This window comes from Haemaphysalis longicornis, unplaced genomic scaffold, assembly GCF_048455015.1.
Source record: "Haemaphysalis longicornis isolate Haplotype H1 unplaced genomic scaffold, Haemaphysalis longicornis Haplotype H1 scaffold_1, whole genome shotgun sequence".
NCBI lineage: Eukaryota > Metazoa > Arthropoda > Arachnida > Ixodida > Ixodidae > Haemaphysalis > Haemaphysalis longicornis.
In genome coordinates, this window is record NW_027526203.1 from 462115705 (window position 1) to 462183218 (window position 67514).

Below are 67514 nucleotides of genomic sequence, written 5' to 3' on the forward strand. Positions count from 1 at the left end.
CTCCAGAATTAGATCTGTACTTAAAATCAGTATCAAGAGAAATATTGACAGCACAAGAGCCTAACTCCGTCGGAAGAAGTTACCTTGAATAGCCTATCAGCCAGAACCGACATAGTCTTAAAGCCAGCCGACAAAGGTGGTAGCGTAGTTGTTTTACCAATGGGAAAATACAAAGATGAAGCTTATAGGCAGCTGAATAACCCTTGCCACTACAAGCCCTTAGATAACGATCCGAGCCAGGAATACAGCCTAAAAATCCTTCAGAGCCTCACAGATCTGCGATCCAGAGAATTAATAACGAGCACTGACTTAAATTTCATGAAACCGAATAATAAGCATGCAGGGCGTTTTTACCTCCTCCCAAAAGTCCACAAAGTCCCCGTAGAATTATTGTTCACTGCCGACATTCCTGGCAGACCCATAGTTTCGAATAACAATACCCCAACCGAAGCATTATCTCTGTTTCTGAATCCTTACCTATCCGACATTCCGGCTCTTCTTCCTTCATTCGTTCAGGACACCCACCCCCCCACCCCACAGACTTCCTCCGCATAATAGAAGAGATAAATAAGGGCGGGCCCCTACCCAGTGGAACCCTCCTTGTTACTCTTGACGTTGCCGCATTGTATACAAACATCCCTTTCGTCGAAGGAATCGAAGCTATTTCAAAAGCTCTATCAGAGCACCCGCACCAACATGCGCCACAAGTGTACATAACTTTGTTAAAACTAGTTTTAACTCTCAATTATTTTGAATTCGACTCTTCTTACTTTTTGCAAGTTTTTGGGACCAGCATGGGTACTCCATTCGCGCCAACCTATGCCAATATTTTCATGGGGCAACTTGAAGCTATCCTGTTAAACTCTTTTCCGCATAAACCTCAGCTTTAACTCCGCTACATCGACGACATCTTCATGATTTGGGAACACGGTCGCGCGACTCTAGAAACGTTTATATCGCATCTCAATTCTTCGCATCCGAATATTAAATTCTCCTGCCAGTTTTCTGAAAAGAAGTGAACTTCCTTGATGCTACCGTCATTCTAGACAGCGGTAAACTTAAAACCACGCTTTTTAGAAAACCTACAGACCGGCAGCAGTACCTAGATTATAAAAGCCATCAACCGAGATACTGCAAGCAAGGCATCTTTGTAGGACAAGCCACCAGGCTTAGAAGAGTATGCAATGATGTAAAAAAAAATAAAAATAAAGGTCCTGACGCAAGCAGGTCTCTTTGCTGAAACGTTGGGAACAATCGTGCTTTTACCTTGTTCGAAGTCTTTCTTCTCTTGTATATATATATATATATATATATATATATATATATATATATATATATATATATATATATATATATATATATATATACAGAAAGATTGGTCGGCAGTCTACAACGCCAAAGGAGGCATAGGGGTGTGGTTAGGCTCTTTTTTTTTACTACGGTTAATGAAGTTAATATTTTTTTTTAATCTGCTGAAGAAAGAAAGAAAAACACGCGCCCAGAGTGGGGACCGAACCCACGCCTTTCGATTAGATCTCGAATGCCTTACCAATTCGGCTATCTGGGCGACTGTGTTCTCCTTCACTTTCGGGGCTATTTATATTTACTAGAAGTGTATCTGACGCTTGAGGGTGGCTATCTCGAATGCCTTACCAATTCGCTACCACCCTCAAGCGTCAGATACACTTCTAGTAAATATAAATAGCCCAGAAAGTGAAGGAGAACACAGTCGCCCAGATAGCCGAATTGGTAAGGCATTCGAGATCTAATCGAAAGGCGTGGGTTCGGTCCCCACTCTGGGCGCGTGTTTTTCTTTCTTTCTTTCTTCAGCAGATTAAAAAAAATAAGAACTTCATTAACCGTAGTAAAAAAAAATAAAAAAAGAGCCTAACCACACCCCTATGCCTCCTTTGGCGTTGTAGACTGCCGACCTATCTTTCTGTATTTCCCCAACGAGCCCCTCATTTTCCTTACTATATATATATATATATATATATATATATATATATATATATATATATATATATATATATATATATATATATATATAGGGAGTAGTAGAACTTTGAAGATGGTAGAGAACACAATAGAAGAAAAACTTCGAACAAGGTTAAAGCACGATTGTGGCCTACGTTTCAGCAAAGAGAACTTGCCCTGAGGAAAGCAAGTTCTCTTTGCTGAAACGTAGGCCACAATCGTGCTTTTACCTTGTTCGAAGTTTTTCTTCTCTTATATATATATATATATATATATATATATATATATATATATATATATATATATATATATATGTGTGTGTGTGTGTGTGTGTGTGTGTGTGTGTGTGTGTGTGTGTGTGTGTGTGTGTGTGTGTGTGTACAGTGGAACCCCGATAGACCGTGAGAAAGCGTCGTATTACCGGAGGGTCGTACGCCCGGGGTGCGGGTAAATGCTGGCCTAGTAGACGGTCTCACGCGACGGGTGGGCTGAGAACTTATTTAAACTACGATATTTAGCGCGCTCTCCCGTAATTTGCGAACCTTTAGCTTTAATCCCGAGTTTAAAATAGCAACGCCTATGCTGTGCCCTCCTCCTCTCCATGGCGTATACGGCTAGACCTCCAGGCAAGTGCTGCGCGCTACGCAACACCCGTACCGCCCGGCGCTATTTATCATGGATGCTATTCCCCGCGCTTTGCCCCGCGCGAGGTAAGGCCGACGAGGTTGAAGAAATTGGGAGGAAAAAAGGTGAGTGTAAAACTGCCAAAGCCACGCGAAACGAACGATAGTACAAGGCGGATAAAAAAAAACGAATGGCCGTGCAGTGGAGACACCCTCTGAACGGTCCCGTGCCGTCGCTACTGGGTCAAAGTACTCAACACATAGCTGCTATCGTTTCCCACAAGACCCAGCAACGCGAAATAGATAAGATGATTCAAACTTCGCGAGTAAACAGTTTTGCAACGAAAATTATAGCGCAGTCTTACTACAGTGAATTGCAGCGGCGGCCAGCGAGTGACCCAAAATGGCGGTGCCAACGGGCACTTGTCGCCACCCTTGCGGCGGACGCGCGTGATTTGAGGCATTTTAGTAAAGAAAGGGGCGGAGCGACAATCGGATTTGAAAGACACTGATAAGCAGAGAGCAGAGATGTAGGGAGGGAGAGCATCGTGAAAGGAAGAAAATTGGATCGAGCGGGAGTGGAAAGCGGGTGTTCGGTCATCGCCGTGGAGTTCCGTCGTAAGTGTTCTCGCATTCGTCAGCTGCTCGACGGGAACTCCAAATTTACGGTCCGCCTGCCACCTGAACTTCGACTTATCGCGGTTGGCGCGTTGGTGTATACTGCTGCCGCGTAGGGCCGTCGCAGGTTCACTCCCGCTCGCGAATACCCGCCTGCTTGCTTGCGTCTTTTCAGCAAGTGGTCTGCAGGCCAGCCTGTGAACCTTTGCACATCAAACAGCGTCAAACGGGGGTTAGAATAGAGAAGGTCGGGACGAGGTGGCGAAACGGTGCAAAATATGGGAAAAACGCCGGTTTATCCGCGCAGGGTCCGTCGTAAGAAGCGGACCGCGTGCACCCGAGCGTAATATCATCGGGGTTTTTAATGCATTGTTTCTATTGGGAGTTTGCTGGGACCGCAGTGATTCGTCGTAAGAAGCGGGAGGGTCGTCGTAAGGGGACGTATCAGCGGGTTTTCACTGTAACACCAAACTAGCCTCATTCCAGTCACTTGGTACGCTGGACACAAAGGATAGACCTGCTCGTGTTAATACAATATAAGCTTGTACTTCATGGCTCTGAATTTTTGTGAAAACATCCAATCAAACCAAGACTAGGCGCTGGTGGAATAAGGACTCCATACACCGTCGTGAGGCCGCTTGGAAGTCCCTGTTATGGAACCAATGCCCTGCGAACTGGACCACGCATAAGATTTACGCTGCTACTTTCACAAGAGTAGGGGTTTAATTGCAATATTATTCGGAAATAAATAACTCTTGAGCTAACCTAGCGAATCAACTGTATCGTTTATGGCGAATTACAAACCTCATGAAACTCGATGTCAGTAGCGTCTGTCTCCTCCGGGAGCTTAAGATCAACTTGACCAACTTGCACGTGGCCTTGCTTACAGGCTTTCGTCGTCGGGGGTTCACAGGAATGTCCATACATACAAAACTTGGGTTTTAGATGCGACTGCATCTCATTCACTCGCCTTGTCCCTCCATACAGCGTTGTCCGTCCACACCCCTCCCCCTACACTATAAAAAAAATAATAGTTAGCGGCGCCCGGTTTCGATCCCACGACCCTGTGGGCGGAACGCGAGGTACATGGTGCTCTTCCCACTGCGCCACAAAACTGAGACAGAAATAAAAGCTACGAACGCGCCTTATATCCTTGACTCATTCAAATTACGTCAAGAAGCTACTGATACAACGCATGATGGGGCAATGGTTAACACTTGCAATAAAAGAAAAGAAGCTCCCACTTACAGCAACAATGATGGAGTAAAGGTCGTTGCGACAGCGAAGCCCCAAGCATACCACTTAGAGAGATTGACCAAGATTGGCCAATAAAACATAATAATCATACGCGTTACCGACACGTTTCACGCGATTTCAGAATCAATCCAACGGAAACACCAAGTGAACCCCACGATGCGTCGCATCTACACAGGGTTCCCCTCGCGCGCGTGGGCGCAATTTTTTCCCAGTGTCGTACAAAGAACTAGAAATTTCCCGGTAAACTTTTCAGTCTTCCGTCCCGGGGCCTGGTGGTCTGAGAGTAACCATGCTAAATTAATGGACACCAATTTCCCTGATCACTTGATTTCCGTTTAAAATGCATCCATTGGAAGTGCATAGATGATGGATCCCATGTCTGAAAACTTGCAAAAATGATTTTGGTGCTCCAAAACTATAAGACTAGTATATCAAATAGACAACACTCGGACTATTGTTCCAGCCCTATGAAATAGGTGGCGAAAGTTCTTCATGACCGCTTGATGACGTTCGTAAGTGCCAATAGCATCCTTAGCCCTTATAAGATTTGTTTTAAACCCGGTTGGTCCATTTGGTTTGCCCATGTTGATCTAGAAAGCAGAATTCGCGTCGCCGGGAAGATGGTAAAGATACCGTCGTCCTTAGTCACATTGGATGTGGAGAAGGCATATACGATAGTCTAGAAAATGGAATTCTGCTCCTTAGCTTAGGAGACTTAGAAGAGTCCCTAATTTTAGCTTGGGTGTGCAGGAGCTCTCGCAAAGCTGATTTGGATTGCAAAAACTGTATTGAGGCCTGCAGAACGCGCGGGCACGTTGACCGGGCCTAGGTCGTCCTCGTGGCGATTTTGTATCCCGGTCCCCTCTTCTCTGTCGCCGGAGCTTCGGGGTCCTGCCTCGCTGTCGCCTCGAGGCATCTTTCCTCCACGCCTCGATGGCCTGCTGGACGGCCCAGAGTTGCTCGTCTTGGTCGTAGCATCCTCAGTGCCGCTTCGCGTAGCGGCGGTAGGGTCCCTGAGACTCACCAGCTGAAGCTGAAGAGGCGGCAATAGCGCTTGCCATCTCCTCGACCAAAACTACTACTGTAGTGACGGACAGCCAACAGGCCTGCCGGCACTTCCAGGCCGGAACGGTGTAGGCTGCGTCCCGCGCAATACTACTCCGCCACCCCCCGCAGCGACAGATCCGGATCGTATGGACTCCAGCCCATCTGGGAGTGAGAGGGAACGAGACGGCCCATGACCTTGCGCGAGAAATGACACGCCGCACGAGGACTGAAGACGCCGCCTCGGAGAGATTTACTCCCCTGCTGGCATACAGAGAAATGACCCAACATCTACGCCTGGCCCGACGCACCCTTCCCCCACCCCACCGACACCTATCTACCGAGCAGGCACACCACTACCGTGTCTTGCAAACAAACACGTTTCCCCACCCAAAAAGAGTCTACTACTCCGAACAAATTACGTCCCCTAGCTGCCCCTTCTGTGGAGCAGACTGCACTCTTTTCCACATGGTTGGTGGATGCCCCTCCCACCCTCTCCCCAAACAGAATCCGTACAACTCTCCCGAGCTCTGGAGGCGCGCCCTGTCCGACCAGCTTCGACTGGTGGAGCGGGCTGTAGCAGCTGGCAAAGCATATGGGATCCTGGACTGAGGACTCCACCTCCTGAAGACGCCATACAAATTTGCTACACAATAAAGATGTTTATCCTCCTCCTCCTTGGCTTCGACGGGGTCTTCGTTGCAGTTCCATAGCATGTGGGACAGGGTCGCCGTCTCCCTGCAGCATACCCTGCACCTGCCCTGCGGGTGGGTCTCGGGTATACATCTTGTGCAGTAGCGACGGGAGCGTGCTCGTCTAGATTTTTCGGTAGATGACCACCCGTGCCCTATCCAGCTTGTCACCGGGTGGGGTGAGGCCCACCCCGCCCGGCCCTGAAATTTCTTGCACAGAATGTGCCCGTGATCGGAAGTTCGATACACGCGTACAACAGCGCTATACTTTTACATGGGATTTCCACAGGGATGTGCAGACTGTTCGATATCGACAATAATTCGATGTATCCGTGCTCGACTGTATCGCGACCGCAGCTTCTGAACACCTTTCCATACGGGCGACGTCACTTAGATGAAACGGCGTTCGATGAAACGGTGTTCGATGAAGCGGTGTTCGATGAATTTTCGTACCCCTTGCTTTCAGTACCCCTTCGGCCTCAGCGGTACGTTGGAATTTTCGTACCCCTTGCTTTCGTACCCCTTCGGCCTCAGCGGTACGTTGCCAGGTGAGTAGCATAACTTCAAGAAACTTTCCCCCCTTTCCCTCCCTAGGGAGCAGGTGCGGCTTTAAATAGTTTTGGTTTAATTTTTCAGATAAGGGCGAAGATTATTATTGATTGATTGTATGGTTTAACGCGCCGACGCAACGCAGGCAATGAGGCGTGCAGTAGTGGAGGGCTCCGGATTAATTTTGAACACCTGGGGATCTTTACGTGCGCCGAAATCTCGTACACACGGGCGTTTTTGCTTTACGCCTCCATCAGAAAAGCGGCCGCCGCGGCCGGGAATAGAACCCGCGACCTCGTGCTCAGCAGCGCAACGCCTTAGCCACTGAGCCACCGCGGTGGGTGGTGAGAAGGCTAACTGAATTTTTGTTGCCCTCACACAAGCCTGCTACTATATATCTGCTTTTTATTCATTTGTTCGATTTCTCAAGCTTGGTCCCCCTGTTTTCCCTGCTCACCGCGCGTGCGGTTTGTTCTCGTTCGAGAAACTTTCTCCGTGCACCTATGAACAGGGCTGAAATAATTATCTAATAGGCCCGGTACAGCTGCCTGCGAATGGCGAAGTAAATTTTGGCTGTTCCTTACTACCTTTCAAATTTGCGCGCTTCTCATTGACTGCATGATTTCTACGGGTCGCCGCACCGCTTCGCGGAAGCCTCTAGAACTGGTGTCAGCCGCTTCCGGCGCTGCTCCTGGCATCGTGCCCGTCTCTTCCTGTTTTGTTTTTGAGCTGCGTCGATTCGTTTGACAACTCTTCCTCCCTTGCAAAGGCCGTGCTTTTCATTGAGCGCAATGCTTTTGTTTGTATTAGAGGGACGCGCGGGTGAGTCGGCAACGTGATGCACGTGCCAGATTTAGTTGTTCACTTTCGCTCGTTTTAGTGGTCGTTTCGTTACTGCCCTGCCGAAATGCGCTCTGTTCCTGGCGATGAAAATCGGGGTATTGCGTTCTCTGCCCTGTGGCATATTGGAGCTTACATCGTTGAAGTAGTCTTCTTCGCTCGTTCATGACACGCAGTAACTTGCCCTGCATTCGGATTCACAATGGAATGTGCCGGCAATCGACGTGCACGTAGCGCAAAGAAACCACTGCTTGCTAGCTAAACCTTGCTTTTGGTGTGCGATGTGCATTCGCCGAAACGGGCTGTTCTGTCACACGCTGTTGCCACGCAGAGGCAACGCGTGGGCAGAACGGATGCGCCCGTTGCACCACGTTGACCACGCCTGACTGCGCCGCTCCTGCCCTGGCTTTCTTTGCAGTGACGTGACGCGGTGACGCCCACCTGCAGCTAGTTGCAGCGCCAAAAGACCCTCCTAAGGTGAACTACCTGATCGCTGACAAAGTGTGTGCCTTTGCAATTCAAATAATAGCAACGTTGCGTCGGACTGGTTGCCTTCGCTCTTGTGAAATGCTTGTGCTGTCTGCTGTCTCTCAACGATACCATGCTCATGCAAACACGTAATTCGCAAGTGAGAACAGCTGTGCCTGTCACACGTCTATAGGGTTGGAAACTTCATGGCACGCGCACCGTGCATGCCCTATCGCTCTATGAGCACATACTGCTGAATATGCTTGCATGTCTCTGTTATAATGTGCATGCTGTGACCTTTCCATTTGTGCTTCTTGCTTTTTCATGGGCAATAATAGTTACCACGTAACTGTCTGTACTCGCTTGTTGTTGTATTGTTATTGTTGTTATTGTTGCAAGCCCATAAAGCACCCAACAGCCGTGGCAGCCTAATTTCCTGGGCCAGTTTTGTTATACTGTGGTAGTACTACACGCTAAAGACTCGGGAGGCGGGCCCCTCAAGAGCTGACTGTTTCTGGCGCCGTTATATCTGGGTGTCAGACGGAATTAGTCCTGGGCTGCTGCCAGTGGGGTGTTCATCTGCTGAACCCCGCTGGTTGCTTCTGCCTTGTGGGCTGCTCTTATTTACTGGCAGGACCAGAGCTCTGCAGTTTTACATTGCTAGGGCTTTGTGTCACTGGGAATGTGTAAGATGTGCTCCTGCTTCGCGTGGTGCTCTTGCTTCCCGTGTTTCACCCATCCCAGGTTCGCTTCCCGCGTGCAACTTATTGGAGTGCATTTACACTGTACTGCTGTGGCTGCTTGTTGCCAAGCGGTCAGGACATAGCATGCGGCCGGGGCAACAAAGAATGCTTTTGCTTTGTTGGAACTCGTGTTCTCGTGCAACTTTTTCCAGGTTATGTATATTTGCTAAACTTTTTCAGTTATGATGGTTTGCTGCCACCGTGGGGAATGGCTGTAGGAGGAAAGCACAATGGAACCCACAATGACCAAGGTATGTTTAATGTTAATCGTGAAAGAAATACCAAATGCCAGTTGATGTTGAATTGAAGCCCACGATAGACTTCACTGCAAATTAACTAACCATATGCTTCTCTTGTGCAAATTCTGTTGCCTCGTTTAAAACTTCGAGGAAATTTTACTGTTACGAAGGCAGTCGTAATGCTTACAAGGTATGAAGGTATGAACGTGCTCTCTTCACAGCCGCATGCTACTAATTTTGTAGCCCCTTCTGGAATAGAACCTTTATTGGGCTGTAAAAGCTGGAATGAAGCATTTGTGGATTGTGCTTTGCCTCAAATGTAATCGGTGTGAGAGGAGTAATTGCCCATTTTGAATTAGATCTTTAGTTTACAGCCAGATTCGACAGCTCAGGTTTTGAGATCAAAGAAAAGTCCCATTACTTTGGCAGTTGGAGGAGCACAAAATTTTGTCATGTAGCCCAGAAGGTTTAATTGTAAAGTAATGAGTAGGGCCAGAGTGAACACACTCAAATCTCTATTATTTCTCTAAATAGCTTAATGTTTTTTTTTATTTTAATGCCTTAAAGTGCAACTCACAGGACCCAATGAACACTTTGAATATGATTGCACACGGCTTCAGTGTCACAATGAGATGAAAAACACAGAGGGAAGGAGCGCTGGCTAGATGCAGGCAAAGTCCAAGGGCTTCACAAAGCCAAGCAGTGCACAAGCTGCTGCATCTCCAAGTTTTTCAAGACGATGAGATGATTTCTAGTCCCTCAGTGGGTACAGCCTCCCAAATTTTTAATTTTTAGTAATATAGCGGGAGTGACGGCTGACTGTCATGTCAGCGCCTTATCCCGGTGTTCAGCAGGGAAATAGGTGAGAGTACGTGCACGCGCATAGGGCTATCTGCTGTATGAGTGTCATCTGCTACGCTGTTTCCTTGAGAGTGGTACATCCCCTGCCACTGCGTCTGAATGACTTTGTGCCCCACGCTGCTTAGTTACCTTCGGCGGTAGCGAAACGGCCTTGCAAGATAAGAAAAACAGGGGGTGTGTTGCCCTGAAAAGAAGAGCGGAGCAGACGATGCTCCCACAACAGATAGTTCTATGTGTGTGGGCGCACCCTCACCTATTTTGTCGGTGAACGCGGTGATAAGGCGCTGACATGCCGATCGGTCGTCGCTCCCGCTATACTATTACAAATTTGGGAGGCTGTACATGACTGAGCATGCTGGACCTGTCGATTTCAGGTCATATTAATCGATGCTGTGCTTGTCAACATAGAAAATAAATGTTTTTCTTCCTAGAAGTTTGTGACCTTTCAGCGTGACTGAATTGAGTGAGGTTGAATTGAAAAGAGAATTCGACTGGATATTGCTAATTTGATGTACAAAAATATACTAAAGTAGGCTTTAAAGAAAAAGACCCCACATGCCGCTTACCCTTGCTAAAAAATTCTGCCGACCTTCCGTGAGTGCATGCCAGGCCCACCTAGGGTTAAAGACGAAATTTTTGTTACACAGTTGCGACAGATGCCGTAAGTTCAAAAAGCGGTGGTTCCCACCAAGGGCCTAGACACGGCTGTAATGAAAAGGATTTGCGCTGGATGAGGGAAGTTAACAAAACTTTTGGTACTGAATAGCCGAGTTTGGAAGCAGTGTTAAGGGCTGTCTCATTGTATCACTATCATCGCTGCTTTGCCACTTTGGACTAGTGCTGGGTAGCTCACTTTGGATCCAGGATTGCTGAAAGGGGAGAAAGCAAACAAGGTCATGTGTTCACTTTGCTGGCTGGCTCAGACATAGCAGTGACAGGAAGGGTGTTTTATACCAATGCTTAGCGTTCTGATGCTTTTACACTAGTGTTTGTAAGGAATTTTCTGACTGCTAACAATTACACAAGATATCCTTGTTCGATATGAACAGGCTTGGCTGTATGCTATACATGGGCGTCCGGAAGGGGGGGCAAGGGGGGGCAACTGCCCCCCCTTGGAAATTCAGATGTTTTTATGCACTACAAAAAAGCTGCACAGCTTGGTTGGCCCATAATTAAAACTTTGCTCTGAAGGACAGAAGAGAGGAGAGAACGACACTGACGTTTTCTCCTTTGTCCCGTCCTTTAGCGCAAAGTTTTTTTAATTATGCACGTGAACCGACTAGCGCAACAATCCACACTACTCAAATGATTAGCACACTCAGGTCCCGCGTATCCGTATGGAACGCCCTTCAGGACTGTGGTCAACATTGCACTTTAGACACTGACTAACATTGCCGGTCATATGACGGCAGTGAAACAGACTGCCTGTGCTGGCTACTGAAGATAGCGAACAATACTGAGAGGTTTGACGTTTTTTTGTTGTTGTTTTTCTAAACTCTAAATTTATGCAGTCCTACTGCAAGAACTTTAGTTTTCGGACAAAGTTGCAGCTATATCTAGCAAAAAATCTTCACCGCTACACCTAGTAGGGAGAGTGTAACATCCTCCCGTGCCGTCCCATCACCTTGTACACCATTTCCTTCGAAATTGCGAAATGTCGGCGCCACCCAAGCCCTGAAACAAAACCTATAAATCAGCCCCTCAAAACGCTTGTATGCCTTTACTGCATTGAAAGCCAGGGAGGCGAGTAGTATCTTTATTGCGTGAGCCATTTCAACAGACTTCATGACACATATCATCTCGCAATTTGCGCAGAAAAACCCGAGGCGTCTGCAGCTGCTATTCAAGGAAGATTGACGGAGTGCAGTTCTATGTGTGTGAATGTATTGTACCGTGTGCTGGTGATCAGTGGGCGTGAGTTGAGAACCCTCACGCAGCGAGACTGGCCACTCTTCTTTACAAAGTGACAGTAACTTTTCGCATTTTCTTTAACTTTATTTCTTTGTTCGGTAATAAAATCCAATGTATATCCTCGAAGTCTTGTTCTAATTCGCTGTTTGTACTTTTTGTAACCACAAATAGCGCCTTTTTAGTGCTATCCAACCGTACCCCCCCCCCCTCCCCCCCCCACCGCTTATGGATGCCCCCCCTTGCAAAAAGTTCTGCGGACGCCCTTGATGCTATATAATTCCAAAGTTGCCTGTCCTGGTATTTTCTGTTGCAAGTGCCGTCCAAGCTATCTTGCCAAAGGACTAGGACAGGGTGAAAATGTTTGTGCTCGTTGCAGAGAGAGAAAAAATACAAAATTCAGTGGTAGTGGCAAGGAATAAAATAGTTTCAGTTCGTGCGCGGAGTGCTGTGACAGTGTTGGGACTTCAGGAAAATTAAAACAGGGACTGAAAGCATGTCCATCTAGGGTTAAAAAATGATGATCTTTGCATTTCGGTAGACTGGCATTTTACTTTCCAATGGGCTTCTTGTCAGTGCTTCTTGTGTAGTCATTCACTTGGAGCACTGCATGTGCAGCCAAAAATTCTGAGGCCAGACATTTCACAATGGTACACAAGCTAAGCTCAGCTGTGTCCCTCTGTCAGCCTTGAGGGCAGGTCCAAGCACACTCAGTGGACCACTCCGCTCGGTGTATCGTGGAGAGGCTGCTTCTTGAGCGAGTGTCTTACCTGCCAGCTGGGTTGTTTGTTGTGTGCAGCCCTGCAGAGGCTTCTGGCCTCGCTGGAGCAAGTGTGCCAGAAAGCTCAGAGTGGGGACGACGACCGTGCCTTCCTTGCTGCTCTGCTCCAAAACAAAGCCCTCCAAGCCTTGGTCCATGTAAGTCTGCCCAAAAGTGGGACTGCAACACCTTGTTGGCCAAGGGAAGTTGAAGCCTGTCTATAATGGCCACAGAAGTGGGCTGTTACATTTATGTCGACCGAAAACTTGGCATTTTGGCATTGTTCTAATATTGTTGTCTTGATGACCGACAGCAAAATAAAGATGAAAAATGTTTTTTTTTTTTAATTAACCGGCCCTGTATGCTGTTTTGAAAAGGCTGGTCTCTAGCTCGGCAGCAGGTGGTTTTGTCCTGGTTTTTTTTTTTTTTTTTTTTTTTTTTTTTTTTTTAGAACCGCAGCACTGCTTTCTTTTCATTCTGGGAAGTTTTTTTTTTTTAGTATCTTTGCTTGTTTGTTGCACTGCTTCATTTGCAGAACACTTGGCATCGGGTCAAAGGAGTTTTGAAGCACACACTTTCCTGCATTTGAAAGGACACTTTTAAGTGAATTAGCCAAACTTCTGTTTTTGTTTGCATTGCATAAACTGGCTCACGTAAACTTTTAATCGTTTATCCAGTAGGTAGAGCAATATCTAATTTATAACCCGCCGCGGTGGCTCAGTGGCTAAGGCGTTGCGCTGCTGAGCACAAGGTCGCGGGTTCGATTCCCGGCCGCGGCGGCCGCTTTTCTGATGGAGGCGAAAAGCAAAAACGCCCGTGTGTACGAGATTTCGGCGCACGTTAAAGATCCCCAGGTGGTCAAAATTAATCTGGAGCCCTCCACTACGGCGCGCCTCATCGCCTGCGTTGCGTCGGCGCGTTAAACCCTACAATCAATCAATATCTAATTTATAAAGCCTGAAAGAAGAAAAAAATACCCTGCGACGTTTGTGGCGACTGCAACAACTAACAGCAGGGACACGTGTTCGAGTTGCAGTGTGATTGGACAATGTCCAAGATTGGAATTCAAACCAGTTTCAGTTTTGGTTGTGTGCAACAACATGCTTGGCATCCGATGTTATTGCTGGTTGGGCATTCTCGATATCTCAGGAATCGGTGTACTGCGCTTGTTGTTGGCTGTATAATGCATCAGATAAGCCTGCCAGCACCGCTTGAAATCATAACTACGCTCACTAGCCTAGCTGTACGCAGTGGCTGAATGGCCTCCGCTTTATTGGAGACGCACAACTGCGAGGCGCTTCGCCGCCATTTTTGGAGCTTTCCTGGCTCGTCCTTGTGTCATAAGAAGAGGCGTGTTCGCACCAGGCCAAGAGTGCAGATCCGGCATTGCTTATGTCAACACCATGCGAACAAGAACTCGCCAGCGCATCAGTGTCAGGCTGCACGCATTCTGCCAACTCGCTACTTGAGCAATAAAGGTTACAGCATAATATGGTGAATGCGGTATAGAAAGCATTACCTAAATAAAAAGAAATCAACTAAAAAAAAAAAGAAAAACAAGTCATCTGGGATTCGAACTTGCTAATTGCGACACACTGCACCCAGTGCTTCAGACCACTCAACCATAGCCTCAGCACTAATGGGGTTGGAAATGTAAAGTATATATCATATAGGCTGCTTATTATTATTATTTTTTAGTTTCAGCATTCCCGGCAGCTTAGATGATTGTTTCTTGAATAACGCTTGCCTGTGCAGTAAGCATCCCCGAAATTCCCACAAATATACCGTAAAGTTTAAAAGATTGCTTACCAAAACTACAGTGATATCAAGTGAAAAATACGGGATGGGCAAACTTTTGGGTCAGGTGCAAAAAAACTACCAAAAAGTGGCTGCAAGCCAATGAAAACTGCGGACATATCAAGTAAGAAAGCCTGACAGGTTGCCTCTTTTGTTCAAAATCGAAACATCAGCGATGTTCGCGGCTGCAGGACATTTTCATGGAGGGAGCGCCCTGGGCTTTCGAAGACGTCGAAGCTAGCGCGATTTTAGGAGGTGGGTGATCTTTGGGGTCTTTCAGTAAATTGAATCAGTCGTAGGCACGTTACCAGGAAAAAGTAAGGGTTAGTTAGCCGAAAAAGTAACTCTGTTAGTTACAGTTGCAGAGTCTCCATAAGTAACTTGTTACAGTTACAATTACTGTGAAAAAGTAACGTTGTTACTTTTCCATTACTGTGCAAAACTAATAGATCACAATCCAAATGATAGCCTATTTATTAGAAACATAAGAAGGTATGCGGCTGGTCAAAGTTGTGCGGGATAAAATTCTAGACGGAGGGAACCTAAGAGGGGCACACTCAAGCTCAATGCTAACAATCGTTGTGCACTCCTCATTTTGTTGCATCAATATTTTGTTAATGCACCCTTGGTGCCATTCCCTGTTCTCAGTGTGCCCCCTTTCAGCAGTCTTTCTTTAGAAGGGCAGGCAAGCTTCCTTTTGGGTGAAGGTCTAAATGCCAGTTTCTTCTTTTTTTTTTTTTTTTTTGCCTCGGCTCGAATAAAGATGAAGGAAAATTTTTAAGAAATCACCTTAAAGACCGTCCTCCAACCTCGGTCTTCTGCAGAGAAGACAATCCTCCTAGCAACCTCCTCTCTTAAACTGCGAGGGAAGCCGTATTGTGGAAAGATGAAAAGGGGAGAAGATATGCAAAGAAGGAAGTCCAAAAAAGTGCAAAGCCTGAATTGTACGTTGGGCTTTAACAAGCCTTGCTGCTGGATAATTTTTTTTTTGTAAAAGAACGTCACTAACGTATTTCCTGTTACAGTTACTGTGTGAAAAAGTAACTGTTGCAGTTACAAGTTCCTCTAACCTAAAAGTAACTAGTTACAGTTACAAGTTACTGAAAAAAGTAACTAGTTACCGGTAATGCATTGCTAGTAACTAGTTACTGCACACGACTGAATGGCATATTTCACCCCAAAAGGGGGGTGGGTGATGTTTTTGGGGAGGGCGTTCTCTCAGAACTTTACAGTATTACCTGTAGCGACTGCATTCTTCAGGTAGGAAAAGTGATTGCAATTGTGTGGTAGTGCTGCTGACTGCTGTGCTAGTTCACCCAGTGCAAAAAGCGCTTCCAGCTCCTTGGTTTTACACTTTACAATAAAAGTTTCGGTTGATTTTAATTTCTTGGTACCTATATTAACTTCACTGACTCTTCTCCCTCCTTTAATTGGCCTTAGGTTTTCTACTAGCGTATCAGTCAGCGAAGTGTTGCATGTGCGCTTGTGTGGAGCTACTTTGACTTCATAGACTTTACTAAGGTTGATACAATCTACAAACTAAAGACATATTCTTCGAGGTGCAAATCGTGTCACAGCTTAGTTATAACTTAACAATTGAATTGTTACGAAACGCTGGCGGCCAACCGACGGCCTATGTCGGAGAGTTGGCGAGCCGCGCAGTCAAGCCAAGCCATCTCAAGCGAGTGTCACACGAAATGTCATAAGAAATTTGCAAAGAGGATGCAGAAAGAAGGACAGCACTTTCAAATTGATTTTTCTACTAAAGTCGTGTAAACGCACCGAGAGTTGTCGAAACATGGACTCTAGACTAGACTGCAATTTAGCCTGGACTCTAGACTGCAATTTAGCCTGGACTCTAGACTACAATTTAGCCTGGACTCTAGACTACAATTTAGCCTGGACTCTAGACTACAAGTTAGTCTGGACTCTGGAATACAATTTAGTCCAGATTCTAGACTACAGTTGTAGTCTGGACTCCTGACTACATGGACTCCAGACTACAATTTACACAAGTAGTCCCACAATGTTTACAAATTACATAAGTGTCCCTTTAAAACAATTTAAAAATGGTCTATATTTTGAAAGGGTTTTGTATCGCCATTTCGCCTCTGACTGCACCAGTGATGACCCATCGTTCATAGGCAGCTCGGCTTTAGTTTCAGCCATGAAAATACTCTATAACCATTTCATAAAATAAGCACAGACAGAAGTAAAGCCAACAGTGTATGGTTTATGTGCTGCATGGAGCTGATTGCAGAGTGCCGTATTACGCTGGCAACAGGGCACACTTTTCAATGTCCGTGAGCACAAAGGAATGAAGGAAGCTTTGTAAAGACCACTTTTTACAAGCCCTCGTTAGGTCCTGTTCAATGAAATGTGTAAAGATTGAAATGAGGCCCATTCTGTGTTTTCAGATACACACAAAGATTGTCAGCTTCAGCAACCAAGGAATTGCTCCTTCAAGCTGCGATGCCTCACTCACTGCCGAAAAGGTATTTGCTTTGGAATATTCAGGTCTCTGTTCTTGCTTGTGTGCTTATTTGACTGCAATGCCTGTGAGGGAATGGCTTGTTCGGTTTCTGTTCAGGTGTTACATGCCCTCCAAAAATGTGCTGAGCCGGAGGCCCAAGAACTCACCATTTTGATATCTTCCCCTCATGTCAAGGTTTGAGGACATTTTGCCTTTCTATTTTTGAACTGTTCATGTATGGGAAAAATTACTTGGCTATTACTAGTTGCCTGTTTCATGGGGAACACAAGGTTCGTTCATGTAGCATATGTATGAGCGACAAGACAGAGTGTACGCAGCAATTTCCCCTGTGCCATTGTAACTCGCACTTCTTGCTTCGACTTGTTCACTTTTGTTTTTGTGAGGGCGATCGTTGGAAGAAATGTTCAAAGATTAAAAATTTGTGTTTTTTGTCAACTGATTTTCGATTTTTTTTTTTTCTGGAAATAGTGGCATTATGCTTCAAAAGCAAATGTGAGACCGTTGAGCCCTGTACAGCTAAAGCAGTTGTTTTCAGAAGAGGTGTAAAGCGGGGAATGCAAAAAATTTTTCAGAATGTTGAAGTATAATGAAACTGAAGCATTATGTGTAAGGCTGGAAACGCACAAACTAGGAGAAAGAAGAGTTGGGCTGGACATGGAAAGGCATGCAATGGGTGGACCATGCAAGGTACAGAATAAATATACAGGGATCGGTGATGATGTTGAGTACAGCAAACAGATAACTAAGGAATGAGACAAAGAGCATTGCGAAAGGGGGGGGGAGGAATGACGCAGGTTGATGCACGGTAGAAGTGATTAAGGCATTTGCTTTTGTTATGTGGCTGTCAACAACTAGTGATGATAAACAATCAAAACTCGTTCACGCCCTGGCACAGCTTTTTACTGTTTGAGTGATAGTTACCTTTGTTACAGACTTATCTTGTTTTGTGGTGCTGCACAACGAAGCGTCTCTCCTGTCTGATTTTTCTGTTTTGTCAGGCTCTGCTTGAGGCCCATGACATTATAGCAAAGAAGGACTTTCTGCCATCCCTGACTGAGGCAATTTACGAAGCTGAAGAGGATGAAGAAACCATTAAGATAGTCCAACTTGTAAAGAGCAACGAGCCACTGGTAAGCACTTGCAGAAAAACTGACGTCCACCAAAGAAAGCGAAACGGTTCAACATAAGGTGCTGTTGAATCTAAAAAATTGAAGACAAAGGACGGCATAGAACCGCAGTTCATTCTGAAATAAACAAGTTGGAATATCGCTGTAAAAAGTGACAAATTTTCATGCTCGCTTTCCCAGTGTGTTGGCATCACACGTCACTTGTACACTGCGCTTTATCAGAGCAAAGACGCGCGCTCGCGCACCTCCTCTCTAGCCCAGCCGTGATAGCGAGGTGTACGTGTGATGTGTACATCTTTGAGTGACGTCAACACGGGCATGGCTTTGCTGTGCTTTGCAGCCGCCCAGCTCCAGATGCCCACGTTCGGAGGACTGAAGTACTTAGCCCATAGTTCTGCAGGCAAATACATTTTTGCAAATATAACTCTGGATATTGGTTTTACTTATGATCCTCTACAATTTTCATATTAGTCACATGCCTAACTGCAATATTTAAAGTTAATCAACAAGTACTAGTTAATTGTTACCCTAAATAGCAATTGGAACTCTTTTTATTGTGTTTGCCTTGGCCCCTGATCACTTTGCCGCACAAGAAAAACAATTTTAGCTCCGAAAGCCTATTTTTTAAAATTATCTTCCTTGAAACCCCCTGTATGAATGGGACATCTACAATCATATTACGGGTCCTTCTTGCCAATCCCTTTCAAAAGGAATTAACACTGAAGATTGTTTCATGTCACCCTTCTATTGTGTGTTTTCAGTACAGCTTTACCATTCTAAGAATTGTTCAAGAAATGAGCAGTTGTAACTAATAACAGCTGAGTTTCATGAGCGGTGTAGTCGTTTTCTTTGTAATGTAATTAGGCTACGATGAGTGCACCTCACGAAGGGGGCGTGTGGCACTGCTGCTTAAGATGGACGCTTGGGTGTATCAGGTGCCCCAAGGAGGAAGAGATTGGCAATGTTCACTTGGTCAAGGAATTCACTCGTGGGCAAGCAGTTTAGCATGCACAAACAGTTTGTACTTCCTGCGATTTCATTTTGGGGATAGAAATTTGGAGAGTTTATTTTGGAGCCTAATTTGTACTTTTGCACTTTTGTATTCTTTTTTTGTAGTGCATGCTAAGGGCAACCTTTTTAGTTTTAGATCATTTGGTACATGCTAGCATGTAATGTAGTGCTTTCATTCTATATTTTCAGGGTGCCACCATAAAGTACAATGAAATTGCTAAAGCAATCACTATTGCAAGGATTATGCATGGAGGAGCTGCTGACAGGAGTGGTGAGTACATACAAAAACTCGTTCACAGTTGGCAATGATTTTGAAAGGGGAGTCCACGGACATTAATATATCTCAAAGGGATTTCAGAAGTGTATGGGCTCATCATTTTCTAGTAAACACTTCAGTGTCCTTTTCTTTCTTTTTGATGCCCGTGAAACACTGGTGTCCATGGAAGTCTTTCTGGCAGTTTCCTGTAATAACAGAAAAACTGTATGACAAAGCCACACACAAAACACGTGCATTTGCAAGCCAAGTCTGTTGTTCTTCACGTTACAGTTGTGAGTGCGGGAATACCAGGGGACACGAACACATTTGCAAAAACAAACTGCTCCTGGTGGCCACCTGGATCATTCTCTGTCTGGAGCAGTTTGCCTCCCAGCATTCGCTAATGCTGGTTTAGCAATTCAGTTGTGGAAGAACTGGTCCCTACAGCATTGACAGTGATGTGATAGCTGCACCAATTGCGCCTAACTGCGCCGAGAGGTAAATCCTGCTACATCCTGCTACAAGGACTCTGATTTCGAGCAATCTGTGCCAATCTTGTGCCGAAGTTTCGTTTTGCCGGGCTTCCTCGATGTGGCGTGCTCTTTACGCCACGAGCGTTGAAGAGGAGGGAATTTTGGAGTGTTTTCTGCTCTACTCGGTGACAACTTAAGAACGGCACCTCAAGTTGCCGCTGTGCCTTATCACCGTAGCCGGATGGTTCTTCGCGCGGCGCAAGTAGGGCGTTACTGGGAATATTTTGAACATGGCGTGAGCCGTTCCCATGATTTTTCGGACTTAATATGCTTATAAACGACTCCAGTGACGACAAACAAACTGCGTGAGACAAGGCAGACGATATCACGCATTCTTAGCAAACCCCTTTCAAAACGCGCGCACACTAACGTCACGTGTCCGGCGCTTTGGCGGAGTGATACACTACATGAGGTGGTGCTGTTCTTGAGTTGTAACCGAGTATAGCGAAAACGCGGCGCTGCCGCGGAACACTCGCACGCTGCGCGGCGCGGTCGGCGGCAGCAACATGGCGGCGGCTTCGGCCACGAAGTGGTGTGGGAATCTCGAGCGGCTGCGTCTAACAGCTCCCAAAAATGCTGCTCAAGGCATACACGAAGTTGCTTGTGCGGTAAAGGAGCTTATGATGGGGACGAAAACGGTACTATAAACCATCATCCGCGCCGTTAGTGAAAGCGCCCATGCAATATCTGCCGGGGTAGTAAGCCTAAACATCTCTGTCTGAGTCAGCTGGCTGTCTCGAGCGCTTCGAAACTTCCGCCATGAGGTGCGCGCACCTCCCCATTGGGGAAAGTCGGCAAGCTTCCACTGTAGCGCGCGTCGCGCGTCAGTTTCTGACCGAGGTAGAAGGTGCCGCGGGGGCGATATTGTCGATGTGGGCGTGAAAATATCGCACTAACAATGCCTACGCGCACGAATCGCGGGTAAAAATGCGCCATGCGGTTCACGCTTTAGTATCTGCTTTGCAATAAAAAGCTTGGCGAGTTGGCACAGGACTGGGATAATTGGAGGTTAATGGGAGAGGCCTTTGCCCTGCAGTGGGCGTAGATAGGCTGGTGGTGATGATGATGATGAAAGCTTGGCAGGAGTTCACGTGACTAAATCCGAGGGGTCGAGATGGAGAGGACATTGCAAGGGTAGCTAGCGGGAAAGGGGAAAGGGGCGAAAGTTCAAGATGGGTTAATTTGGGACCGGCTGTAAGCCGGTTTATTGAACAGTTTTGAGCTTCGAAGAAAGTGATCTCGCCTGAATCAACATGTCGTTCAGGAGGAACGCTACAGGAGCGCTTCAGGAAAGCATTTTATGATAAAACTTTCTTTGCAAAGCTACTCTTCGTGAAGAATGTGGCCGACGTTTTCACTGATTTTTTTTTGTCTTCATTTCAAATAAGTTAGCTGTTGGTCCACCTACTCAATGATCGTCATCGGTGACCCTCTTTTACAAGCTGTTTGTGCACTTCATGAAGACAGTCTTACCGCTCAAAGAAAGCCAGAGAGTTGCCGTTGTTGCAAACCTAGTCCCCTGCAAATTGGAAAGTGACTGTAGAAGTCGGAGAGGACATGTAGCATGTGATTTCGTCTTGGGAACCTTGAGAGAAACAGACATTTAGGCTGGGCGCTAGAAGCTTTTGCATAAAATGCACTAAGTACATTCTGTCGCGTGTCACTGTGTTCCGTTCATTATGGTGTGACGAAACATTCTGTAGCCTACCGATTGGAATGCTACCCCAATAGCCATTTTTTAAATAAAACTTCAAGTTCTTTCATGGTCTGTTGGCTCATACGTAAATGCGTGTACACACTCGCACGAACTCCTTCGGTGCTTGTCTTGAGGCATTTCATAGTCACTGCTAAAAGACATCTGTGCGGCAGAAACTCGAAGGCATTTTACTTGTTTAAAAACAGCCTCTTTTAATTTTCTAGTGAACTTTGTAAAACTTGTCAGCCTTGCTGCTTTTCTCCCACTGATTTCAGATATGCCATTATTTTCTCAGTAGGTCAATTAGTTCCCAAGATAATTAGCACTAATTAGCCATTTTTAGTCAAGCAATAGACAAAACAGTGTTGGTCATAAAACTGTAATCTTTATATTTTCCAATACTATGAACCCTGGTGAGTGCAATAATCGAAGCAGTTTTTTGATGCATCGCTTGGAACTAATTTTAAAGCTCATTAAACTTTGGTAGCACCAGTGGCAAGGAGCCATTTTGAGTGCCCATTTCAAACACCAAAGTTTAACGAGCTGTAAAATTAGTTCCAAGCGATGCATCAAAAAACTGCTTCGATTATTGCACTCACCAGGGTTCATAGTATTGGAAAATATAAAGATTACAGTTTTATGACCAACACTGTTTTGTCTATTGCTTGACTAAAAATGGCTAATTAGTGCTAATTATCTTGGGAACTAATTGACCTACTGAGAAAATAATGGTATATCTGAAATCAGTGGGAGAAAAGCAGCAAGGCTGACAAGTTTTACAAAGTTCACTAGAAAATTAAAAGAAATTGTTTTAAGACCAGTGTCCCCCCTTAAACATTTCTGTGTACCCAGGATGCTGCTTTTGGGGCTTCTCTCAGTTGTTTTGCTCCCCTTCTAGCAATACTTCTCAAATATTAATGCTCGTTCTGGCTGCTCCAAAAGCCGATTTTGCTGCTCCAAAACCTACTTTTGGCTGCTCCAAAAGCTGCTCCAAAATGACTCGACTGAATCACATCACTGCATTGACAATACGTGGGCTAGTTTGATCTCTAGTTAGATTTAGCATCAGGTTTAATAGCAGGATCTAGTGATACCTTTCTTGGGCTGTGGTCTTGGAGGGTTCTACAAGCCATGAAAAAGAAAAAATAGTGAACCTGCATTGAGGTGACTTCATTGATGGAGGATTAGAGCTAGTGACTACTGCAGAATCGCTTGCTAACAGCACCTGAAAGCAGTAAGGTGACTAAATCATATTCTTTGCTGAAAGTAACCACTTGAACAATTTTCGCAAGCATTACTGGTTTTCGGCATTCACAATTTAAGATGTAGGCACGGGCCATTTGCTTGCAGCAGTTGTATCAGACTGTAGTGATGCTAAGTGCACTTCCAAAATCCATTCCAATTGCTCAGCACTGAGTGCATGTTTTTTTTGTAAAATATTTTAATGTCTTGCATGCATTGCTGTGGGCGTATGTCTATAGTATTTGGCTGGAACATTATTAGGTGTGTAGTGAATGGCACCACCATTTTGTTAAAGGGGAACCATAGACCAGAAGGACGTCTTCCCTGGTGGGAGCAGCATTAGGGCACATTGCCCTAAGGCAGCTCTGCATGTATCATGCATTGCATTAACCACACAGAGAATAAGAAAACTAGTGCTATTTTTATTAACTTTCAATAATTGTTGCTTGAACAAAACTCTTGTGGGGGAGATTAGCTCTACCAAGCATAATGTCTTCATGACTTTGGCCGGGAGCGCTTCAGGAGCTCTTCGAATTTTTCTTGGTTTTATTTCATTGTCTTTCTGTCTTTTCTTCTTTTTTTTTTTTTTTTTTGTTCAGGAGATTTAAAGCATAACTATATTCTTTTAATTCTTTTGTTACCTGTATAGGAGGTTAAGGAGTGCAAAAATTGGACAAAGCAGTACTTCCAAAGTAATAAATTCAGTGCTCTTATGTGCCAGTTTCACGCTGCTTCTAAACAGGCAATGGAAAAACAAGGGTAAAGGGAGCGAAACATGCAAGAGAAATTCAAAGAAAGCAAGGCGTGCCGTAGGGAAAAGCTCTTAATTAATTCAGCCCACCTAGCTTCCTTTATGTACAGTCGTGGACAAATGAAATGCAAACAGGAAAATGTGATCGGCAACACGCACATTTTGCTATTTCTTTATCCATAAATTAAGCTATTGCATGACTCAGCTTACAGTAATAAGGGAAAGTACATATACTAGCATTTTTTTCAATGCATTAGGACCACCACTTCCTAATGGAAAAGCATCGCCACTGTGTCACTTCCACAAATGGCAAAATTTGATTTTGCACGTTTCTGGTGTGTTTGCATCCCATTTGTTGATAACTGCACTAAATGTCGTGTACATTGACATCATCGTACTTGGCGTTCGATAAAAATGCCAGGCATCGCTGTGAATAAGGGTGTGTTCGTCTTAGCAGCTATACCACTTGGCCACTGAGCTGCATTGATGGTAAACATGTAAAAAGGTGACGCACAGTGGATAAAATAAACTAGAAATGTGTATGTGCACAATCTGTGAAGGATCAAATGTGCGTCTGGGCACGTTGGCTGAAATAGCCCCATGGAGCACTGGTGGGGACATCTTGTGGCAGTGGCTTTTCGTTTGCACTTTGCCTCACGGTCTTGTGCTCAGCTAAAGGTGTTGCTGCCTCTAGTTATCCCCACTGTGCGTTATTGGCACCCAAAGTAGCTTTCTCAACAGCCATTATTTCACGTCACCAAGTGTTCCCTTTCGTGGATAGTAGAACTTCACTTCCATGAAAGGTAACAAGTGAGACTCCATTATAAAGTTCAGCCATGGCATCAGCTCATTGTTGACAGTGATATGTGAACCTAAGCATTCACGAATTTTTTACTGATTCCTTTCATGCGTTTTTTTTTTTTTTTTTTTCATATTTTGGGGCCATTTTGACGGTGCAGGTACACCCACCCGGTGTGCCCACGCCTGTTAAAGCAGTTCCTTTCGTTTTGAGTGTTTCACCAATGTAGATCACAATGCAAGAATGGAACCTCACTGTGCAGGTCTTATTCATGTTGGTGACGAAGTTCATGAGGTGAATGGAGTCAGCCTAAAAGGCAAGGCACCTCACGATGTCGTCCACATTTTGGTAAGTGATGTTTTCCTTGGTGAGAGTGATAGTACTACTGTTCGTGTTCTAACGTGTGCCCGTCCGTTCTTGTTTTTTACATGCATGCTGTGCACACCTTTTCATAGGAGGTAGGTGTACACATTTCGCATTCTTTTGGCACTTGTATTTTTCTTGTTCACTTTCTTACCGTGTGTACTTTGCACTTTTGGAATGCCGTAATGTCGAAGATTTGAGAACAGTGGCACTATATGAGCAGCACTAAAGTAAAATTGTTGCATTGGTGTTTACTGTGATTTTTACTACCTGTAGACTCTTGCATGGGCCACACTTTTCTCTTTTTTTTTTTTTTCGAAATTTAGGTGTAGATTTTTGTGCTATGGGCTTATACACAGACCACGAAAAAAAAGGAGTTCAGGTTGGTGAAAAACACACTAAATTTACTTGTGATTGCCGGATTCCTAATTTGCTCTTCTGGTTTATAATGTGCTGCTTTTTTTGTACTAAAAATGTGCGCTGAGTTGCAGTTTACGATGTGGAAAAAAATGACTGACAGTTTGGCTTTGCTACCCAATGAATATCGTGCGAAAGCTCATTTTCTTGGACCCAATTAACCATTTTCTTGCGTCAATTGAAAGCTCAGCCAGTGTTCGACCAATTGCTAATTATATGCTTTGCAGTTGCAATTTCACTCGAGCGTGTGCATATTTGTCCACGCTCAAATGATGTCACAACTGCTAAGTGCCATGGGTGAATATATGTCCCCTTTTCGGACAGTCTTCCTCGTGGATATTTTGTGGGGGGTTACAGGTCTGGCATGACAACTCTCTTCGACATTTCAAACGATAATCCCGCTTTACTTTCTGCAGTCTACACTGAATTATTCGAAGTCACGTAATTGGAAATTTTGATTAATTAAAAGCGTGGACGAGGAGACGCCCATTGCAGCCGGCACGCTTGAGCGACCAGATAATGTCACAATAATAACTATGGCGAACTACAAAGCTTCGCAGCTGCTGCGGTGAAGAATATGACAGCGGCACCTGGTTGAATGTATTGAAAGCGTTACTGTTGTTTGCAGCATGCTGTTTCGGCGAGTGCGGGGCCTTTTCAGTGCTCTATCGCATAATCAACAAAATGTCAGGTGCACTCGGCTCACTTCAAGCGCACTGCACTCAGGATAAGGCCACGCCGCCGCTCTCCGGAGCGCCGAAACGTGGAGCATGAAGTCACGTTTTACAGAAACAGTGTCGCACTGTGTCCTTTTACACCAAAGCTCTATACCTCTACCCCCCAATGGTTTCATCTCCGTGGGAAAAAACGCCAAGATCTAAGATGCCGAGCGCATGCGTCGAGCTAATCAGGCGTACAGCATAGAGCTCAGAATTCGTTTTAAGGAAACCACAAAACAAGCATCGAAACTGCATTATGGATGATAAGGCACCAGTGAACAATGGGACCCCCCACCGTGTCTTCTTGAGAAAGATTATATTTGCAGATTATTTTTGAAGGCTAGGCAGGACTAGTGTCTCTAAATGGAGCAGTTCTTGCCCAAGACGCCGAGCGCATGCATCAGGCTAGGCAGGACCCAGCATTTGCCGCCAGATAAGCCGAGCGTTGACAGCAGATAAGGTATGAGAGTACCGCCACTGAGGCACGCCAGTCGGCCATTTTGTCGTTCATCAGTGTTGCAACATTGCCGCATCTACGGCCTCGCCGTTAACTTCAACCGGGTCGTTTGTTGACAACACTGCTGAAGATGGAGGAGCAATATGGCATCTTTGGACACACTTCTGCTGCTGAAATGCTGTTGCACACGTTAACTTTGATTCGCATTCGCATTCGCAACAACGTCAGTCGTGCGCAGCCGCAGAATTGGGAGGACAAGCTAAGCCTAACAGAGTTGATGGACTAAAACGCATAAACAACAAAATGGTAGTGCCCATGAACTGTCAGTGTAAACAAATGTCACATAATGCGAACTGACCAATGATCATGGCGGCGGCACGGAACAATGCTGCTGTGCATGTACTATGTTCCAGGCAAAATTGACCATCATTTAACTTGAATTATCCTGCGTAACTGCTTTAATTGGCTGATGAGCGTGCATCCCCTGTACATTGCACCCATACAGTAGCACTAATCTGTAGTAGCCAGTGACGGTAGCATCGGCGAGGCTACCATCGTTTAGGGATTTGCCTCCCTGCTCTCAAAAGGTGATTGCAGAACCTCCTCTCCAAACTAACACCCTGGCTGCACCAGTGGTGATTGAGGTGCACAGGGTTTGTGTCTTTTGGGTGACTCGTTTCGATTGGGGGGCGGGGAAAAGCTCACCCCAACTGAGACACGCTTGACGAGAGACGAGGCAGGGGGCAGGGGACACTGCCCTCATCCCAGCAGCAGCAGCAAACGAGGGGCCCATCTGGTGTGCAGCAGCAGAGCCAGGCGGGCAGCATCACGCTGAAGCTGGTGCCGGCCGAGGAGGCGTGTGGCGTGGGGGGCCGAGGGGAGAGCCGGGTGCGGGTGCGGGCGCTGTTCGACTACGACCCCCTGGCGGACCCCCTGATCCCGTGCCAAGAGGCCGGCCTGCCCTTCCGCCGGGGGCAGGTGCTGCACCTGGTCTGCCAGGAGGACCCCAGCTGGTGGCAGGCCCGCTGGGAGGAGGGCCAGCGCTCGGCCCGCGCGGGACTCATCCCTGCCCAGGGACTCCAGGAGAGGTGGGCGCGCAACCACCGTTGGATTCGTTTGTAACATTACGAGGTGTACAAGAGGTACTGGGTGCACAACCTCCCAAGCAAGTAGTACGTCAGTAAAAGTTGCATGAAGCAGCGGATGTGTGCTAAATTTGTGTGTTAAATATCTTCATCGAAACCACACAAAAAATCCGAGGCGCCCTAAGCTCTCCTTGTCTTGTAATTCTTGATGGTGCAGCTGCAAATGACTCTTCAAGTTTCCGCTGTCGTCCCCGGAAACTACATGATGGCAGTCCTCAATCTGCTCCCAGGTTTGATTGAGATGCTGTCGTCTATAAAAAATCCTCGGGCGCTATTTGTTTTAAAGGCGCCGCCCCATTGGGGTGAAGTAAACAATTGTTTGGTGCAAATACTTCAGGCTTTCGTGATAACCAGCGTGCTGAACGCGTACGCTCGATTCTCAAGTATTCCACCTTAGTCTGTAACCCGAACACAAACTCTTATGAATAAATTTCAGGCAATTCAAAATCCAGCTCTGCGCTTTCTTTCTTACACAACTCGTATAGTTGTCATGTTATCGTTGTAAGTTTAAAAGGCTGTGTCTCATGGGGAACTCCAAAACTCTGGTGCACCTTTTCTTTGTATTTTATCTTAGAACAGTTGTATTAGACGAGGTAAGCAACAGATCAACATCATTGCCTTCAGACCCCCCCTCCCCCTTTATATCCAGACGAAGGGATAACATTAGGAAAATTGGGGAATATTCCTGACACACATCCCATTGCAAGCGTCATTTTCTAGGAACAATTAAAGATAGGAATGCCCTGCCCGACATCGTTCTTCCCTAATGAAATGCTTTCTGCTGTGGTCTAGCAGCACTTGCGTACAAGCTCAACCTGACTTGTAGCTGCTGCTATTCACTGCACGACTGTAATCTGCTGTTTTCGCTGCTAATTGGGTATGCTTCAGTTCCCTCCAAACATTGTATTTTTCCCTCTTTATTGTTATGTCGTGTGTCAGAATATTTCAGAACACCGTCTACAACAATGCCGCAGGGCGAATGTAGGTATGTTATAAGTAAATAAATAAATAAATAAATAAACAAGGCCGTGACGTCTGCATTACAGCCAGATGCGCGCGGCAATCACACGGGGAGCTCAGCACTGACCATCGAGACACATGGAGAGAGCATGGAAGCAGGCAGCAAGCCTGCCATAGGAGAGAGGGAGCCAGCGAGACAAAAGGCAATTTTATGCCATGGCAATCTCCCTCTTCGCTGCATGGAAATTGAAATGAATTCTTAAACATCTTAACTTTCCACTCAAACTGAAAACCGAAACGAAATTTTCTTGGTTTCGCTCCTGAACAAAATAACGTTTAGTTCCTGCCTTTTCAGTTTTTGTTTTTGTTTTGTTTCAGCACCCAGTTTTCCAGGGGGTTTCAGACACATTAATGACTGGAAAACACTAACCTCTAGCTATTTGTCAATAACGCAAGATACATGCATGTTTAAGCAAAATGGTGACATGAACCTTCTGCCTACCCATGGGAAGTTATAAAAAAAAATTTGGCACATTTTGCCCTAGTGGTGCAAGGCTGGAGAAGCTGGCAGCCCTTCTCCCTCCATTGGAGACGCGGCTGTTGCACCTCGCAGGGATTTCCAAACTTGCCCCTGAAAGTTCTTCATGACTGGCAGGCCTGGATAGTTTCGTCCGCAGGCTTTCACATCTCTCTCGAAGTGGACTGCGTTGGCATGCACTCAAATCAGCGGCAACCGGCTTTGCAAACTAATTGTCTGTAGTGAGAGCCGTTCTGTGCTTCCCAGTTCAGGCGCTAAGGCATGTGAACTGGCGAGGAGAAGAGCATGCAAGAGATCACGCTACGAACGTTGGGCATAGTGTTCTCAAAGAACGAGTGGAGCCGGCACGTGCCATGATGACGTCATAGCTAGGCAAGGTTTGGCTCCGCTTGCATCGGCTGAGTGAAGGTCGGCTGTGCCTCACGCCAGAGGCGTTTGTTGTTTGTATCTTTTCTTGCGAACGCCAACGGACCAAGTTCAAGCTTGAACAGCTCTGCTGTTAAAATCTGCTTGCAGTCGCAGCCCTAATAAGAATTATTCCTCGGTTAAAATATTAGGTTTACCTTATTGCAAGCTTTGTCTCTTCCTCTGGCTTGCCACTGTTGACTAGTTTTCTAATGTTCTGTTTATTCTTGCCCGTAAGGTTTGCCTTTTACGTGCGGTTTGTATGGGACAGTTGTTTCTGGCTGCAAAGATATTTTGGGTGCTCTTGTGTCTGTCACGTGAGGGTGCCTTCAGCAATATATTATCAAGAAAGAAATTTCCGTGGCATGGTTTACATAGCACATTGCTTTGAATTTTAAATCGGTGTTGCAAAGCACACTGAATTCGGCAGGCCACCTGCTGTCACCGTGTAAATTGTGTTTTGCGGGGCAGTGCAACAAAATTTATGGAGGAAAAATGACCCAGCCAGGGCATGCAGCACAATCCTAATCGTCACGTCATCAATTCGCAGGCTCCTATGATGAATAAAGTTACAGGCTATCCAAGTTGGGGCATCTTGCCACATTCCCAGCTGGTAGCAATAGTAGAAACCAAAAGAGACCAGTGGAAATATTGCAGTAAACAAAAGATGAAATAAATCTTCCCAATGTATTTTGCATTGGATTCATAGTCATAAATTTATGTACAGTAGAAGCTTGTTGATAATTTTCAGTTGTTGCATTTGCATGGAAATTGTGTTGTGAAAGCTCACTGTCACTGTAGCTTTTTTATTTTTAGCTTAGATTATACATTTTGGATAATGCATTTCCCCAGATCATGCGTTCTAATTGTGCAGTCCTCTGAAAAAATGTAACAATGAATTTCTAACGTGCATTGTTGAAACATAAGATGGCCCCCAAAATTTCGGTATCTCTCCTGCTCCAAGTGAAGAGATTTTCGTGGGGAATTTGGTCAGCATTCATTTGAGGAACAGAGCGTGTGGTTGCTGGATCGTCTCTGATTGCTAATGTGACTTTCAGGCGTTTTGCATCGTTGCGGGTGACAGACCAGGAGGATGATGGCTTGTCTGCAGGCTGCTATTCGCCAATGCGCAAGGAACTGAAAGCTCGGAGAGCTAAGAAGATCATGTATGATGTCTCTGACAATGAAGGCAAGCACCCACATTTTTTGCATTCTTCATGGGAATACATTGTTCAAGGTGTTAGTAATTTTGTGTTAGTAATTTTCTCAGAATTGTGGTTGGAATTAGGCTGGACTGATTACTTTAACTCGCTGCTTCTCCTAAGCTCTGCGAACACCCAAGTCAACCCATTCAACTCAAAGCAAGCACACAACCTCAGTTGCCTATGGCCTCAGCTGCCTGTGTGCCATAAAACCCAATACAACACACAGCACAACAGTGCATCCCTCCTTTAAAGTTGCACATCTCCTAAGTGACTCAGTAGAGTGTGTAATGTTTACCACAAGTGAGGAAACATTTGAAGCATATGTTGTGTTTTTCAAACAAGCATTGTTTGCGGGAGTAGAGGTTCACAACGAGTTGCTACCCATGGTTTCAACGCATCACAGGACCTCCCTGGCTTGAGCACAAGGGCCTGCCAATAGCGTAAAATCTGCCAACTTGTGGGCGTGTGGTATCATGTTCCTGTTCATGGCTAGCAAACCTCGAATTCAACTGAAAACAAGCCCCACGCTGGGTGCCCAAAACATGGGGACTTGGGTTCTTACAGCCACCTAGCTCGCTGTCGAGCCTAGGCCGCAGTGCTAGCTCTGCTGAACTGCTCCATGGCAGAAATAGCCAGGGACACACACGACACAGGAATTGCCAGATTTGTTGGATCCCCAATAAAGCACGTTGGGTGTTTCACTCGATCACCAGTAAAATCAATTAGCCAGGCTGGGAGAATTGTGAGAGGGACAAGCAAATAAGGAAATGGGGTGCAAATGTATGTATGTGGGCTCCGGTTGCCAGATCGCATCCAAGAGTGCCTCCCCTCAGTCTATGCGGCCAGGTGGGTTATGTCAGATCTCTGGTCAAAGCAGTACGTGGGAGGGGGTCAACCCCACCTTGCCAGTGGGGGAATTAGAGATCAGGCGCTATCCCACAGATGTCAGGGGAAAGGGTAGATGGACGAAGCACTGGTGCTTGATTAAATCAAGTCCATTAAATCAAGTCCTGGAGCGCTGCTGGGGTTCCCGTCACTACTTTGGTTGGAGGCTTTTGTCTGCCACTTGGCTGACTCCATGAAGAACGACTGTACAAATCTCACCGAAAACTCTTTATCCTTCCTGGATGGTTTACATCCCAATTGCAACTGCTGGACATCAGCATTAGCAAGCGTTTTGAAGTCTGGATCAAGCACTGCTACTTTAGTGAATGAGGTCAAGAGAAGTGACGGCGATCAGTTGGCTGAAATGGGCCTCTCTAGTTGTTCTTTGTAGCCAGATTGCGGATGCCTAATTAACAGGACACTGAAGACAAAATAGAAGTTGCTCTAGATTGATACATTAGTTTACCAACAATACGTATGAATATACCACTCTTATGCTTAACTTTTCTAAATCTAAGGTTAACGTCTGGGTTAGTTGGTTCCATATGTTAAAGTTACAGCACAAGCGAAACACGCACAAGGACAAGTAAAGGACATACGCAGCGCTGAATCATCATCACCATCATCATCAATGGCCTACTCAGGCTCACTGCAGGGCAAAGGCCTCTCCCATTCACATCCAGCTGCTTCTGTCTGTGTTGTTCGAGTCCAGTGTTGGCCACTGAATTTCTTTATTTCATCCCTCCATCGTGTTATTGGCCTTTCCCTTCTAGACCCATCTCTTGGTATCCACTCTGTTACTCTAATTGTCCATTGGTTGTCGGTTCGTCTCACTACATGGCCAGAGCCCAAGACCATTTCTTTTTCTTTACTTGAACTATGATATCATCTACTCGAGTTTGTCCCCTGACCCGTGAAGCTCATTTCCTGTCCCTAACTGGCCGCAATGGGCCGTTTTCTCTCCTATATATTCTTGCTCCGTGGTTTCGGTGCAATACCTGCTGCAATACTCGGCCAGATGATTGTGCGACCGTTGTGCAGTACTGTGAGCATAGCCACTTTGGTGTGTGTTTTTGCTGTGCTAAAAAAAAAAACACGGGAACACTTATGGGCTAATGTCAGTACGTATTTTCAAATGTATGCACATGTGATGTGCGCAATGTCTTTCCTGGCTGCCGCTGGCCGCAGTGCCGCTATGCGAGGCTCCATGGGGGGGCCGGCCGCACACGAGCACTTGGTTCAACTTGAACATTCATGCGGCCTAAAAAGGACAATATGCCAAAATTCACGCAGCCTAAGAAGGACAATATGCTTTTCTTCAACAGAGCTTCAATACTGATCACTGGTCCCATGAAGAAACATTTTGTTTAGTGGTCCGGAGCAGCAAAGGATGGGGTTTGGGAAAGCATTACTGATTTGACCGAAGCTGATGAAACCGCTTGGTACATTGTAGTGTTGTGTTCGATTGCTTTTATATGCTATACACCACCACTGCCTTGCTTGCGTCTAGTTTATTGTGACGCAAGCAACCCGCCACGGTGGCTTAGTGGCTTAGTGGCTGCGGTATTGTGCGGCTGAGCCCAAGGATGCACGTTCGATTCATGGCTGTGGCGGCCGCGTTTTTGATGGAGGCAAAAAGCGAAAACACCCGTGTGGTCGAGATTTCGGCGCATGTTAAATATCCCCAGGTGGTCAAAATTATTCCGGAGCCCTCCACTACACCGCGCCTCATCGCCTGTGTAGCGTCGGCACGTTAAACCCCACAATCAATCAAATCGAATCTATTTTGATGCAAACAACGGCTAAAGCAGCCGCTGTTTGCATCACGATATTGCTGCGAGGGAAATGAGGAAGAGAAATGCGTCGTTTAATTAGCGATTTCTCAGCAAATAAGGCATCATTCGGCACCGAATCAACTTTAAAATGGCTATGCGAAGGTCAGTCTTTCGTTTAAAACCAACTTGCTGGTCGCCTTCAGTGTCCCTTTAAGCCAACAGAGTTCGTAAATTGCTCTTTTAGATTAAAAATGTGGTGTGTCACGATGGCACGAAGGGTAGAGATCTGCCTGTTTGAAGATCTCTCCTATGGGAAGAGATCTTTCTGCACATAGCGCCAGTGGAATGAGAAACGACTAAACATGGACTGGTATGTAAATAAAAGCTTTCCTCTCTCGCAGTAGCAGATGAACTTTTTTGTATACCTAAATCAAAACTGTATTAGATGCAGGTTTTTATGGTAATTACAAACATGGTCTCCTTTTCGTTATTTTAAAATCTTTCTTTGATTTGTTGTTTCAGACTTCGATCGAGAGCTCATATCAACTTATGAAGAAGTTGCCAGACTTTACCCCAGGCCTGGTCTCCATCGCCCTATTGTGCTTATTGGTGAGCAGCATTAAATATGCATGCTATATGTATAGAGTGCATCTTAATTAAAGGTTAACTGCACTCAAAATTTCAACCTCTTGAAAACGTTATTTCCGTATAGTGTGCCTAAAAAGACTACAAGCTACGAAATATGACAGCTCAAATGTACGTATCCACGGCGGAAACGACCATCAAAAATCGGCGATTTTGAAACAAATTGAGAAGAGCGCAGCCATTACGGCCAAGCTGAAACGACATCCCAGCCGATCCAGCTGGCAGGCGAGCTGCTGCACACGGCTGGCGGGCCAGAACAAGCCTGTGCGCAATGCGTCGCCCTCAATGCAGCCCTAGAAGTGTGCCTAGCGGAGCTCAACCGGTTCTCCTGACTGGCCGTAAGAAAAAACGCAGGGCCAGCCGCAATGTCACTTCCGCTTCATGGCTGTTTGCACAATCCACCGGCAGGTGCAGCGTCGCCTGCGACGGAGCTATTTTAAAACGTTTCTAACTAACAACGCATTTCATGGGGCTACCAGTCATGTCCCAATTGGTTTGGTGGTACGTACTGTACGTTCAAAGTAAATTTGGCCAAGGTGAAATTTGAGTTCAGTTGGCCTTTTAACTCTTTCGTTACCACACCTATGCAAAATCGATCAATTTGAACGATAACTTGGGAGCCCCTTTTCGTAGCATTCCAGGTGCTTCTAAAGCAAATAAAGCTATTTGGGGTTAGCTCAGAAAATGCCCTTTCAAAATGAGTTTTGTTTTCATTTTTGCTACAAAGACATTTTTGCAACAAAAACGTGGGGTTCTGGGCGCCAGAACCCCACGCCTTTCTTGCCAACCGTGCAGTGGTTGGGCGCCTTTTTGGCCTCCGGGCCCCTATCGGGGATAGTGCGGCGATACCCTCCTCGTGCACTGTGGCGAATTTTAATTTTAACCCCACTTAGTCTTTTGTCTTGTTTGTGCTTCATCGTCTGCTGTTAATACTTGTACATGCTTGTGAATAGACTTTTCTTCCTCATCTACCTGCTTGCATCTTCGTCATTGGGTACCTCGCACCCCTCCACGACAACACCACCCTACCTCGACATTGAACCTAACTTTACTCATGAACTGGGGCTTTTTTGTGAGAAGCTTCAATCCTTTCAATGTTAGATCCTTCTGGGGCTGACCCACTCCTGGTGCTTGATTTTTTGCACTGTGGTAATTTGGTTTTTTGCGAGCTGAGGTGCGTCTGTTTTTGAAGAAGGGGGTGTGGCTGCTGCATTTGCGAAAAAAGCATGCCACTCGTGGTTATGCTGCATTACCATCAATTTTTTTTTTTATCAAGAGGCTCCTAGCAAGTCAAATACCAAATGATGTTGTCAGCTTTGTAATCGGACAGCATTGAGAGGTGATAATTACCTGAAAATGACACCGACTATTCACTAGTGATCTTTGGTTCGGAGAAAAGGTAGCTTTATTCTGCCAAAGCTTATTTGTGAAGGTCCCCCGCGTGTCTAACAAGTGGACCTGGCATTTTCAGCCAGTTTCCAGCAGTTTCGGTTTCGTTCTTGCGTTGCGAAATTCATATGTGGCGCTACTACGCAGTTACCCAACTTCAAACCAATTTTCCATGGTGCCTCCGTTGCCTGCTACTGTTCCTCGAAAAATGCACTCCGCTCGTGATTCCACTTCACCCACACCTTACTTTTGTGATAACAGCTTGAGCTGAAAGTCAAAGGAGAACGCCAAGTCGTCGATGTCAATTCAGACGAGGAGAGCGTTTCAATCGGCCTTGAACACCGCCAGCTGTTCAGCGGCGAGTTTTGTTTCCATACGAGGGTATTTCCGGAGGTCTAGTGTTTCTTCTTAGTAGAACTGTCTATTCTGACAAATTCTCCAACAGGCTTGATATTGTTTCTTTTCGAAAATGTTAGGTGGCGCTGCAGTGTAGGAGGCTCATGGTGCTGAACTCTCTTCTTAGCGTTACAGCTGCTTAGTGAAAGCTTGCTGGGCATGATTCTAGCGCATCGCACCTTATTCCTGCAAGCAGGGCTACCATAGTGAGTTAGAAGATAAGCTGCAAATGAAAGTTCTGACAGATAAGTGGCAATCGCAACGTCAACAAGCATCCACCACCGAGTTTAGTTTTCAACTCCAAGTGGATTTCTTCGCATCGCTTGCTTGCCCTGAATCTTGTGCTGGCCGTAATCATTGACAAGGTGTTTTCACTTCACATGGGGCCTATTTGGTGTCTTTAATAATGTCAAGCCACCAGACTTGTTCCAGACCATCCAAAATTGCCAAGTTTGAAATAGAGGTTGAGCTTCACTACAAGGCGTGGGCACCACACGTGCTAGCATTTTCTTTGATATCTGAGAAATTGTTTTGAGCAAATCAATTTTTTTTCCGGAGGGGTTTTTGAAATGTTTACCCACAAAATGTATATTCTAAATTGTTTGTACTACTCGGGGTTTGTTATACCCCTGCTACACTGGGGTCTAAATGTCATTTGAACCAAATGTCATTTGGCTCAAATGCCAAGTTGTGCTGCTACACTAGGTTTTTAAATGCCATTTGGTTCAAATGACATTTGAGCCAAATGAGCACCGAGAGAGACATTTAAGATTTCAAATGCCATTTCCAGCACTCTCGGACGCAGCGTCTTCGATCGGCAATAAAAAATATAATACTTCCGTACGTAAAACAAACAAAATATTGTTGTTTGTGAAACTTTGTTCACTGTTTATTTACTTAAAATACGAAATCAACATATTTAATTTTCATACTCTCAAGACCAGTGGGTCAGTTGCAAAAAACACAAACAAAAACAACGCAAGACAGCCATATTTAGAGTCAAAACTGGTGTCTCTTCTAATTTGATATCATTTTACTGCCTCGGACTGCTCCTAAGTTTGATTGTTGTATTAGTGTACGAAAACGGAACGGGGCAACAACAGCGCCACTACAGCACAGCGAACAGTTGTGAAAGCTTTCAAATGCCCAGCAAAAACGCCCGTGTGTACGAGATTTCGGCGCACGTTAAAGATCCCCAGGTGGTCAAAATTAATCCGGAGCCCTCCACTACGGCGCGCCTCATCGCCTGCGTTGCGTCGGCGCGTTAAACCCTACAATCAATCAATCAATTTCAAATGCCATCGAAATTGTAGTGTAGCACGGCGGATTCTGAATGGCATTTGAAGCAACCCATTTGAGTCAAATGACATTTGATTCAAATGACATTTGGACCCCAGTGTAGCAGGGGTATTATACACAACTTCCTTTTTTTTATTTTCTTCGGCGCCTGGATAAAAATTTTGAATTTCATAATTTTTTTCACAATCATTATTCGTGAAAACATTAAAACTTTTGTGATTAGAAAGGGCATGGGATTATCTGCATTTTATGTCACTGCAATATGTACCTAACCAATATGTTTAGCACAGAAAAAAACGATTTCTTAGACCCCTAAAAATTGGTCAATTTCCCCCGGTAACCAAAGAGTTAGTCACTGCGCTGCCCCCTTTTTACAGCTGAGCACAGGGTTGCCACTGGTGGCTGCTTTACCAAATTGGCGACTTTGAGAGGCCCGTGACGGCCTAAAATTATGAATGGCAACATGGCGAATTTCTTGCAATTTTTGGCTGAGGACTTATTCCTGCAAGCATCCGCTTCCCCTTTGCGACATGGTTTTAGCGCTACAAATGGACGAACACAAAAAAAAAGGACGGGACAGGCGCCCGTCCCGTCCTTTCTTGTGTCCGTCCATTTGTAGCGCTAAAACCATGTCGCAAAGTTCGCACTAACTCGCCCAGCAGCAAGTCCTTCTCAAGCGCTTCCCCTTTCTCCATCTGTCTCGGGGGCAGTGCAAAGCTTTGCCGTCGGGCCGGACCAAGAAAACGGCGTCCGAGGGGCTGTTTGTCTCATTTCGCCCGAGGCGTGCGCATGTCTAGGCGGGGGCACGGAAGTAGGCATCGGGGGGGCGGAAAGCGGGACGTACGCAGCTGTCACGGCTCCTGTGAAAATCGTTCGCCGCCACGGCTGGGGCACCGCGCAGCTAGCCAACTTTCAGCGCGCTTTTGGGTACTTATCCGTCCAAGCGAGCCACCACTTTTTTTCTGTGTTTGCGAGACAACGATCGCATGCTACGTCGGTGGAAATATCCCTTCATCGGCTAAGCAATAGCCTCCTGCATAACGCTATGGCTGAAGGTAAAGGTGGCGCCTCGGCGTGGTTATTTTAATGTTTATTATTATTATTATTAATTAAGCCTTTCCTGCAACTGTTGCTATGTTACCCCACACCCCGCGGTAATAGCCTTCCCAGTCACGAAAGAAAAAAATTACACCATCTTCCTGTGGGGAACCATAAGGAGGATGCTAAGCATTATGGCGGTTCCGTGTAGGTTCCATTGTGTTGCCGTTATGTTGTTTCATTTATCGGAGCACAAATGGGAACATAGTGTGAACCCCCATGTAGAGACAGAGAAATGTAGAGAAATGTAGAGACAGCGAAGAGGCCGACACCCGCGTTACCTGATCGAACACCTCCTGGTTCTCGTCTTTCTTTATTGCGTGCTCACGCTCCTACCCCGCTGCCCGCCCTCTTCGTCCTCTTCTCTGGTTGAGCTGCAAGGCGCGTGGCACTTCCCGCCACAGCTTTCCCACGGGAAACTCAACATCCCCCTCTAAAGTTTTCAGTTCGTCGTTTCCGTTGACATTTAGCTTCGCGTGCCTTCGTTGTATCAGTAGCTTCTTGACGTAGTCTGAATGAGTGAAGGACATAAGGCGCGTTCGTAGCACATGCTCCCGTGTCGGTTTGTAGCGCTGTGGGAAGAGCGCCACGTACCTCCCGTTGCAGTCAGAGAGCCGTGGGATCGAAACCGGGCACCGCCTAACTATTTCTGTTTATAGTGCACTGCGCTGACATCAGTCCAAACGCTGACGGGGCTGAAGAAACGTGCATGCGCAGTAGAGTGCGGACGGCGGTCAACAACAAGGGAGGGAAGGACACTGCCCCGAGCATGAGATGCTTCGCATCTAAAAATATAGGAGAGGCTTTGGCCTTTGGCTAAAAGCAATGAAGGAACTTTAGTTATGATGATAAGTGGGCTAGCTTTGCGGCGCCATCTAAAGACTAGTCGAAGAACCAGGAATTTTGAAACGTACGATGCGACTGGCATTGAAAAACGTCAATATAATGTAAGTGTTTTGAACAGTGCTGATTTTTAAGGGATTATACAAAATTAGAAGCTTTTATTTTAGGTGCTACCGCAGATATGAAGTGTGGCGACATTTTTGGCGAAATTTAAAGAAAAAATGGCTAGTTTGGTGACTTCTTGCTCGTCATCTGGCGAAATTGACTCCAAACTCAGTGGCAACCCTGGCTGAGCATCACTGGCACAAATGACAGTTTTGTCATGAAAGGTAGTGTGCCCTGACAAATAAGACTGGAAGAAAAAAAAAAAGCTTCTACAAAAATAGGACTGATGGCAGAGGTGTCATTAACACTGAAAGGTTTAAGCCATAATAATTGTCTTACCACTGCTTTTAGTTCGTGTTGTAATGCATTGTATCAAATTATGGTGTGCACCAACGTAACAGTGGTACACTAACATTGAAGTGCCACCAAGTAGTTGTTATAACTGATAATTGGGTTGGGTTGGGGCAGAACAAGGCAATTTTTTGAGTATTTGGGGGTCTTTCCCCAGCATTTAAGAGTAAAATGTAACTGCGTGACTGGCCATGCAAGCTATGCAGTGCATGCATGCCAACTGACTCTACGTCACCCTTCAGAATAAACAAATGCTTTCCAGAAAATGAAGTCTCAGCATTACCTATTTGACTTTTTCTTTTTAAGTGATTGGAAGGTTTCATATTACAGTTGAACCCCGTTATAAGTGTTTATTACGACTTCGACTGGTGTACGCAGAGGCGAACAGACGGGTGACTCCAGCTACAGCGAACACGGTTTATTACCACTCCGTTTTCTTCTTCTTTCTCCAGGCGCGCAGTAGCTTGCTCCGCAGGTGGGGTAAACCCTTGCATTTGTGGCAAGGGTACCAAGTGAGTGCGGTTGCGATGCACAACGCTATCCCCAGTGTCCATGATGCAAGACCTTGGTTCAGAGGCGGTGTCCACTACATTGCCTTTCTTCTGCATGTCGCTCACGCAAACTTCTTCGCCGTTCAGAAGATCAGCTAGATCCCGGACACCATGACGACTGTTGTACTTCTCTTTCGGAAGGAAGATGTTGTACGGCCGGCCGCCGCGGCGCTGTTACCGCGCACCTGGAGAAAGAAGAAGAAAACGGAGTGGTAATAAACCGTGTTCGCTGCAGCTGGAGTCACCCATCACCAGTCGAAGTCGTATTAAACAATAAGAGACATGGATGTAGGAAACAATTGAGTACGAGACACTATTCACCGACATGGTTGGCTGCCCTATCTTTCCCATTAATTTTACTTCTTTTATAACACACATAGGATATAGAAGATGGTTGTAACAGACAAGTTATGCTTAAATTTTGGTCATCATCTCGCTTGTAACAGACATTTTAACTGTAGATGCAGTGCCACCAGTTGCTAACTGTAGTTGCATCCGTTGTGGAAACAAAGGGGGACGACAGATGTGTGCAGTCACTATTTATTCAGCAAACACAGAGTGGTTCAGTGAGCTATGAGGCAACGAAGAGAAGCCGGGCATTGAAAACCCAATGTACAGAAGTGGTTAAAGCTTACTGCCAAGCATACGGGTGCGACTGCACATGCGGGCGGGCGCCTGCGCAAGCCAAGAATACGGGGAGTGCGCAGTGGCCTCTCCCGATCGTGTAGCTCCCAATCAAGAAGCACCGCAGATGTTGAGTCTGCAAGCCTGACGAATATCTAGAGCACACAGCAGAAGCTGTGCACTCCACCAGGCTGCGAGACGGAACATCTGCGATGCTTCTTCCTACACATACAGCGGAAGAGAAAGCTTGAAGAGGCTGTTGTAAAAAAATGATGTAAATACAGTCATGAAGCAAAGAAGCAGTCAGAACCAATTTATAAATTGTGGTGGCAAAACATGAATTATAATAAACCTTTTGCAACATGCTGTAGCGTTCTTGTGTGCTTATTTTTGGCATAGGGTGCCTACATTGAACTGGGGGTTGATCAGTAAGTGAAAACATAGCACCCTGCTTATAAGAGACCCCTTACATAAGAGACAAACTGCTCTCTTGTGTGTATCTCTTATAAAGGGGTTCAGTTGTACTGAAGGGGAATGTCGTTTTTTCGTTCTTTTTTTAAATCTGCGTGATTTACAGCATCCGGTTCAGCTGACTGTAATGGCGCAGTGCTGAGAACTACTTTTTATCTAGTAAGCGCAAGAAAGGCCTGCTTCCATTGTCCGAAGGTATCTCCTTCACAATAGACGATACGGCATACAGGAAAATACTTACCAAGCGCCCAGCGGTGCTACTTTTTTTTCATGTTTAAAAATGGGCATTGTCGCACACAATGCTCCCGTGATCTTTTGCAGGTTTCCGAAGACTGGTTGATACTGTCAAGCTCAGCTGCTACAACTCATAATGATGAAAATGATCGTTGCAAGAACCAATTACTTTACCGTATACCATATGGTGAAGTGGATAATACCGTGACTTTTCATTGTTATATCTGATATATTGTTGTAATCAGTATTGTTGTGAGTGGGTTCGACTATATTGCTAATTGATGGGATGTCTCTCTTGCAGGCCCCCCGGGTGTTGGCCGCAATGAACTGAAGCGAAGGCTTGTGGCAAGCGACCCTGATAAGTTCAAGACTACCATTCCCTGTGAGTTGGCAAACACCTTCTTCCGAGCCCATTGTAGTCAAAAAGAAAAAAAAAATTAGCTCTAGTACAGTCTCAGCTGCCACTTTGAAATGTTTTACATTGCTGTGTCGTGAAGGATGTGAGTGAGTTTCTTTGGAAATATTTCAAGCTTTACGTTCTGCAAGTGGAAATAATTGGCTGTGTTAATAAAACTAATGGTTAAATAAAATTTAGCTCACAGTGCACTTTGAAAGAAACAGTAACAATTATACTCGGGTACATCTTAATAAGAACGGCAATGGAGGTTGCCACAATGCCTCATCACCACAGCTGGATGCTACTCTGTACGGCGCAAGTAGTGCATTACTGGGAATTATTTGAACATGGCACGAGCCGTTCACACCATTTATGGGACTTAATATGCTTATAAACTACTGCAGTAGTGACAAACAAGCTACGGGAGAAAAGGCAGACGATATCATGCATTCATAGCAATCTCCTTTCAAAACGCTTGAGCCCCGTGCATACTCAGGTCCGTCGCTTCAGCGGAGTGATACCTACATGAGCTGTTGCCGTTCTTAACTTGTTCCCGAGTGTAGGGTGGTTCAGATTTCCTAAATAATGGATGATATATGTCTTAATTGAACATTGAGCCATGTACAGGCCAGAAATTTTGGCCCAGGCCTGGGCCTGTTACCTATCGCAGTAGGCCCGGCTTGAACCGACAAATTGATTGTTTGGTTTAACGTACTGACGCAACGCACGTGATGAGGCGCGCCGTAGGGGAGAGCTCCGGATTAATTTGACCTCCTGAGGATCATTAACGTGTGCCAAAATCTCGTACAGACGGACGTTTTTGCTTTTCGCCTCCGTCAGAAAAGCGGCTACGACAGCCAGGAATTAAACTCGCATACTTGTGCTCAGCAGCACGCCTTAGCCACTGAGCCACCGTGGTTGGTCCCGACAAGGAATACCAATGGGCCTGCCTGGCCCGAGACCATGGCCCGGGTTTGGCCCGGCCTGGCCGTGGATTCACAATCCATATCCCGTCGGGGCCCATGCCTGCTTGGGGCACGTTTGGCAGCAGAAACCTACCTAAAGCAAACAATAGCCGAACCCGAGGCTCTGCACCTTAGGTGCCTGCACTCGCTGTTTTAATATGACCCTATACACGAATTCTCCCAGTATACTCATTATGTTGTAATACGGCCCTATACACCAATTTTCTTAGTAAATTTGTAAACTAGGGCCTTTATTACAAATCTTTCTCATCTCATTCACCATTGTCTTGGCGGTCTTTGCCTTTGTCGGCCTTACGCCATTAAACCGGAAATCATCGTGAGAAACCTACCTAAAACAGATTTAAAGCACCTGAAGGGAAATAAAAGCTGGTAAAACCTTAACTTAAAACAGACAATGCAACCCCAGATGGGCGACACAACCACTGAAAAGTGCAAACTTAAAGCTGGAACTGACCTAAGGGAACAAAACCACGCAAAATTTTGCCTATAATGCACAACTGTGATTTAAGTAGCTATCATGCATGATAAAAATATATTGGTTTTAAGTAAAACAAACAACCCAAAAGGAAAAAGACCAGCACTTGTGGTATTTGAACCAGGTTTATGCGATTGCTACCCAGAAGTGGAACCTCTATACCACGAGATCAGCTTACCCGTGTATGTTTAACACCTCAGGGCCACGGAGCAAGAATAAGATAGGAGGCGAAACGAAGCTTCCTAGCGCGGCCAGATAATGTCACAAGTGCTCATCAGACGTTAAGCTAGCGCCGAGCGGCATCTGCCGTGGGTGAAGAAACTGCGTGGCTACCGCGATCATCATTGCACTGCACGGCCACGGAATGAATTGTGGCCGCTATCAGTTCGTCCATCAGGTGCCGCTACCCTCTCCTTCGCCGTCGCAGCTACGAAGCTTTGCCATCCGCCTTGGTTTTCATTGTGACATTATCTGGTCGCTCGCCCACGCTTGCCGCAACGGGCCGTTTCACCTCCTATATATTCTTGCTCCGTGCTCAGGGCCGAGTAGTAAGCCTTTGGAAAGAAAAAAAAAAAACTGGTCCATTTTTAGGCTGGGTCATAGAAAACCTAAGCATTGCTCCACTGTACCAAGCCAAACCCGAGCCGTCAGGATGGCCCGTGTCCAGCCTGTGCACTGCACTACTTGAGTACAGATATCTGACAAAAACGCCTACTGCTGAGTTGATCAGCATAAATCGAAACTTTCATGTTTATTCTTTGGCGACACCGGCTTATTTTGTATGAAGCCACTGAATCCAAGAGCTAGGTTGTGGGCAAGTACAGCCAGTCTCTTCTTTGAAGAAAGCAGGCTGTCACCATGTTTTGGTGACTCCGGCTTTTGTGCTCTTCTCCACCAGACACGAGTCGCCCAATGAAGCCTTGGGAAGTTGACGGTCGGGACTACTACTTTGTGAGCAGGGCCGAAATGGAGGAAAAGATTCGGCAGGGGCGCTTTGTGGAGCATGGCGAGTACAGGGGCAATCTGTACGGGACCAGCTTGGACACTGTTCGGGCCATTGTCGACATGGGCTACATTTGTGTGCTGAACCCACATCCTCAGGTATGCGTGTGATAATCGAACTAAGTTCCCTGGTCAAACTGGTGTACGCATCGAAGCAGAATGTGTTTATGTGGCCCCTTGTTATTGGTCATTCTGGCAGCCTTTCCTTCCTTCGCTGAAAGTTTCGTCTGGAAGGGCTTGTGTTTGAGAGACACACAGGCAAAGCACTTTACCAGAAGTGACACTCCGCACACCTTGCCTAGAATGTCATTTCCTCAGCGTGACAGGTTGTCCTGGTTTTCGCCAATCTGAGAACCATGGTGACTTGCCACTGTTGTTAATGTGGAAAAGGGAGGGAGAGATTTTTGCTTAGAGCTACACATGTGCCATCTGCAAAGCTGGCTCTGTTGACAATTGAAATACTGTTTCGTTTGTGCAAATCTCTTCAATGTGATGGTCTCTGGCAGTTTATTGGTGTGATATGATTTTCACTATACCACACAGCATATTTTTTGCATTGCACCCTACACTAGTTTTTAAGGGCAGGAAGAGAATTGTACAGTGGATCCCCAATGATGCACCTTTCAAGGGACTGCGCGAAAGCGTCGTATGATCGGGGTGCGGGTAAATGGCACTTTAGTAGGCGGTCTCGCGCTACAGGTGTGCAAAGGACGTATTTAAATTACTATATTCAGCGTGTTCTCGCATAATTTGTGAACCCCTAAATGATATCTCAAGTTTCTAAAACAAAAACTAAACTGCTATTTTGTGTCCCCCCCCCCAACCTCGTGGCGTCTACACTAGCCCGTCAGATAGGTGGGAAGATGCGTTACGCGGACGAGCAATACGATAGGGGTAAAGGCGAGAGTGTGGACAAGGTCGCAGGCAAGTTATACAGGGAAGGGCAAGTGGTGAGGACAGTGGGTGTTCGGTCATCGCCGTCAAGTGTTGCATGTCACGTTCGTCAGCTTGACTCAATGAAAGCTTCAAATTGGCGGTCCGCTGGCTACCTGTACTTTGACTTCTTGCAGTTGGCACGTTTGTGAGGCAGTTGAAGACTCTTGCCCGCCAGTGCCCGCCTGCGTGCTTGGGTCTGTTCAGCAAGTGGTTGGGCCCGCCGCAGACTGTATACCTTTGCACATCAAGCAGCACCAAGTGGGGTTACGAAATAAAGGTTGGGACGAGGCGGCGAAGCAGCGTAAAAGGTGGGGAAAAACCCCGGTCACAAAACACACAATTTGGCGGGAGAACCAAAATTTTAACCTAAATTGATTAATTTCTCAGTGAATAAAGCATCGTTTGCTACCGGACAAGTGCTGGGGGCACTATAAAACACCAAATCTTTCTAATAAAACACTGTCTGCATGACACCCGGAACTTGTGTGATGACGTACAGAGTATCGAGCCGGTCTTTGCCCCGGAGCCAGCATGCCATAACTCCCAGAACATAAAAAACTGCACCAGGAAGAAGGAGAGAAGCTAGGGTTACCACCTTCCCGGTTTTTGACCGGCCCGACTGGTTTTTTGGCCATCCTGCCGCGATTATTTATTTGTTTGGCATTTTATAAGCGTTAATTCAGCAACTGCGATGATAAATAGGTGTCGGCAAGCTGCGCAAAGACATGCGAGCAGAGAAAATATGCGGGCGAGCACGCGCGCAAGATGCGAAAAAGAGGTTTTAATGGACAAAGTATGTGCGGTTTCTTTTCAGGGCAGAACATTGAGAGCAGTAACCAAAATTTCAGTACTTTCAGTACAAACATTATGGTGATTCCTCTCTAGGAAAATGCTACAATGCATATGGCATTGCATGTCATAAAACATGGATTCCTTTTTTTTTGTTTTCCCACCGCAAATTCAACCTTCTAAATAAACCCCCCCCCCCCCCCCCCCCCCCCCCTAAAGGGCCAGGTTTTTTTTCGGGGGAAGGTGGCAACCCTAAGAGAATCATCGGTTCTTTTGATATACAGTGGCTACGTTAATACTAATCTCATTGACAAATCTTTCGGGGGATGAGATTTATCGAGCTGTGTTGCTGCACAGGGCCCCATGTGCTCCATGAATCGGTGGAGTGTGCTTAGACCCCTTTGACGCTTGCACCAAACTATTTCTGTGCACACTTATGCTTACGCGAACACTTTCTCTCTCTCTCTTTCTAGTTTTGCTTTCTTCCTCCATTAATTCTTTATTTAAAAAGCAGTTTTTAAAGGCAGGCAAATGCCTACCTCGCCTACTAATACAGTCAAACCCTGCGATAATGAAATCTCACGCGTACGAAATTCCCGCGGCAATGAAATATTTTAGGTTCCCTGGTTAACGTCCATAGAAACCCATGTATTTCATATCTCGCGGCAACAAAATGTGTTGGGAAAGCGATCCCGCATCAACGAAATTTGCTGCAGGTCCAGTGGGCATTTTACCTACCCATTTGAGGCTAAGAGTGTCCAAAAAGTGCTCAAATGGATTTTTTTCGGGCTCAAATTGTGTAAACTTTTGCCACAGCACACTTGCATGGCCGCAGCCATATTTGTTTACAATAAAGACCGTGTAGCAGACTGCCATGGAGGCAGCCTCACAGCAACACCACCAGGAGGTGACACATGGTTACTCACGGCAAGGCTTTGGCTTAGGTTACGCTAGCCGGATACTGCTGAATAGCGGGTGTGCGTTTGTTGTGTGTGTGGCAGTCGGCACGTTTGCTCTCAATAAGATGCCTCCGCCAGCCCAAAAGTGGAAGTTTTTATCGCTACAAGATAAGGCAGCCATCACGGCCCAAGTCAGTGGCACAAGTGGAGAGCACCGACGAGTTTGGAACCGCCTGCAGCTCACTCTACCATTTTGAAAAGCAAAGACACCATTGTTTAATGGCGCACGTGTGCAAAGCAAAACATCGATGGCTGTGGCCTTTCTGGACATCGGGACATTTTTTGTAGCGCTCTTGTGTTGTATCTTTTCTGTCCCTGTCTTTTTTTGCGCTAGACCGTACGTAATAAAATACCAACTAAGCCAATCAGTTACGTTACTAAATCAACAAAGCGGTGCTCACTTAGATTTGTGAACAGCATTAAAACAACAAGGTGGCACTGTCTGGCAAAGTTTGTCTACAGAAGAAGCTGGACTTTGCTTGCTTGCGTGCTCGGTCTTACTCGGTGCCGAGGGCCAAGAAGAAAAACGTGCAGAGAAAGCGAACCCGCGGGATGTTTTGGATGCGTTTGACACGATTCGGTCGTTCTTAGGCGTGCACCACGACTAGCAATGAACCACTTCTTGTAGTGTGAGAGCCGAGCTGTGAAGTTGATGCAAGTTAAGGCTAAGGTTCTATAACCAACTTTCGGAAATGAATTTTCAGTTTGCGGGCGATTTTTTTCATTCTCGCGGCAATAAAATTCCCGCAAAATCGAATTTTTGGCTTTCCCCGGCAGTTCGTTGTTGTGGGGTTCGACTGGGGTTTGACTGTAGTACTACCTCCTGTTCTTGCGCCAAATGGGCTTTCATTATGCAAGTACTGTAGTGTGTCGGGTATCACCTTGAATCTGACTGCAAGTGAACAAGTGCGCTTTATTTGTGCTTTCCATGTGCAAACAAAACCCGAACCAAGCCCCACAAAAAGGGGGCACCCCAATGTTTTGAGGTCTGTTCTTCCTCGGGGGTGGCTGTGGTGGTCGGTGACAGCCAACAAGTTGCACCAGCACAAGGATGACATGTGGAACTCTTACTTTGAGCTGGGTGCCATCACTGAACATTGAAAAGCTTGCTCAAACTTCTCAAAGTTTCAGCATCCTCGATGTTGGCAGTTACTATTCAATAGGAAGGCCCTTAAACTCTGACGCTTTTCTGTCAATGACTGTACCAAAGGATCAACGGGTCTGTTGATGTCCTTCCCACTGGGTCCTTTAGTCAGGTTACTGCATGGGAGTGACAGTAATCCTCAATTTAAAAGGCCATGAGCAACGAACTTTCATAGTACAAGATTGCAAAGTTGTCTATGGCCTGGGGAATGTGATGAGCTTGTTCTAAATTAATTTGTAGAACTTGAGGTTTTGTTTCTTTCTTACAACTGCTCACCGATCTAGACACTCATCTAGGTATCTACCTAGTGTTCAATTTTCTGGCTGTAATTTTGACAAGTCATTTAAATATAAAGCTGAACTGAAAACTATACTGAAATGCTTACTGTATCTTGTCCTCTTATTTTTAGTCTTTTTGCTAACCTTGAAGGAATTAAAGGGACACTAAAGTGTAAAAGCAAGTTAACTATATCGGGACATTAGAATGTCATGAATGCAAATATACCACTCGTGGTAGTTGCTTGCTTACCTTCATGGAAAATGTCAAAACATGAAATAAGGTATCGACGCGTTGCACACTTTCCCACAGTACAATTTGGTACATAACAGATCGCGAATGCATGGTGAAACGGGATTGGTGGAGCTTGTCGAAGCATTCTGAAACAAATGCTGAGGCAGCAGGAATATGTAAATATAAAATAAAAACTTTTGCAGAGCTTTTGCTCTTTGAACTAGCCAAACCTTAGCCAGCACACATGATGTGTTGCCACAGGTGGTATCCTTTGTTTCAGTTCCGATTTCATTGAAATGTTTCGCCTTGTGGTACAGGTGCATGTGGGTGATTGCAAGAGCCTAGCGTGCCTACTTACTACTAGGGCACATATGTAATATACAACAGCCAGGGGCAAAAATCAGACTGTTTGTGGGATTGGCTAGCTAACGGGACGTGGCGGCTGCAAGCTTTATTGCTGGCGCAACTTTTGTGCGTATATTTTCTACGCTTCCCCCAGGTGGCAGCACAATTTTAAAAGTTTCTTGAGGAGCGACATACAGAAGCAGGGCTCGATGTCTGACTTAGCCTGGATGCCACCATATAAAAATGGTTTTGAAAAGACTCTTTCTGATTGGCTTTCAATCTTTTCAATGAAAGTAAAAGCCAGTGAGAACAGGTTTCAGGATGATGACTACAATTGAGTAAAGTCAGATTTAATTTCAGTTTTGCCGAATTTCAATTTTGCCGAAGCTACGCGTGGGCTATAAGGTGCGCCGTAGTGGAGGGCTCCAGATTAACTTTAACCACCTGGGGATCTTTAATGTGCGCCAAAACCTTGACACATGGTTTTTTTTTTCTTTCTTTTCGCCTCCATTTGAAAAACAGCATCACGGCGGGGATCAAACGCGCGTCCTCGGCCTCAGAAGCACAATGCCTTATCCACGGCACCACCACAATGAGTAATCGTGTAATGTCGGGCACTGACTTGCCCTGGGTGCTGTAACGAAAGAGGACCAGTGTCTGGCTTCCGATGTGGTGATCGAGTCGATTAGCGAGGCAGTGCCCGCGCACCTCCCATCCTCCTCTTCCTCTTCGCCTACTGTCGCCCCCTGCCTGTGCTTCTTTATTTCTCAACACACTCCCGCCACCGCCAAGTTCGTTAGGAGCTAGCTGGCAGCAGCACGGGCAACGAGCGCTTGCTGGGTTGTTACTAGCGCGCATGAAGCTGTCTGTAGAAATGGCGGTTCACCGACGTCCGCAACTCTTTCTCTGTCCGTTGGCCTATCCTGAGATTGCAGTGCGAGCCAATGTGGGCCATGCCACCACATTTCTGTGGCTGCCACAACGGATGCGGCAAGGCCTCGAGTAATCAAATCGGCTGGGTTATCCTTGCTGCGACAATGAGCCCACGTCCCTTGGCCTTGTGTCAGACGTTGTATCTCGGACACGCGATTTCTCACGCAGAAAATGTGTAGCGAAAGAGGACCAGCGTCTGGCTTCCGATACGGTGATGGAGTCGATTAGCGAGGCAGTCCGCGCACCTCCGATCCTCCTCTTCCTCTTCTCCTCCTGTCGCCGCCTGCCTGCGCATCTTTATTTCTTAACTCTTTCGCTACCGCAGAAAATTGACCAAATTTTGGGGGGTCCAAGAAAACATTTTTTTTTCTGCTAAAAAATTATTTAGGCACTAATTTCAGGAGCACAAAATGCAGATTATTTAACGGCCTTTCTAATAACACCAGTTTTTTAAAGGTTTTTATATATCATAGTTGTGAAAAAAAATATCAAAATCAAAAGTTTTGTCAAGTTGCCGAAAAAAATGATAAAAAAGGAGTTGTGTATATCAAACCGCCGGTAGTAGAAAAAAATTAGAATATACATTTTGCAGGGAAACATTTCAAAAACACACCCTAAAAAAAATGTCGACTTGCGCGGAACAGTTTTTCAGATATAAAAAAAAAATGTTAGCACGCACGGTGCTCGTGTCATGCAGTGAAGCCCAACCTCTAATTCAAACTGCAATTTTGGGTGGTTCCTTGGAATAAATCTGGCGGTTTGACGTTATCAGAGGCACCAATTTGCCCCCACATAACGTAAAAACATCTTGTCAATGGCTGACTTGGCATTTACAGCGAGCACAATATTTGGGACAAGCACGCGATGCAGAAAAAAACATGCATGAAGTTGAAAACGGAACGCCGTGGCTGATGTTTGTTGTCGTTCACGGTCAGTTATCTCTCAAAACATAAAGCTGAGCTTTATTATCATCTTCTTACTCGCAATTGTAGCCTTGCTCGTAAAAATGAGGTACGATGAGCTAGAATCGTCCCCTGCGATCTTTGGCCGAGTAGCAGTCGCGCGCTAAAAAAGATCAGCACAACGAGCCTCCTCTATTGCAGCGCCACCTAACATTTTTCAAATGAAACAGTACAAAAACTTATCAGAGACTCCGTCCGAATAGACAGTTCAACTAAGCAGCAACATTAGACACCCGGATATACCCTCGCATGAAAACGAAACTGGAAGGCGAACAGCTGGCAGTGTAAGGCCGGTTTGAAGCGCTGTCCTCGGCGGAACAGATATCTGGCGACTGGGTGTGACCTTTTGACTTGCATCTGAAGTTCTTATCGCAGAAATCGGGTTAGGGTGGGGGGAAATCAGGAGCGGCAAGCTTTGTTCGAGGATCAGTCGCGGACGCTTCAGGCGCCATGGCAGTTAGCCTTGAAGTTGGGTAACTGCGTAGTTGCGCTAAATATGAATTTCGCGATGCAGAAACGAAACCGAAACTGTTGTAAACTGTTTGGGAATGGTCCTGGGGTAAGTAGAACTACCAGAGTACTTAGGACAACTTGCGCAAAGGCAATAAAACTGCCTAAAATCATAAAGTAGCTTTGCAACCAGGCACTGCTTGACATTTTCAGCCGATTTCTGGGATTATTACTGTCAGAGCGTGAACCTGACGATTGAAAATCGTTTGCTAGTTCCCCATTCACGCCCTGATAGCAAAAAACAAGCGCTGGTGCAGAGTAATTACGAGTTGCACGCATTCTTCGTTGGTAGCCTTGAGGCGCGATGACCACGCCCCTTTTCCACAACCAGGTGATTCAAAAGCGTGTCAAAAATCACGTTTCCGTTGCAAAAATGAAAACAAAACTGATTTTGAAAGGCCATTTTCTGATCTAACTCCGAACAGCTTTACTTGTTCGAGAAACGCCTGGAACGCTATGAAAAGGCGCTCCCAAAAGTATCGATCAAATTGATCGATTTTGATAGGCGCGGTAGCGAAAGAGTTAACATACTCCCGCCGCCGCCAAGTTGGTTGGGAGCTAGCTGGCAGCTGCACGGGAAGTGGCGAGGTCCGGGCCTCACTACGACCAGTTGTTCGACTTCCAGCGGTGCATAATTCCACAGTAGCGATACTTGTAGGCTGGCTGGGGATTCAATGGAGCATTTGGCTGGATGTCTCGGTGCCATCGATCTCGGTACATGTCTATAGCCAGCGTCACGGGCAACGAGTGCTTCCGGAGTTCCTGGATTAAAGTGACTTAGGTGGTAAAGTGAAGATCGCGAACGTTCATATGGTCAACCGGAAAGAGAGACCGTGCTCCTGGTTTTCGGTCGCAAGGCAGCCGCCAGGATCAAACGGGAACAGTTGATGTAGACTGCCAAATTTCCAGAGAGCATCACAGTAGCGTGATGGCATTGCCATCGCCTCCACGTCTGACACTGCTTCCATGAGGAAATATGCGTGTTCCATCGGCCTGTCTGTTATCTCTGGGAACCATAGGACTTCACTCTCGTCGTTCCCAACAGGGTACAAAGGCTCGTCCCGAATCGAGCTGCGCTTGCTGAAGAAGGGGTCGTCACCATAGAAGCATCTGTTCTGCTTCGCCACGAGGATACCTCCCCACCGGGCCTTGACGAGCGCGGCCGAAGCTCGCTTCCGGCGTCGAAGCTTGCTCATGGAGCGTCGGAGGAGCAGGCGCTTCGTTATCCCCTGACGCGAGTCCATCTTCTGCACGCACCGCGTTTTTGTTGCTGAACCCAATGAAAACATATTTGACATGAAACCGGGTTGCTGAACTGCTGGCGAAACGAGAGGTACCTCACCGACGTAAAGGTCGCAACAGGGAAGCTCGGAGGTTTCCAAAAGAAGAGGTGCATCATCGACTCTAGGGCTGTGGCAGAACTGGTTCGACGTCTCCAGAGCGGTAGTAAAGTCGTCGAAGTGAGGGTTGTGGAAGGGCTGTACTGACGTGTCCGAAGTGAGAATCGCGTCTGTGATAACAGCGTTCGTCTGGGGCCATTTCGACATCTCCAAAGCAGAAGTCTCTTTGATTGGGCTAGATTCACGGCAGGGCCACTCGGCCGTCTCAGAAACGATAGCCACGTCACCGATGCCGAGGTCCCGGGAGTGTCCTTGAGGCTTCCCCAAAACTGCAGTCACGGAAGCAGCAGGACTGTGCAGTTGCTGGAGCCTCTCTCCCTGGCTGAGCACCTCGGTGTCCTGCTTGGCGTCCTGAAAGGCCGAAGCGCCTCCGCCGCCGTTTCCCTGTTATACCCGTGCGCCAGTCATTTCCCGTATGGGTGGCACGTCACCCAGGACCATTGTCCGCCGGGCCTCCTCGGGACGCAAGCGAATAGTCCAGGTTGCAATGCGGGTAGTAAACAGAGCCGCCTGAGGTTGAAGAACGGGGCTTGCAGAAGAGTCTTGACTCGTGGAGAAGCGTACGCGCGTTCGCAGGGCGCAGATACGCTCGTCGTAATCGATCGCCTCCAAAACGTCGGCATCAAATTCTTCATCCTTCAGGTTCTCCTGAACTTGAGCGTCGAGTTTGTGAAGGCTCACCTGGTCATGCAAGATCAGGTCGAGGACATTTTGTCTGTCAAGGGCCGTTGCTGCCTGGCTCCGCAGCAAGGCGTCGAGGACTGTCATGGTCCCGGAGACGGTCGCTCGCAGGACATCTCGGCGAATACGAAGAGCCTCCATGGCACCAGTCGATGAAGCAAGACGCTGGGGTTGCGAATACCAAGGGGACAAGGGCGGGCTTGGGCACGAGCCGAAAGGGGCGGCGGCCAAGGGCAAGGCTTCCAGGATAAAGCAGTACGAAGGTATCAAAGCCTCGCGTGCCTCAGATCCGCTGCGCCGTCGAACGTAGATTCGCTCGTGCGCCGGTTCCCGGGCTTCACGGCACCAGAAAATGTGTAGTGAAAGAGGACCAGCGTCTGGCTTCCGATACGGTGATGGAGTCGATTAGCGAGCCAGTGCCCGCGCACCTCCCATCCTCCTCTTCCTCTTCGCCTACTGTCGCCCCCTGCCTGCGCTTCTTTATTTCTCAACAGGTGCTTTGTGACATGTGCTTCAATGTCATGAAAAAATGGAAGGAAAATGGCAGAGAGGAATGCCAGTCTAAATTGTCGATTTCTTAGCAAACAAGGCAGCGTTAGCCGTCAAACATAAGCCGAGATAGCTATGAAACGTGTGATCTTTCAGTTAAAACATTCAAGTTTTTTAGCCTTTAATGTATCAAATAAGTTGTTAAGACTCCAAATTTCTATTACATGTTGTAGACCAAAATTTGTGTAAATCATTGATAGTAATATAGCATGGCATTTTGTTTCATCACCTTGCAGGCATTGAAGATGCTAAGAACAGCTGAGCTAAAGCCCTTTGTCATTTTTGTCAAGCCACCAAGCATTGAAGTTCTGAAGGAGACACGAAACAAAGCTTGTGCACGCTCCACATTTGACGAGAACTGCTCACGGGGGTTCACGGTCTGTACCTCAAATCCTTTCTTTCTTCTTTTTGTTTCACCAGTAAGGGAACATGTTGTGGAAGCCTAGGCTGCTACTGTTTTCTGTGTAGCATGCAAGAAGCCATTCTGCCCCCCAATGCGCTTGGTGCGATAGTCCGTGTTATTTTTTGAATTTAGATGTTTTGCTTCTCAATTCTTAGTAGAGCTTGTTCCTGGTTATTCTCTGTGTGTGAAGTCAAAAGTGAGTGCCAGTCTCTCTATTTAGGTAGGAATGCAGAAAGTCGCATGCCCCAAATTCATTTTTCATTGTCAATCCTTTAATGGCACCAGCCGCTTCAGTCATACACAGTAGCTAAGGCTGCTGCACAGTTCACAGTAGCTAGCTAAGCCTGCTGTGCACGAGATTTCAGACTCAATTCCTTATCGTAGTTTGATGCTGGGAAAATGCAGAGCTTCTTTTGCAGCTATATTTTAGTTCAAGTTCATGTATTAGGCATTTCCCTTTTGCAGGCCTACCTTTGCATCGTATTGATGGTTGTGCAGCACAGAGTTTATGCAGTACCAATGCGAGCACTCAGTTTTGTAGTATAATTCTAAATTCATTCCTGCACCGTGCCTCGTAACACGCGTGTCGTTTCACAACCATATGACCACAATATTTTTTAATTTTGGTGTTGTAGTTTGTGAATGAGCTTCATCTGTTTTGTTTCCATCTGTAGGTTCATTTTCTGTAGTCTACAGAAGTCCAGGAGTGTTTTCATTCATCACCTGTTCCCAATTTTTGCATCTGTAAAACAAAACAAAAAGCATAGACGATGTTTTCTGCATGAGAGAGCCTAAGCACCAGACTCCACCCCTCTGTAAAGCTGTAGGTCGGGCCAGTGTCTCCTCTGATGTGTGTGTGGGCCTTTCAGGATGACGAGTTCCATGACATCGTGTATCTGGGCCACAAGATGGACTTTCTGTACGGCCACATGTTTGACCTGACCATAGTGAACGAGGACCTCCCTCGCGCCTTCTACCAGCTGCTGGCGGCCGTGAAAGCGGTCGAAGCGGAGCCCCAGTGGGTGCCTGCCAGCTGGGTGGTCACCTCCCAGTGAGCATGGTGGGCAAGTGTTGGGAAGACGTGCTTGCAAGCATTAGCGTCTCTCCAGGATTTACAGAATGGGGCAAGCGCCTACTTGTCATTGCAAGTTCAGTGTAAATGGCTGCAAAGCGAGAACACTAAGCCAGTTGGCTTCAAGCTTAGATAGGCAAGTTTCATCTACCGAGAGGCCATATATATCGTACAAAGACAGCTTGGCGTTTATGCTTTGGCAGCTTTATTGCCACATCTAAGGTGGTTATTTTGGGGTGGAATAACTAAATGGCAGTGGCACGTTAATGTACCGCAAGTGTTATGAAACCTAAACCTTTATTTCTTGCATGAAAGCAGCCCGAAGAAATACAAGGCCAAAAGAAGGTGGGAAGGTGAACGCCGAAACATGACTCACTTAATTCGCACAGTCTTGGAGAGTGTAGGCCTGGTATGCATGATCAAAAAATCGCCAAAGTGGGAGAAAAAAGATAGCACGAAGGGCACAAAAGGAATACGTATGCTTCAAGTGAAGCGTTGCCCCAAAAAACAAAAGCACGCCCAGTTAATAAGCAGGCTTACAAGTTAAAAACTAAAAACAACTAACCCGTACAGCCAGCCGTTCGCTAATCATATATTTTCTGAAACTGTGCGAATAAAGTTGAATCTGTGTAGCTTCTATGGTTTTTCATCTCGTTTGCACTGTCCTCATTCGATGTACAGTCTTTGTCAAAATTTTCAAGGCCAAGCTGAAAGTGCACAGGCCACAAAATGTTCAATGTGCAAGCTTACGTCCCGGGCAAGGCTGAAATGTTTTATGCCAGAAAGTTAGAGAAAACACCTTTCTTTCTTGCTGTCATAAAATAATTTTGTCACATTTAAAGGTAAAGCTTATTCTTTCAATTTCTTGTGGTTCAGAAGGTCTTGAATTGGCCTAGAAAATTTTGACAAAGGGTGTACATTGCCAACAGACTCACCCGGCTATTATCTCCTTTGATCAGCCTTTCTCTACTGCACTGCTGTGTTCAGTTTATATTGTTGTTGAGGCCGTCGCAAGTTTGTTATGAAAATAATCATCTGAGTATATTGTGCGTCAACCCAATTAGTGGGATGTAATATTCAACAATTCAGCTTGTGTTTGTGCTGCTTCATAAGTTTTTTGTGCTCGATACCATAATCATGTTTGCTGCTGTCAGGCCAAGCGCATACGATGTGTAACCAATACTGCCATGTGAATTTCTTCTTCCTCTTCTTCTTCTTCTTCTTCTTTTTCACTCACGTTTAGGATGTGTGCATAGAACCTTTGTCACATAAGTTGCTATCTAGTGACCTGTGATGGCCTTGCTGTCTGTACAAATGACGTGATGCTGATTGTTGTGATGCGTCCAAAGCGGGATACATGGCAATGATGCTTCACGCCACTGGACATGATTTTACTTTGCATGTTAAGCTTCAGTGCAGGACTGAGAACAAACAAGGGTCATGATAATTCAAGCTCCTTGGAGGTACTATTTCTTTTTCTTTTTTTTTTTTTTTTCTTTTTTTTCCCTGCATGTCAGATGCTTCAATGACCAGAAATTCACTTAAATATTATACAAAAAAAAATCTAAGGTTTAACATTTGTACCAATACCAGTGTCAACGCTTTAAAAGTGTATTTTTAAACCTTTTTTTCTGCAAAGACAGTGGTTGCTATAACCATGTGCACAGATAAAACTTGTGACAGTTCCACTTGCAGCTTAACATGTTTATATGTTTTCGAAGAGTGGCCTGGGATTCACTGTCTGGGCACTTGAGCTCAAAATTTTTACACTTGAGTCAGACGAAGCAGTGAGAAATCTTTGAAGTTGAGCAACGTATGAAATTGTTTTGTGTTCTGGGGCTAGTGACCACAGAAGCTGTTCTTTCCTGGCTGGAATTCATTAGGGGGAAAAAAGGTACAAACCAGGCTTCAGGGCTATCAGAACTCACTAGCTTCAGAGTATACCAAATGCGTAGTCTTTCGCAATTCGTTTGAATGAATAGGAGGCATGAGATAACCAAGTTTGAATTGTCGTAACCAAACTAAAAATTATTTGGAACATCTTGATGGTAGCGCTGTTACACACGGACACTAAGAAAGGAGACAATAAACCGCGACGCTGGCTCACAACCCAAAAATCAGTTGCGGATCAGCGCTGTGGTTTTGTCGTCTCCTTTCTTCTTAGTGTGCGTGTGTGAGTGTGCTACCATCAATATGTTCCATATGCAATACCAACTAGCCCAGTTGTCACTTCTAAAAATTATTCATGGCTGCTATGAACACTTTTTATATATGTATACTTTTTGGGTTGGGAGCCAGTGGGTTTCCTTCTGTGGGCTGTTCATCTTATTCTTTACACATTTATTATTGCCTAGCACACTTTTTGCTATTTTTACTGGCTTTGCATAGGACGTCATACCAGTACAAAACGACAATTCTGCACTAGCTTGCTGCCGGTCACATCGCCGTACAAAGTGGTCCTATGCAAGGAGAACGACGCCTGTTTGTGCAAAAATTTTTAATCCGATTCGTGTTCAGCTAAGACTACAAAGTTTTTGTTTTACGGTTTCGGCTAAAGTGTTTTTGATGATGTATGGCTAAGGAGACAGGAAGGGCTTGTTTGGTTCAGACGTCAATGTACACTGAACCCTGTTATGACAAACCCGTCAGGAGCTGGTCACATTCTTAGTGGGCATTTTTCTCAAAACCAAGTAAACTCTCTTGTCGATAAAACAAAGGGAACTTGCAGAGCACCAAATGCCATTTCGTTGGCTTAACATTCCACGCACCAGGTGCAAACGCACATTGTTCGGAAGTCATAAACCAGAGTTCGGCTGTTATGTAGAGCCTAGACTGATTGTATCTTTTTGTGTACAGTACATTTAACGGAGTCTTTTTTCAACTTCTCTTCATCAAGCCTACAACTGTGAATGCTACATTATGGGATAGTAGCACGAACTGCAAATCAACTGTGTGTACAAACCTGCTACCATTTCCATTGTTTGTTCATCTCCTGTTAGCAGACTCCTTGTGACGCTCTCGATTTCATTTGAGAACGAGCTGCACAGGCATGCTAGTGGCCAATAGTTTGAGACGGACTCAGCGAATTCATTCCATCATGCCATGTGGGTGACAGTATACATAGTGCATAGTGGCACTTGGAAACAGCCTCAATAGCTACTGTTTGGGACACAATTTTTGTTCATTGTTTTTGCTGCTCGTCAAAGCCAGGGAAATATTGTTTTGAGCTTGCAATTCTAGCCTTATAACTGGCACATCATAACCCGGTATAGTTGCTGCGTCATTAAGATTGCCTTAACGTCAAAAGGAATCGCTAACTGGAGACGGTATTTTTATTAAAGTCCATGTTTATGTTTACTTGAGTTTGTATGATATATGCACCGCATTCATTGGCTGGCTTTTTAAGCATTGCAAATTTTCGTAAAAAAAAAACATCTGTTTTATATAATGGGCAGTATTTGAGTGAGCAAAAAGTTTCTTCTAGTCTTTGGCAGCCATGTTAGTAAGCAAGTTAAAGTGCAATTTTAGGAAAGAAACGTACTGGTCGAGCTAATGCATGTCTTTGTTTATTTTCTACTCTTATTGCTGTTGCAAGGTAGAAGATACTCAGCTTCACAATTTTTTTGTTTCATTCGGCCAAAACTGGGTTGCCTCCGCGGCTTTGAATACCACTTGATGTTGAAGTACTATTCAGATGTAACAAGAGCAGGCATAACTGCGCACTTTGCAAAAGTGGATGAGGCCTGCCAGAGCTGTCTGCAGTGCTTGAGGGATATGTTTTAAGATGAGTACACGAGACGAGTACAGAGGTTCCTACACCTACAAGTTCGTAAATGTAGGAACTTCTAGTTGTGTACTGGAGGATTCAAGGGGCTCTAAACTGGTGCAAATCATTCTACTGGACTGTCTTTAATATCCTTACATTCTTCGATACGGTCTACCAACTGCATGCTTGTTGTTTCAAATTATGATAGCATTATTGTTACATGTGGCCCAGTGGGCTTGCTTGGCTTCTACTGTTACAATCTTTTCACGCAATCACATTATAGCTCAGCCATATCAGGATTGTAAATGTTAAACAATCTGTTTCCTCTGTACAGTACTGTGTGCCCTTTGGTACGAGTTATCATTTGTTTGCAGAAACTCGAAACAATAGCATCTCAACTGTCCATTAATGAATGTTCAAAGGAATCGAACCTTTCATTAGTGTATTAGTTCAGCTCAAACTTTTGGCCACCAGTTTAGACCAAGTGAATGGTAGTGGAAGGCTACATTGCTTATATTGTGTCACATTCTTGATATGGTTGCATTCTCTTTTACACTTTACAGTCTGATAGCATTGCAGAATTCAAACTAAAATTTTTTGCTTGTTCATATAACATAGTAGTTCATATGGACAACTGTTCATTGCATTTTTGTTGCAGCACAGTATGCACATGTTTGTGTTCCATGTGCACATTTTACTCCAGCACATTTGTAACATGTCAATATCAACTTTTAAAAGTGCCCCGAACAATTGCATTTCTGTCCAAACATGTCATTGATCAGTTTGTTGATTTAATTTCATGGCCAAAAACATTGCTTATATCTTGTGTGTGCCAATGAGTAACAAATAAGCTTGTTGTTACTGGACAAAGTTGTTTGTATTTTTGAAAAAGTATTTTTTGACATCTTACTCAATGCTATTTTAAAAACAAAATATATTTATTGTCCATGTATTTTACTGCTACTTTGCAGAGCAATCATATTTGTTGCTAAGCTGTAGGCAATTAACATAGTTGAGTACAGGAGCAGGTCTACTGTTTATTTTTTGTGTTGTCTCAGAATAGTAAATTCTTTGGAATGACCAAGACATGGGTGTTTTGTTTTAGTTTTAACATGTGCCAACGAAAGTAGACTGTGGCACCCAAGCAAGGTTCCTGGCAGCTTCCCAGATTAGATAACTGGAGTTTCTGTGTAAGCTCAAGCATATGGCTGCCTTCTTAACTGCGTTCAAAATTGTTGGCATACACAACATGCACATGCACACACACACACGGAGGATTACCAGCTGCAGTCGGTCACCGGTGCCATACTGTTGAGTTCGAAATCAACGGGCTCAATGCCTGATGGCTGTTCTTTTTACCAAGGTGAAGGAACGCAAGCTGCCCATCATATTAAAGGGCCAGATTAATTTGTAGCCCTCCACTACTTGGAACATCTTCAGTAAGGGCAGCACCTGTCCTCGCCTTATAGATTAACACTTACACACCGCACGGAAGCCCTTTGGGAAGTGGGTGGGGATTGTGCGGCATGCTCGCCCTCAGTTACCGTTGTGCTTGCACTTTTAGCCACTTGCATTCCTTGTCCGGGTCAAGCAGCAACAGAGCTTGAGGGACTACATCAAGGGGGGGCGTGCGGAATTGTACCAGCTCGGCCTGGAAGGTATCTGGTTTCCAAGCGGCATCCATGAATATGGCGTTGTCCTGGACGTCAGCCCTCTCAGCAAGGGCATTTCGTTGGGCCCTGTGATCCGCTTTTGCGTCAGCTCGTGACTGGCTTCGTGACAGGAACCTGGACGTCATCACAGGGAGAGATTGTATGGAGCGCTTATTTTTCACCAGGTTGTTCCCCGTCAAGCTCTAGATACTAGAGCTTGATGGGGAACAAGATCTAGAAGATACTGGCCCAAGCGCATTTAGAGATTGCAGCGATCATGTCCTGCCTTGCGTTCTGCAATGATGCCTCTGAGCAGCGGGATGCGAGAGTTGGAATAACACCGACATTACTTTTAACAAAAACTTCTCCAAAGAAAGGTGTATAATGAGGAAAACAAAAAACATTCATGTGACTCGCTAGCGACTTTTCCATGCTGAGCCTATGACGTATTTTGAGCAGTTTGTTGCGATTTGCTGAGGCTACAAAACCCAACTCAAATTAAACAGGTTAAATAAACAGTAATTACAAGCTTGCAGAACAAGCTATTGGCACTTAAATTTAGTGCACATTCTTTTTATAACAGCAAGAATTGTTGGGCTAAAAAACGGGATTTATGAATGAATGGCATGCATTGAATGAATGAATGGCATTTACGAATGGCATGCACTATGCCGGCCGACCCTGCACAGCCGTCGAGCATGTTGGGCTTGTCTCGCACCACACTGGCATAAGCGACACTGCCACTCACATGTGAATTCCTGTCAAGTCATTCTCAGAATTTCATGATTACTATGAACTGTAACAATAAGCCAGGTAAAAGTCCTGTTAGAAAAAAAAACGCGTGGACAGTGGTCCTTCAGCCATTAGAAATCATGCGAGATCTGAACAATTTGGCACCTGAGAGATCTCAAGGCAAATAAAGCCACTGTGGGACATTACTTAGAGTGCTGGCGATTCCCAGGGATAGACAGCATGGGGGTACTAGATCCATTGGAATTCACTTAAAACTCGCTAGTAAAATAAAAAAAAATGACGCGGTAGGTCGGGTCACAAAATACAGTGTTGACTGTTCCTGCCTCGATTGGAGCTTAAAGGCGTTGCAAATGATCCTGTGGACAGCATAACCTATTTCACGCCCAAGACTACGCAGACTTTTTCAGTTTCGACAAAGCAGGTACGGTGTCCTCCATACTAAATACGTTGCATCTCCCTGCCACCAAGCTCGTGGCATGTGACAGCAAACAAACAAATTGACAGTGCATCATAGCTGGCCCTGTATTGGATTGGTGTATGCATATAGCAATTGCAGGCACTACTTTACTACGTTGTCCATTTCACGTGAAGCTTTATGTGGCTAGGTGAAAGCAGCTCTGTGTACGCAGAAAACTCTTCCTTCGCAACTCGATAAGCGTGCATGAAAACACTTTGGAAAGGAGTTAGAAGCATATGTATTTTTTCTCTGTTAGAAGTTAGCTAGAGGAGAGAACTGTGTAAATGGGTTTATCTCGCTCGTAGTAGAGCAGGCGCGTAACGAGTAAGCGTCTATTGATCACGGGTCCCATGGAGGAGCATCTTGCTGCAAAGGACGTCGGAGTTTGGGAAAGCACGACTGATTTGACCGAAGCTGACCAAACCGTAGTGCTGTTTGCGTCGCGTTTGAGCAGCATTTGATTAGAGATTTCTCTGCAATCGACGCATCTTTCATGCTAAAGTGGGGTAATGTTATGGGGTAGTAAGCTTCGAGGGGTTATGGGCGCATTAAATACTATGTCACTCTTTCAGCTCAGTGTGACGTAAACGATTATGTGAAGGAGTTGTCCGGCATTAAGCGCGACAGTTATGCCGCCAAAGTGCTGAGGTGTGATGCCTATATGACCCACTGGCTTTACCCGGACAGGGTCGACAAGCAATTGGCATGCAGCATTCGGATTGTGGCATATGGGATGTCGAGACATCAGGGATTACTTTATCCACCGTACAAATTTACTGACCAGAAAAAAGGCTTGATGCTACGAAGTCAGTCTTGTGGTTTGACGCATGGCTTCGCGTAACACCCAAAGCTGAAACTCTTCTCCGCGATGGGAATTTGCAGTCAAGGTGACCGGGTGATTCTGTACATTCTCGTACGTGTGAGCTCCTAAGACCAAATGTTGATGTTTTTTTTTTTTTTTTTTTCAGATACCTTTCTTGTTCGTAGCTCGCAACGGAACAAAACGGAACAAAAAATTGGATTTTGTTAGTGTATAGTGTCAAAATATTCCAACGTAATATTCTGCAAGAACGTCCTCACGAAGTGGCACCCTCAGATGTGCACCAGAAGTTATTTAAAAATGGCGCCAAACGCACCTTCATTTGACCCCGTCCAGTCACTGCGAGCTTTGTGGGACACAGAGTGGTATTTGCTATATTTTCCTGTAAAAACATGTAATAACGTTTATTTTTATAACTTACAAATATAGCACATCGTTACTTGAATTTTTCTGCAGTTCAGTATATGCCGCAGTGGGGCTGCATTGGGGAGTGCAGTGACCACCTGTGGGTGTGGTGACCTGATGGGCAGACCAGTGGCAGTATGCGTGGTGTACCTGGCGGTGAACAGTAAGTACAGGGAAGAGAATGTGCAGCTACTGGACTGTGTTCGCAAGGACGCACGCCAATGGGTAACCCACAGGGAACTGATCATCCTGGGTGACTTCAATGGGGCACCTGAGTGAGTTGGATGGCCCCACGGACTTCAATATTATGCTGGTGCTGCGTTTGGCTGAGGACCTGCAGCTAAGGATTCTGAACCTCGACCAGCGGTGTGTGGGCCAGTTCACGTGGTGTGCTCGGGGAAGCGCCACCACCATAGACTATGCGCTAATCTCCTATGGTCTTGCCGATGCCTGTAGGTTGTGCACGGTGCACCATATAACGTCTGTACAAGGGAAATTCGGTGGTGGCGTGCAGTCTGCACGAATCCAAGTGGCCAAGAGTCTCTGGCAGGGGTGTCCACTTTCACCACTGCTGTACATACTGTATGCCGCAGACATTGAGCGGGAACTGCTCAAATCAGGCCTCGGCTTTGGCTTAAGATTTAGCACCAGGGGCATAGATGACAGCTGCAGACTTCCGGGTCTGGCCTTTGTCGATGACTTGGTCGTTATGGCAGAAAGCTCATCAGAGCTCCAAGTGCTGCTGAACATATGCCATGCTGAGGTCACGAAGCTGGGCCTACGGTTCAACACCAAGAAGACGGCAGTTGTCTGCCTTGCTGGTGGGCAAAACACGGACAGTACGCTCACACTGGCCGAAGAACTCCTCACCACTCGAGCATCATACAAGTACCTGGGTGTGGGGCTGGGGACGGACAAGAACCTGTTCAGTGAGCAGGAGGAGAAGCTCTGGCAATCCGCACTGCGAGCACAGGGAATCCTCAGACGCCGAGTGCTGTGGGGCTGCAACCGCTTCACTATGGTACGCGAGTTGTGGAAGCTCGTCCATGTACCAGCCCTGACGTTTGCCAACACGGTGATCTGCCTGTCAGCGTGAGGTGGGTCGCACGGCAGTCGGCTGTCATGGCACTGTTGCCAATGAGGCTGTGCAGGGCGATGTTGGGTGGTCCTCGTTTGAAGCGAGGGAAGCTTCCAGCAAGCTTGTTTTTAAGGGCCGCCTGCTGTTCCTGAACCATGAACACTGGGCGCGGCGCGACTTCGAGTACCTGGCGGCGACGTGCCTGCGCACCAGGTGGACGCGTCCAATGTACAGGCTGGAGCAAAAGTAGGGCCTCTCCCGAAAGTCTGTGGAGGCGAACTTAACCACCATGTGGACGCGAGAAGTGCGGCAGAGAGTTTGTGAGGCAGAAGATGAGGAGTTGCACCGTGGTTGCTTCGAAAAATCTTCTTTGGCCTGCTATAGAGCCCACAAATGCGCAATCAGCCCGGTCCGGCTGTATGACAACAGCCTTTGGCAGCACGCTCCTCTTTGAGGCTCGGGCGGGGGCACTTCGTACGCAAGTGCAGAAAAAGAGGCTGGATGACTCGGTGGAAAATGTGCTGTGTCGCGCGTGTGTGCATGAGGAGGAAACGGTGGAACATGTGGTCCTCCAGTGTGATCGGCTTGAACCAGACTGCAAGGGCGTGGGGAGTGACAGCAACACTCCTCTGCATGTTGCTCTCGGGTTTGAGGAGGGTGGCTCAGTGGATGTGCGCTGTGTCGCGGACAAAGTGCCACCTTGAAATGTGGAAGAGGGTGACCCTTGGCAGACAGTTGGATGGGTCGTGGTGTGGCGTAGGACTAGGACGATGGGTTCGGGTTCTTCGGCCACTGGGCCGCCATGGGTCCTGAGCTCTGTACATAAAGTGCGTGCGTAGTGTTCAACTTTTTTTTTATATATATGGTTAGGGTAGAGATCTCTCACCCGCCCGCTGTAAAGGGTATAACCGCAAACTCATCATCATCATGCACGTGCAGCCGCAGCTTCAATTTCAGCAGGTGCCGTGAGAAGTTGGATTTTGTGTAAACAAAGCTGTCCCCATGACCACAAAAAACTGGCGTGCGCCGCGCCCGGCAACGCGCGCATGTGAACCGGTATTCACACGAGGGAGCATTTCAGCTGAGAAATCCGAGGGAGATCGTGATGTCACCGCAGGCGGACTTACGCTCGGCCAGCTCTTGCGCTCAGCAGAGGATGCGACTGTCGGACGGATACCACAGAGCAGAGCTGCTGTAGTACTGTCGATTCCGCATCGGCGGCAGTTTCTGCTAATGCCCCTACGTAGTGATCTCTTACCCGCTTAATTTCGACTGTGGACGTGCTGTAGGCGCTGCGAGTGCAAATCGCTGCCGCGGCTAGAGAACGACCCGCGACGCACGAGATAGTGGGTGGGGAGAAGCGCGCTGGGGGCAGCCGGCCGGTCTGCCTACAGGTCCGCCTACAGATATTAGGCTTAACACTGCGGCGGATATTAGATTGCCGCTCTCGTAACCGGTGCAGATGACGATTTTCAGTGCAATTCGCCATCACATCACTACCTTGATCCTTCCTCGTATGTGCAACTTTGTTGGGGACTTGAGTCCCATTTACTGCAGTGGTAACGCGCCTGCCTGCGCACTTCGCGGCCGCCGCTCGCGCAGCGGCTCCCTCAGTGCGTGTGTCCGGCGCGTTTTCGCGTCCAGTGTAATAAAAATAGAGTTCCTGGAATCGCTGTAGTACTTGCGCCGCGGCAGCTACCCGATGAGCCAACGAAATCCCGCCGCCTCGGCCGCTGTAACGATCGTATCGTTTGTAGCTCGAGAGCAAAAACACCGGCCTCCGATTGGAGCGGCGAGCCGGCGAGAAACGCCGGCAGTGCGGAAGTGGCCAACACCAACTCACGACGTGTTTGGATGTGTTTACTCCACATCCCAGCAGATGTCGATCTAGCGAGGACCTCCGCTGTATGCTCGGTTGCGGAGGCACTGTAGTTGCGGTGTGCTGCTGAGCACGATCCGCAGGTTCGGTTTCCGGCCGCGGCGGCCCCTTTTCTGATGGAGGCGGAAAGCAAAAACGCCCGTGTGTACGAGATTTCGGCGCACGTTAAAAATCCCCAGGTGGTCAAAATTAATCCGGAGCCTTCCACTACGGCGCGCCTCGTCGCCTGCGTTGCGTCGGCGCATTACCTACAATCAATCAATCAGCCATAGCTTTGCTAAGCTAGCTTCTAGAGAGCAGAAAACTGTTTTGCAGGTACGGAATCACCGTCACCTTGCTTTCTTCCCTTCGCGTCAGCAGGCGCTCTCAGCTACAGATACCATGACATGCGCGTTAGGTAACCTTCTTCTCCCAAGCGGACTGTCTCCTTTGCAAAAAAGCTTAGACACATTTGGTGCCCTAGACTTCTAAAGCACAAGTTCACGATACAGCTAGAGTTTTGGATGGGAAGCAGATCGGAGGTTCGTGGCGTTCGAAACCGTTTGTTTCGTTTCGAAACCGTCACGTGGCTCTCGGGACAAAAGACAGCCGTTTTAAATTCAAACCCATGATTTTTTTGTTGTTTTCTGCCTGGAATATCTTTTTTTCGGCATGCGCTCCTGCGATCGCCATGGCCTCCGACAACCTTTGGTTGTAGAGGTTTTTATCTGTACTTTTATTCTGATACGTACTTTTACCGGTTCCTCACCGTGTTGAGATTCTATGCGGTTTTGTTTGTGTTCGCGATATAATGACTACTTCCCGGTTAGTTGAAATGAAGCGTGTTGCTTGATAAGGGTTATGTGACAAAGTTGGAAGTTAGCGCATTGTGTCTTCTTTGTGTTGTTGCCCCTCGTCTTGTGCTGTGCGCTTTAAAACTCGCACTGCTTTGCATCTTTTGACAATATGCTTGTTTTCGGAGGGGTTACGACAGTTGGAAAATACAGTTTAACAGACGTTAAATTCGCTCCTCAACTAGGTTGTGTGAAGCCCAGGCTTGTCAGCTTTCGGTGGAAAGTAAATCGTACGTCTGCTTTGGGACGCTTTGGACGGAAGCAGAAGGCAAAAATCTCGCACACCGCGCGACAAACAAACGGTCGTCAAGCATGATCGTCTGCTACAATTTCTTATTCAACCACCAACGCGGAGAAACTCAAGCCGCCGATAAGACCCCGCCGAAGCCCAGTGGCGCCGCCACAAGACTCGTAATACTCGTAAGTCTTTCTGTCTCTACGACGCTATTTATCCAGTACGTTTGAGCCTCGAAGCTTGGAGGTTTGTTTGAGAGCCCATTTTGAGCCGGTTTGAGCCGTCACCAGACACGAAGGCTGTAATATTTAAGTGTTGGTGTACAAACCTTAAAATGCTTAAAACTCGCGGCGGGGTCGCTTCTTGTTGAAGTTGTCGTCTAGGTAAGAAACTTCTCGAGTACGGATTCGTGGGCGAGTTGGT

At 46.2% G+C, this 67514-nt stretch overlaps 1 protein-coding gene across 4 annotated transcripts; it reads left to right on the plus strand.

Moving 5' to 3' along the window:
- The first annotated feature begins 7433 nt into the window (after positions 1-7433).
- On the plus strand, positions 7434-60065 carry Metro (membrane palmitoylated protein 7-like protein metro). Of its 4 annotated transcripts, none has more exons than XM_077687994.1 (16): positions 7434-7582; positions 8019-8101; positions 8992-9062; positions 12619-12737; positions 16794-16871; positions 16967-17044; positions 17869-18000; positions 19198-19279; positions 24548-24633; positions 27046-27329; positions 30348-30478; positions 33677-33763; positions 41462-41542; positions 43917-44119; positions 53975-54115; positions 55011-60065. In XM_077687994.1, the coding sequence occupies exons 3-16, from the start codon at positions 9020-9022 to the stop codon at positions 55194-55196; spliced, it is 1731 nt and encodes a 576-aa protein (XP_077544120.1). In that variant the 5' UTR covers positions 7434-7582; positions 8019-8101; positions 8992-9019; the 3' UTR covers positions 55197-60065. The 4 variants fall into 4 exon arrangements, with proteins under 4 accessions (XP_077544120.1, XP_077544119.1, XP_077544121.1 ...); XM_077687993.1 differs by having other exon boundaries at positions 8019-8077; XM_077687995.1 differs by having other exon boundaries at positions 8019-8077; positions 27049-27329.
- Positions 60066-67514: the final 7449 nt, after the last annotated feature.

Excerpts from the sequence above, each read along its gene's own strand:
- Metro (XM_077687994.1), top strand. The coding sequence starts at position 9,020 with ATGGCTGTAGGAGGAAAGCACAATGGAACCCACAATGACCAAG. Across the intron at positions 17,045-17,868 it reads TATCTTCCCCTCATGTCAAG|GCTCTGCTTGAGGCCCATGA; the intron begins GTTTGAGGACAT and ends CTGTTTTGTCAG. Across the intron at positions 18,001-19,197 it reads TAAAGAGCAACGAGCCACTG|GGTGCCACCATAAAGTACAA; the intron begins GTAAGCACTTGC and ends CTATATTTTCAG.